General features: G+C 42.9%; 1 protein-coding gene across 1 annotated transcript; it reads left to right on the plus strand.

The window, feature by feature from the left end:
* The first annotated feature begins 10,632 nt into the window (after positions 1-10,632).
* Positions 10,633-56,709, plus strand: LOC123994211 (beta-synuclein-like). The gene is made up of 6 exons (XM_046296747.1): positions 10,633-10,789; positions 12,250-12,391; positions 36,383-36,412; positions 37,069-37,154; positions 47,775-47,858; positions 55,849-56,709. The coding sequence occupies exons 2-6, from the start codon at positions 12,271-12,273 to the stop codon at positions 55,867-55,869; spliced, it is 342 nt and encodes a 113-aa protein (XP_046152703.1). The 5' UTR covers positions 10,633-10,789; positions 12,250-12,270; the 3' UTR covers positions 55,870-56,709.
* The last annotated feature ends 15,380 nt before the right edge of the window (positions 56,710-72,089 follow it).

The following is a 72,089-nucleotide window of genomic DNA, read 5'->3' on the forward strand; positions in this document are numbered from 1 at the left end:
GAATAATGGTGTTGTTCACCAGGGTTGCTGGAGGAGAGTTATACAGTCAGAATAATGGTGTTGTTCACCAGGGTTGCTGGAGGGGAGTTATGCAGTCAGAATAATGGTATTGTTCACCAGGGTTGCTGGAGGATTTACACAGTCAGAATAATGGTGTTGTTCACCAGGGTTGCTGGAGGATTTATACAGTCAGAATAATGGTGTTGTTCACCAGGGTTTCTGGAGTATTTATACAGTCAGAATAATGGTGTTGTTCACCAGGGTTGCTGGAGTATTTATACAGTCAGAATAATGGTGTTGTTCACCAGGGTTGCTGGAGTATTTATACAGTCAGAATAATGGTGTTGTTCACCAGGGTTTCTGGAGTATTTATACAGTCAGAATAATGGTGTTGTTCACCAGGGTTGCTGGAGGGGAGTAATACAGTCAGAATAGTGGTATTGTTCACCAGGGTTGCTGGAGGATTTACCCAGTCAGAATAATGGTGTTGTTCACCAGGGTTGCTGGAAGATTTACACAGTCAGAATAATGGTGTTGTTCACCAGGGTTGCTGGAGGATTTATACAGTCAGAATAATGGTGTTGTTCACCAGGGTTGCTGGAGGGAGTTGTACAGTCAGAATAATGGTGTTGAACACCAGGGTTGCTGGAGGGAGTTATACAGTCAGAATAATGGTGTTGAACACCAGGGTTGCTGGAGGGAGTTATACAGTCAGAATAATGGTGTTGAACACCAGGGTTGCTGGAGGATTTATACAGTCAGAATAATGGTGTTGTTCACCAGGGTTGCTGGAGGATTTACACAGTCAGAATAATGGTGTTGTTCACCAGGGTTGCTGGAGGAGAGTTATACAGTCAGAATAATGGTGTTGTTCACCAGGGTTGCTGGAGGGGAGTTATACAGTCAGAATAATGGTGTGGTTCCCCAGGGTTGCTGGAGGATTTATACAGTCAGAATAATGGTGTTGTTCACCAGGGTTGCTGGAGGATTTATACAGTCAGAATAATGGTGTTGTTCACCAGGGTTGCTGGAGGGGAGTTATACAGTCAGAATAATGGTGTTGTTCACCAGGGTTGCTGGAGGATTTATACAGTCAGAATAATGGTGTTGTTCACCAGGGTTGCTGGAGGATTTATACAGTCAGAATAATGGTGTTGTTCACCAGGGTTGCTGGAGGAGTTATACAGTCAGAATAATGGTGTTGTTCACCAGGGTTGCTGGAGGGGAGTTATACAGTCAGAATAATGGTGTTGTTCACCAGGGTTGCTGGAGGAGTTATACAGTCAGAATAATGGTGTTGTTCCCCAGGGTTGCTGGAGGATTTATACAGTCAGAATAATGGTGTTGTTCACCAGGGTTGCTGGAGGATTTATACAGTCAGAATAATGGTGTTGTTCACCAGGGTTGCTGGAGGGAGTTATACAGTCAGAATAATGGTGTTGTTCACCAGGGTTGCTGGAGAGATTTATACAGTCAGAATAATGGTGTTGTTCACCAGGGTTGCTGGAGGATTTATACAGTCAGAATAATGGTGTTGTTCACCAGGGTTGCTGGAGGGGAGTTATACAGTCAGAATAATGGTGTTGTTCACCGGGGTTGCTGGAGGGGAGTTATACAGTCAGAATAATCGTGTTGTTCACCAGTTATGCTTTTTGGATGTTTTGTTGAACACCAGGGTTGGGATCGATTCTATTTCATTTCCAGTCAATTCAGAAAATAATAAAGAAAATATGGATAAATTGTGACATGTTTCTCATGAAGAACATGTGTAATACACAGAAACATAACATTGTAATTTTTATTCCCGAGGTTTGTTTGCTTTGAATGGTGTAGCAACTTTCCGTGTAATGTTTCAGTTTCACCACCAGAGGGCAGCTGTGACTAAGGAAGTCATTTCCACTTCATCTCTACATTCACTAACAACCAATGTTCCCTCTAATTATTTTTGGGTCCCTGAGCAAATTTCAGATCTGCTGACCACAAACTTGAACGTTGTGAAAATTCAGTGCAACTTTCAGCGAGAGTTTACTGTGAACACTGAGGCTGTAACATTTAATTTTTACAGTTTTTTACTTTGAATGTGTAGCAATGTTCACTGTAATGTTTCAGTTACACCACCAGAGGGCAGCTGTGAACCCACTTTAAGTTACAGTTTTACTGTGAACACTGAGGCTTACCCACTTTAGTTACAGTTTTACTGTGAACACTGCTGACCACAAAGTTACAGTTTTACTGTGAACACTGAGGCTGTACCCACTTTAAGTTACAGTTTTACTGTGAACACTGAGGCTGTACCCACTTTAAGTTACAGTTTTACTGTGAACACTGAGTTACAGCTGTGAACCTGAGGCTTTAAGTTACAGTTTTACTGTGAACACTAGAGGCTGCACCCGCTTTAAGTTACAGTTTTACTGTGAACACTGAGGCTGTACCCACTTTAAGTTACAGTTTTACTGTGAACACTGAGGCTGTACCCACTTTAAGTTAGTTTTACTGTGAACACTGAGGCTCTACCCACTTTTTACAGTTTTACTGTGAACACTGAGGCTGTACCCACTTTAAGTTACAGTTTTACTGTGAACACTGAGGCTCTACCTGCTTTAAGTTACAGTTTTACTGTGAACACTGAGGCTCTACCCACTTTAAGTTACAGTTTTACTGTGAACACTGAGGCTGTACCTGCTTTAAGTTACAGTTTTACTGTGAACACTGAGGCTGTACCTGCTTTAAGTTACAGTTTTACTGTGAACACTGAGGCTGAACCCACTTTAAGTTACAGTTTTACTGTGAACACTGAGGCTGTGAACACTGAGGCTGCTTTAAGTTACAGTTTTACTGTGAACACTGAGGCTGTGAACACTGAGGCTGTACCTGCTTTAAGTTACAGTTTTACTGTGAACACTGAGGCTGTACCCACTTTAAGTTACAGTTTTACTGTGAACACTGAGGCTGTACCCACTTTAAGTTACAGTTTTACTGTGAACACTGAGGCTGTACCCACTTTAAGTTACATGTTTTAACAGTGGTCAAGTAGACTACTGTGGCTATGTGATCATAATGTAGGCCTGCTAGAGTGGCCTACCATCAAAAACAGTGGAGAAAATGCATCCCATAACACTTTAACATGGAAATAGCTGTTCTATCAGTCAGTCTACAGGAGCAGACAATGTGTGGTGTTCAATGTAGACCTACATTCCATGAGATGTTTTGAAACAAAAACATGAAGGGCTTCACATTAACCTGATTATCCACTTGTCTTTCAGACAAGGAGGTGAATGAAAATGTTGTGTTGTTTGATGCAAGAAACCACTTCACAAAATAAAATGCATTATTAGTCCCATACCATTAGTAGAGAGAATCAGACAAATGATGCTACCCCTCTGCCTATTGGCTACTTAGCTTATTCAAGCTTGCTCTAAAAATATAACACTGCCCCTTTTAGACAGAAAAAAAGCTCTTTACCTGACTTGCTTTTCAAAGATGTCTAGAAATGTACACATGTTGTGCTCTTGTAGGAAGCAACCAACTCCTCCAATGCTGACTACAAATGATCTATAAGTGGGCTAATAAGTCACTAATTAGCAAAGGATATGAACTAAATGTGCCCACGTGTCTACATGCAGCTCTTGCTTTAACCTTGAAACAAGCTCATCTACCCACGACCGCTCATGCTGTATACCCAGTCCAGTTCAAAGTAAATGGCGCAGATCCATATTTGGCAATGGTCTATTTGCATATAGGCTTACTGCAGCACTGGGTCGTGAGCAATAAATATAATCTTACTCTGACGCGTTCTGCCTACGACAACATTTCTTGCATAGTTAGTTTTGTTGCGTTGGAATCGGCTAAAATTGCATTGATTCGATCACAACTGCCTCAGTAAAGGGAAACTGTCGATAGTGTTAAACGGGGAAAACTATAGAACGTTGGATGAAGTTCAATCTCATGCTTCTCTCTGTGTGCTGTGCATGGACAGTCCCAGAGCTGGAGTCCCGGAGCTGAAGTCCCAGAGCTGAAGTCCCGGAGCTTAAGTCCCAGAGCTGGAGTCCCGGAGCTGAAGTCCCAGAGCTGGAGTCCCAGAGCTGAAGTCCCAGAGCTGAAGTCCCGGAGCTGAAGTCCCGGAGCTGGAGTCCCGGAGCTGAAGTCCCGGAGCTGGAGTCCCGGAGCTGAAGTCCCGGAGCTACAGCGAACAGTTTAGAGGGGAACATTGCTAACTGCTGCACATAAAACCCTTGTAAGGAGGGTAGTTTAATTGGCTTCTGTTACACACTGACTCCCATAGCAGCCTCAGTAATCCTTATAAGGAGGGTAGTTTACACACTGACTCCCATAGCAGCCATAGTAATCCTTATAAGGAGGGTAGTTTACACACTGACTCCCATAGCAGCCATAGTAATCCTTATAAGGAGGGTAGTTTACACACTGACTCCCATAGCAGCCTTAGTAATCCTTATAAGGAAGGTAGTTTACACACTGACTCCCATAGCAGCCTTAGTAATCCTTATAAGGAGGGTAGTTTACACACTGACTCCCATAGCAGCCTTAGTAATCCTTATAAGGAGGGTAGTTTACACACTGACTCCCATAGCAGCCATAGTAATCCTTATAAGGAGGGTAGTTTACACACTGACTCCCATAGCAGCCATAGTAATCCTTATAAGGAGAGGGTAGTTTACACACTGACTCCCATAGCAGCCATAGTAATCCTTATAAGGAGAGGGTAGTTTACACACTGACTCCCATAGCAGCCATAGTAATCCTTATAAGGAGAGGGTAGGTTACACACTGACTCCCATAGCAGCCATAGTAATCCTATAAGGAGGGTAGTTTACACACTGACTCCCATAGCAGCCATAGTAATCCTTATACAGGTAACTGCCTAAATAATGGAAACTCTGGAGGAAATGAGGAATACAAAAAAACAACAACAAAATAACAGGTGTTTCCACACATTTCCTAATTAAGCAATTAACATCCCATCATACCAGACACTTGTAGAATCTATGCCGAGGTGCACTGAAGCTGTTCTGGCTCGTGGTGACCCAACACCCTATTAAGGCACTTTATGTTTGTTGATCCTTTATTTGAGCAGTTACCTGTTTCTACGGTAACTATTTAAAAAATCAGCACCATGGACAGCGCCTGTTGTCATTGTCCGTTCAGTACCACCTGGGAGTCTTTTATATAACGTTCAGGACACTTGACAGCCCCACCTGGATTTGTTTTCCGTACAACACCACCTGAAACCATAGGGCCTACAGTCTACTGTACAACACCACCTGAAACCATAGGGCCTACAGTCTACTGTACAACACCACCTGAAACCATAGGGCCTACAGTCTACTGTTCAACACCACCTGAAACCATAAGGCCTACAGTCTACTGTTCAACACCACCTGAAATCATAGGGCCTACAGTCTACTGTTCAACACCACCTGAAACCATAAGGCCTACAGTCTACTGTACAACACCACCTGAAACCATAAGGCCTACAGTCTACTGTACAACACCACCTGAAACCATAGGGCCTACAGTCTACTGTACAACACCACCTGAAACCATAGGGCCTACAGTCTACTGTACAACACCACCTGAAACCATAGGGCCTACAGTCTACTGTACAACACCACCTGAAACCATAGGGCCTACAGTCTACTGTACAACACCACCTGAGACCATAGGGCCTACAGTCTACTGTACAACACCACCTGAAACCATAGGGCCTACAGTCTACTGTACAACACCACCTGAAACCATAGGGCCTACAGTCTACTGTTCAACACCACCTGAAACCATAGGGCCTACAGTCTACTGTTCAACACCACCTGAAACCATAGGGCCTACAGTCTACTGTTCAACACCACCTGAAACCATAGGGCCTACAGTCTACTGTACAACACCACCTGAAACCATAGGGCCTACAGTCTACTGTTCAACACCACCTGAAACCATAAGGCCTACAGTCTACTGTACATTTCAGCACCGTGAAAGACCCGCCTGGGATCCCGTACTAACTTTCAGAAACATGGGCAGCGTGAACGACCCGCCTGGGATCCCGTACTAACTTTCAGAAACATGGGCAGCGTGAACGACCCGCCTGGGATCCCGTACTAACTTTCAGAAACATGGGCAGCGTGAAAGACCCGCCTGGGATCCCGTACTAACTTTCAGAAACATGGGCAGCGTGAAAGACCCGCCTGGGATCCCGTACTAACTTTCAGAAACATGGGCAGCGTGAACGACCCGCCTGGGATCCCGTACTAACTTTCAGAAACATGGGCAGCGTGAAGGACCCGCCTGGGATCCCGTACTAACTTTCAGAAACATGGGCAGCGTGAACGACCCGCCTGGGATCCCGTACTAACTTTCAGAAACATGGGCAGCGTGAACGACCTGCCTGGGATCCGTACTAACTTTCAGAAACATGGGCAGCGTGAAAAGAATAGTCGGTTCTGCACCTCCTACTAATTTTTCTACCTTTATTTAACCAGGCAAGTCAGTTAAGAACAAATTATTATTTTCAATGAGGGCCTAGGAACAGTGGGTTAACTGCCTGTTCAGGGGCAGAACGACAGATTTGTACCTTGTCAGCTCGGGGATTTGAACTTGCAACCTTCCGGTTACTAGCCGAACCCTCTAACCACTAGGCTACCCTGCCGCCCCATCAATAATACACATTTTAAGAACCAACCTGAGAGCCTAGAGTAAGTAGCATATATCGCGCGGAACCATGGACAGCGCAGTTCTGGCGGCGGTAGTTAAACTAGCAGGCAGAAACAGTGGATGGAAGACCACATTACAGTATTCACGGGTCCAATAGTTTGAAAGTCACACCTGGGGAACTGCCTGAAAGCTTTTGTATTTCTCCTAATGTCACAGTAATCAATAAGGCACTTCTGCGGGATGGCCTGATGTCATCAAGTCACCACTCTTCTTGACCAAGGGGGAATTGATGTGGGCAAAAGAGGAGGGTGATTCCACCCTTTCTCACCCTCCTTCTCTCTATGGACTCTCTCCGTTTCACGGCGTCACAGAACATAATTGCCCATCTTCACTCCGTACACATGCAAAACAAATTAAACAAACAACATAACACTATAATCTGTTAGTTCCCCATTTTTCAGTTAGAGAACATTTTTCAGTTAGAGAACATTTTTCAGTTAGAGAACATTTTTCAGTTAGAGAACATTTTTCAGTTTGAGAACATTTTTCAGTGAGAGAACATTTTTCAGTGAGAGAACATTTTTCAGTGAGAGAACATTTTTCAGTTAGAGAACATGTTTCAGTGAGAGAACATTTTTCAGTTAGAGAACATTTTTCAGTGAGAGAACATTTTTCAGTTAGAGAAAATTTTTCAGTTAGAGAACATTTTTCAGTGAGAGAACATTTTTCAGTTAGAGAACATTTTTCAATGAGAGAACATTTTTCAGTTAGAGAACATTTTTCAGTTAGAGAACATTTTTCAGTGAGAGAACATTTTTCAGTTAGAGAACATTTTCAGAACATTGATAATCATCTTACAATTAGCAGGCCTGCTGATACTACCACTGCTGATACTACCACTGCTGATACTACCACTGGAGATACTACCACTGCTGATACTACCACTGCTGATACTACCACTGCTGATACTACCACTGCTGATACTACCACTGCTGATACTACCACTGCTAATACTACCACTGCTGATACTACCACTGCTGATACTACCACTGCTAATACTACCACTGCTAATACTACCACTGACTGCTAATACTACTGATACTACCACTGCTGATACTACCACTGCTGATACTACCACTGATGTTGCTGATACGACCACTGCTGATACTACCACTGCTGATACTACCACTGCTGATACTACCACTGCTGATACTACCACTGCTGATACTACCACTGCTGATACTACCACTGCTGATACTACCACTACCACTGCTGATACTACCACTGCTGATACTACCACTGCTGATACTACCACTGCTGATACTACCACTGCTGATACTACCACTGCTAATACTACCACTGCTGATACTACCACTGCTGATACTACCACTGCTGATACTACCACTGCTGATACTACCACTGCTGATACTACCACTGCTGATACTACCACTGCTACTACCACTGCTGTTGCTAATACTACCACTGCTGATACTACCACTGCTGATACTACCACTGCTGATACTACCACTGCTGATACTACCACTGCTGATACTACCACTGCTGATACTACCACTGCTGATACTACCACTGCTGATACTACCACTGCTGATACTACCACTGCTGATACTACCACTGCTGATACTACCACTGCTGATACTACCACTGCTGTTGATACTACCACTGCTGATACTACCACTGCTGATACTACCACTGCTGATACTACCACTGCTGATACTACCACTGCTGTTGCTAATACTACCACTGCTGATACTACCACTGCTGATACTACCACTGCTGATACCACTGCTGTTGATACTACCACTGCTGTTGCTGATACTACCACTGCTGATACTACCACTGCTGATACTACCACTGCTGATACTACCACTGCTGATACTACCACTGCTGTTACTACCACTGCTGATACTATACTACCACTGCTGATACTACCACTGCTGATACTACCACCACTACCACTGCTGATACTACCACTGCTGATACTACCACTGCTGTTACTACCACTGCACTACCTGCTGATACTACCACTGCTGATACTACCACTGCTGCTAATACTACCACTGCTAATACTACCACTGCTGATACTACCACTGCTGATACTACCACTGCTGCTAATACTACCACTGCTGATACTACCTACCACTGCTGATACTACCACTGCTGCTAATACTACCACTGCTGATACTACCACTGCTGATACTACCACTGCTGATACTACCACTGCTGTTGCTAATACTACCACTGCTGATACTACCACTGCTGTTGCTAATACTACCACTGCTGATACTACCACTGCTGATACTACCACTGCTGATACTACCACTACTGATACCACCACTGCTGTTGCTAATACTACCACTGCTGATACTACCACTGCTGTTGCTAATACTACCACTGCTGATACTACCACTGCTGATACTACCACTGCTGATACTACCACTGCTGATACTACCACTGCTGTTGCTGATACTACCACTGCTGATACCACTGCTAATACTGATACCACACTGCTGATACACTGCTGTTGCTAATACTACCACTGCTGTTGCTAATACTACCACTGCTGATACTACCACTGCTGATACTACCACTGCTGATACTACCACTGCTGATACTACCACTGCTGATACTACCACTGCTGATACTACCACTGCTGATACTACCACTGCTGTTGCTAATACTACCACTGCTGTTGCTAATACTACCACTGCTGATACTACCACTGCTGTTGCTAATACTACCACTGCTGTTGCTAATACTACCACTGCTGATACTACCACTGCTGATACTACCACTGCTGTTGCTAATACTACCACTGCTGTTGCTAATACTACCACTGCTGTTGCTAATACTACCACTGCTGATACTACCACTGCTGATACTACCACTGCTGATACTACCACTGCTGATACTACCACTGCTGTTGCTAATACTACCACTGCTGATACTACCACTGCTGATACTACCACTGCTGATACTACCACTGCTGATACTACCACTGCTAATACTACCACTGCTGTTGCTAATACTACCACTGCTGATACTACCACTGCTGATACTACCACTGCTAATACTACCACTGCTGTTGCTAATACTACCACTGCTGATACTACCACTGCTGATACCACCACTGCTGATACTACCACTGCTGTTGCTAATACTACCACTGCTGATACTACCACTGCTGATACTACCACTGCTGATACCACTGCTGCTAATACTACCACTGCTAATACCACTACCACTGCTGATACTACCACTGCTAATACTACCACTGATACTACCACTGCTGATACTACCACTGCTGATACTACCACTGCTGTTGCTAATACTACCACTGCTGATACTACCACTGCTGATACTACCACTGCTAATACTACCACTGCTGTTGCTAATACTACCACTGCTGATACTACCACTGCTGATACTACCACTGCTGATACTACCACTGCTGCTAATACTACCATGCTAATACTACCTACCACTGCTACCTGCTGTTGCTAACACTACCACTGCTGTTGCTAATACTACCACTGCTACCACTGCTGTTGCTAATACTACCACTGCTGTTGCTAATACTACCACTGCTGCTGATACTACCATACTACCACTGATACTACCACTGCTAATACTACCACTGCTGTTGCTAATACTACCACTGCTGTTGCTAATACTACCACTGCTGATACTACCACTGCTGATACTACCACTGCTGTTGCTAATACTACCACTGCTGATACTACCACTGCTGATACTACCACTGTTGTTACTAATACTACTTTGACTAATTGTCTTGTCAGACACATACTCATAATAACAAATTATGTTATGTGTTTTCTATTTTAAAGGGGTAAAGACTATATTGGTGATGGTCACGATGATGATGATGATGATGATAGTGATGTTGATGTCGTGCTATTGGAATGATCAATGAAAAAGGGGGCTACGTGTTCAGTCGTTTCCTATTGGTCGACAGACAGACAATCCCGAGGAAGGCCCACCTACCTAGAGATCAGTTACTGACTGTCAGCAGCTCCCGTTCTAGGCTATATTTGAATCAGCTGGGCAATAGAACCTTGAGGAAACAAGTCATCTTTGTAAAGAAAAGGTAAGAGGATTTCATGATGTTTGTTTGTGATGTTTGTGTTTGGCGTCGAGAGAAAGGAAAAACATTTAGGAGGTTGTATAGAAATAGTATCGACATTATAACGGTACGTTTTATAGGAGAGGGGGGGGGTCATTGAAGGCTACAAATATTTTTGTTTATTATGTAACTTATCCGTGTCAATTATAGATAACCAACACGTTGAATTAAATCAGTGTCAAACGGAAACCTGATGAAAGGACGAAATAGCAATTGTTGCATTTGAAGAGAAAATTGACGAGACATAATTTCGTGAATGGGCGTTCTCTATAAGGTACAGTAGCCTAATAATTATTATCATATTAACGCATCGAAATTATTGATTAAATCGTGTATTTGATTTTTTTAAATGAATAGAAATATTTGTTTTATTTCATATTCTACCCTGTAGATATATACGTATTTATCGACAAAATACATATTGTTCTTGGTGCCCGTGATGAGCATCACGTAGTTTTCTCCATCCCCTTCCCCCACATAGAATAGTAGGGCTAGGCAATATCACATGTAATGCGCTTGGTTAAATAGGTAGATCTCATAGGCGCTATTTCAAATTCAACTTCCTGACTTGTCCTCGGCTCGCGCGGACATTAAGAGTAATATTACAAGTAATAATTAATGACCACGAGCACATTTAACCATTTCATATAAACATTTTCCCCCATTCTCTCGCTCTCTCTGGATATTTTATGACATTTGGAGAAAGAGAAGGGAGGAGGTGCGAAAAAGAATAAAAAACGTCCTTTACTATAATGGTCTGTGGCAGAGAGGTTCGGCTATCGAGGCCAACTGTGACCGGAGACCGGAGGCTTCCTCCAATCCCCATTCTTCCGTTATCGCAACCAATGAAAACCTAGACACAAAGTGACATCTATGGTATTAGAAGGAAGAAAACACGAAAGAGAAAAGGGGAACAGTGAAAGCTAGTTACATGCCTTAAGCTACTAACATCCTCCTCATCTGCCAATAAATCAACTACAGTCCATAACCGAGAAATACCGAATAAAACTCATTCAGAATACGTCATTAAAAGGCGCTCTTTCAGCACCATGGACAGTTATCATTGTATTGGTATGGCTATCCATCTCTCCAGCGCAGTCAATCCGTCAAAAACAGTCATTCATTACCGTGTAACTAGTGCCACATAACTGTATATAATAACGCATGGTAAACTACTGACAATCAGTGTTGTAATAGGATCCCATTCCCTCCTCTCCAGATCTCCAGGACCCTACCGAATACAAAATAATTCATCATACATATATACAACGCTCTGCTTCAGGACTTTAGTCTCTTCTTTAGATATAGCTTCCCGTTAGCATATAACTAGTACTAGGCCTACCACGTTACTACGGTATAGGACTATAGGCCGATACAATAGAGACTACATGGGACGTGATTCATGCTTCTTTGCATCTATCCAGAGCTCCAGGACCAGGGTCGAGATGGATGTGTTCATGAAAGGGTTGTCCAAAGCTAAAGACGGCATGGCGATGGCCGCGGAGAAGACTAAGGAGGGAGCTGCGCTGGCGGCGGAAAAGACCAAGGAAGGCGCCATGTTTATCGGTAAGACCCGAGCTTTAGAACGTTTGACCGAAATCACTCTGAGTTGGATAATCCGGTACCTGTGACGTCCACGGCTTCAATTTAATGCATGCACATCACGAGCGCCTGCCGAGCGAGCAAGTTAATATGTACAGCAGAAATCGACCAATAAGAGTTGAGAGCGCTGAAATTTAGAACGCTTCGTAAAGCGACGCTATAGGTCCAGAGACAATGTACTTTTCCTTGATAGGTTGGAATAGGGGTGGGTCTTTTTGTCATCCTTTTTAATAGGATGTTATGGCTTCTCTTTGAAGCGTGTAGTAGTGAAAGCATAATTGATCCCTCACTGCCTACATTGCATTTTGTCTGTGCTATGGATTCATTCTATAGGTTACTATGGGTTTATTATGAAGGTTACTATGGGTTTATTATCAAGGTTACTATGGGTTTATTATGAAGGTTACTATGGATTCATTCTATAGGTTACTATGGGTTTATTATGAAGGTTACTATGGGTTTATTATGAAGGTTACTATGGGTTTATTATGAAGGTTACTATGGGTTTATTATGAAGGTTACTATGGGTTTATTATGAAGGTTACTATGGGTTTATTATGAAGGTTACTATGGGTTTATTATGAAGGTTACTATGGGTTTATTATGAAGGTTACTATGGGTTCATTCTATAGGTTACTATGGGTTTATTATGAAGGTTACTATGGGTTTATTATGAAGGTTACTATGGGTTCATTCTATAGGTTACTATGGGTTTATTATGAAGGTTACTATGGGTTTATTATGAAGGTTACTATGGGTTCATTCTATAGGTTACTATGGGTTTATTATGAAGGTTATTATGGGTTTATTATGAAGGTTACTATGGGTTTATTATGAAGGTTACTATGGGTTTATTATGAAGGTTACTATGGATTCATTCTATAGGTTACTATGGGTTTATTATGAAGGTTACTATGGGTTTATTATGAAGGTTACTATGGGTTTATTATGAAGGTTACTATGGGTTCATTCTATAGGTTACTATGGGTTTATTATGAAGGTTACTATGGGTTTATTATGAAGGTTACTATGGGTTCATTCTATAGGTTACTATGGGTTTATTATGAAGGTTACTATGGGTTTATTATGAAGGTTACTATGGGTTGAAGGTTACTATGGGTTTATTATGAAGGTTACTATGGGTTTATTATGAAGGTTACTATGGGTTTATTATGAAGGTTACTATGGGTTTATTATGAAGGTTACTATGGGTTTATTATGAAGGTTACTATGGGTTTATTATGAAGGTTACTATGGGTTTATTATGAAGGTTACTATGGGTTTATTATGAAGGTTACTATGGGTTTATTATGAAGGTTACTATGGATTCATTCTATAGGTTACTATGGGTTTATTCTATAGGTTACTATGGGTTTATTATGAAGGTTACTATGGGTTTATTCTATAGGTTACTATGGGTTTATTATGAAGGTTACTATGGGTTTATTATGAAGGTTACTATGGGTTTATTATGAAGGTTACTATGGGTTTATTATGAAGGTTACTATGGGTTTATTATGAAGGTTACTATGGGTTTATTATGAAGGTTACTATGGGTTTATTATGAAGGTTACTATGGGTTTATTATGAAGGTTACTATGGGTTTATTAGAAGGTTACTATGGGTTTATTATGAAGGTTACTATGGGTTTATTATGAAGGTTACTATGGGTTTATTATGAAGGTTAAGGTTACTATGGGTTTATTATGAAGGTTACTATGGGTTTATTATGAAGGTTACTATGGGTTTATTATGAAGGTTACTATGGGTTTATTATGAAGGTTACTATGGGTTTATTATGAAGGTTACTATGGATTCATTCTATAGGTTACTATGGGTTTATTATGAAGGTTACTATGGGTTTATTATGAAGGTTACTATGGGTTTATTCTATAGGTTACTATGGGTTTATTATGAAGGTTACTATGGATTCATTCTATAGGTTACTATGGGTTTATTATGAAGGTTACTATGGGTTTATTATGAAGGTTACTATGGGTTTATTATAAGGTTACTATGGGTTTATTATGAAGGTTACTATGGGTTTATTATGGAAGGTTACTATGGGTTTATTATATAGGTTAAGGTTACTATGGGTTCATTCTATAGGTTACTATGGGTTTATTATGAAGGTTACTATGGAAGGTTACTATGGGTTTATTCTATAGGTTACTATGGGTTTATTATGAAGGTTACTATGGGTTTATTATGAAGGTTACTATGGGTTTATTATAGGTTACTATGGGTTATGGGTTTATTCTATAGGTTACTATGGGTTTATTATGAAGGTTACTATGGATTCATTCTAAGGTTACTATGGGTTTATTATGAAGGTTACTATGGGTTTATGAAGGTTACTATGGGTTTATTATGAAGGTTACTATGGGTTTATTATGAAGGTTACTATGGGTTTATTATGAAGGTTACTATGGGTTTATTATGAAGGTTACTATGGGTTTATTATGAAGGTTACTATGGGTTTTTATTATGAAGGTTACTATGGGTTTATTATGAAGGTTACTATGGGTTTATTATGAAGGTTACTATGGGTTTATTATGAAGGTTACTATGGGTTTATTATGTTACTAGGTTACTATGGGTTTATTATGAAGGTTACTATGGGTTTATTATGAAGGTTACTATGGGTTCATTCTATAGGTTACTATGGGTTTATTATGAAGGTTACTATGGGTTTATTATGAAGGTTACTATGGGTTTATTATGGGTTCATTATGATAGGTTACTATGGGTTTATTATGAAGGTTACTATGGGTTTATTATGAAGGTTACTATGGGTTTATTATGAAGGTTACTATGGGTTACTATGGGTTTATTATGAAGGTTACTATGGGTTTATTATGAAGGTTACTATGGGTTTATTATGAAGGTTACTATGGGTTTATTATGAAGGTTACTATGGGTTTATTATGAAGGTTACTATGGGTTTATTATGAAGGTTACTATGGGTTTATTATGAAGGTTACTATGGGTTTATTATGTAGGTTACTATGGGTTTATTATGAAGGTTACTATGGATTCATTATGAAGGTTACTATGGATTCATTATGTAGGTTACTATGGATTCATTATGTAGGTTACTATGGATTCATTATGTAGGTTACTATGGGTTTATTATGTAGGTTACTATGGATTCATTCTATAGGTTACTATGGGTTTATTATGAAGGTTACTATGGATTCATTATGAAGGTTACTATGGGTTTATTGTGAAGGTTACTATGGGTTTATTATGTAGGTTACTATGGATTCATTATGTAGGCTAATTGGGGTTCATTCTGTAGGCTACTGTGGATTGTGCACTACAAATGTATGGAAGGAGGATGTTGGCTGTGGCTGTCTACGTTACATGCAGGGCATTATGATATTATTAACATCATGTACATTGACCAATGACATATCAGTGTGGATGACGGATCACCACCTCAAGCTGAACCTCGGCAAGACGGAGCTGCTCTTCCTCCCGGGGAAGGACTGCCCGTTCCATGATCTCGCCATCATGGTCGACAACTCCATTGTGTCCTCCTCCCAGAGCGCCAAGAACCTTGGCGTGATCCTGGACAACACCCTGTCGTTCTCAACTAACATCAAGGCGGTGGCCCGTTCCTGTAGGTTCATGCTCTACAACATCCGCAGAGTACGACCCTGCCTCACACAGGAAGCGGCGCAGGTCCTAATCCAGGCACTTGTCATCTCCCGTCTGGATTACTGCAACTCGCTGTTGGCTGGGCTCCCTGCCTGTGCCATTAAACCCCTTCAACTCATCCAGAACGCCGCAGCCCGTCTGGTGTTCAACCTTCCCAAGTTCTCTCACGTCACCCCGCTCCTCCGTTCTCTCCACTGGCTTCCAGTTGAAGCTCGCATCCGCTACAAGACCATGGTGCTTGCCTACGGAGCTGTGAGGGGAACGGCACCTCAGTACCTCCAGGCTCTGATCAGGCCCTACACCCAAACAAGGGCACTGCGTTCATCCACCTCTGGCCTGCTCGCCTCCCTACCACTGAGGAAGTACAGCTCCCGCTCAGCCCAGTCAAAACTGTTCGCTGCCCTGGCCCCCCAATGGTGGAACAAACTCCCTCACGACGCCAGGACAGCGGAGTCAATCACCACCTTCCGGAGACACCTGAAACCCCACCTCTTTAAGGAATACCTAGGATAGGTTAAGTAATCCCTCTCACCCCACCCCCCCTAAGTTTTAGATGCACTATTGTTAAGTGACTGTCCCACTGGATGTCATAAGGTGAATGCACCAATTTGTAAGTCGCTCTGGATAAGAGCGTCTGCTAAATGACTTAAATGTAAATGTAATGTAAACAAGATGTGCTCACTGGTATATTCAATAATGAAGGCACTGACATTATATTTCACCAGGGGATTCCGATGTTGTAAATGACAAGGTTTCCTGAGGTGTGTGTCTGACTGGACATGAATAATATTGCCCCAGCTGAGGAAGTCAATTGTGACTGTGGCCAATTTACACTCTTAGAATAAAAGGTGCTAAGTAGAACCATACAGGGTTCTTCGGGTTTGTCCCCATGGGCCAACCCTTTTTGGTGCTGGGTAGAACACTTTGCACAGGGTTCTTTGAAGAACCCTTCAGAACCCTGTGGGTTCTGCCTAGGTCCCACTATGAAGAGTTCTATTAAGAACCATTTTATCTTTGGAGGGTTCTTCCTAGAACCATTTTATCTTTGGAGGGTTCTTCCTAGAACCATTTTATCTTTGGAGGGTTCTTCCAAGAACCATTTCATCTTTGGAGGGTTCTTCCTAGAACCATTTTATCTTTGGAGGGTTCTTCCGAGAACCATTTTATCTTTGGAGGGTTCTTCCTAGAACCATTTTATCTTTGGAGGGTTCTTCCTAGAACCATTTTATCTTTGGAAGGTTCTTCCTAGAACCATTTTATCTTTGGAGGGTTCTTCGAAGAACAATTTTATCTTTGGAGGGTTCTTCCTAGAACCATTTTATCTTTGGAGGGTTCTTCCTAGAACCATTTTATCTTTGGAGGGTTCTACCTAGAACCATTTTATCTTTGGAGGGTTCTACCTAGAACCATTTTATATTTGGAGGGTTCTTCCTAGAACCATTTTATCTTTGGAGGGTTCTTCCTAGAACTATTTTATCTTTGCAGGGTTCTTCCTAGAACCATTTTATCTTTGGAGGGTTCTACCTAGAACCATTTTATATTTGGAGGGTTCTTCCTAGAACCATTTTATCTTTGGAGGGTTCTTCCTAGAACTATTTTATCTTTGCAGGGTTCTTCCTAGAACTTTCTATGAACGGTTCCACCAGGCTTATTATCATTGAACATTTCATTATTTCTGACAATACATTACATATATCATCAGGCCTTTTTTTGACGGACTAGTTATACACTAGCACGATGGTGTTAGGAAACTCCTGGTTTACAGGCCACATCAGACCTGCAAGTCACATTACTTTTTTTTTACTGAAATATTACATTTACATAAGTATTCATACCCTATACTCAGTAATTTGTTGAAGCAACTTTGGAAGTGATTACAGCATTGAGTCATCTTGGGTATGACGCTACAAGCTTGGCACACCTGTATTTGGGGAGTTTCTCCCATTCTTCTCTGCAGATCCTCTCAACCTCTGTCTGGTTGGGTGGGAAGCGTCGCTGCACAGCTATTTTCAGGTCTCTCCAGAGATGTTAGATTGGGTTCAAGTCTATTTTCAGGTATCTCTACTCTAGAGATGTTAGATTGGGTTCAAGTCTATTTTCAGGTCTCTCTACTCTAGAGATGTTAGATTGGGTCCAAGTCTATTTTCAGGTCTCTCTACTCTAGAGATGATAGATTGGGTTCAAGTCTATTTTCAGGTATCTCTACTCTAGAGATGATACATTGGGTCCAAGTCTATTTTCAGGTCTCTCTACTCTAGAGATGATAGATTGGGTTCAAGTCTATTTTCAGGTATCTCTACTCTAGAGATGATACATTGGGTTCAAGTCTATTTTCAGGTCTCTCTACTCTATAATAATAATAATAAATAATATGCCATTTAGCAGACGCTTTTATCCAAAGCGACTTACAGTCATGTGTGCATACATTCTACGTATGGGTGGTCCCGGGAATCGAACCCACTACCCTGGCGTTACAAGCGCCATGCTCTACCAACTGAGCTACAGAAGGACCCCCCATAGATCAGGTTCAAGTTCGGGCTCTGGCTCTGGCTGGGCCACTCAAGAACATTCAGAGACTTGTTCCAAAGCCACTCCTGCATTGTCTTGGCTATGTGCTACAACAGGTGTAGTAGACCTTACAGTGAAATGCTGAATACAACAGGTGTAGTAGACCTCACAGTGAAATGCTGAATACAACAGGTGTAGTAGACCTTACAGTGAAATGCTGAATACAACAGGTGTAGTAGACCTCACAGTGAGATGCTGAATACAACAGGTGTAGTAGACATTACAGGTGTAGTAGACCTTACAGTGAAATGCTAAATACAACAGGTGTAGTAGACCTTACAGTGAAATGCTGAATACAACAGGTGTAGTAGACATTACAGGTGTAGTAGACCTTACAGTGAAATGCTAAATACAACAGGTGTAGTAGACCTTACAGTGAAATGCTGAATACAACAGGTGTAGTAGACCTCACAGTGAAATGCTGAATACAACAGGTGTAGTAGACCTTACAGTGAAATGCTGAATACAACAGGTGTAGTTGACCTGACAGTGAAATGCTGAATACAACAGGTGTAGTAGACCTCACAGTGAAATGCTGAATACAACAGGTGTAGTAGACCTTACAGTGAAATGCTGAATACAACAGGTGTAGTTGACCTGACAGTGAAATGCTGAATACAACAGGTGTAGTAGACCTTACAGTGAAATGCTGAATACAACAGGTGTAGTAGACCTTACAGTGAAATGCTGAATACAACAGGTGTAGTTGACCTGACAGTGAAATGCTGAATACAACAGGTGTAGTAGACCTTACAGTGAAATGCTGAATACAACAGGTGTAGTAGACCTTACAGTGAAATGCTGAATACAACAGGTGTAGTAGACCTTACAGGTGTAGTAGACCTCACAGTGAAATGCTGAATACAACAGGTGTAGTAGACCTTACAGTGAAATGCTGAATACAACAGGTGTAGTAGACCTTACAGTGAAATGCTGAATACAACAGGTGTAGTAGACCTTACAGTGAAATGATGAATACAACAGGTGTAGTAGACCTTACAGTGAAATGCTGAATACAACAGGTGTAGTAGACCTTACAGTGAAATGCTGAATACAACAGGTGTAGTAGACCTTACAGTGAAATGCTGAATACAACAGGTGTAGTAGACCTTACAGTGAAATGATGAATACAACAGGTGTAGTAGACCTCACAGTGAAATGCTGAATACAACAGGTGTAGTAGACCCCACAGTGAAATGCTGAATACAACAGGTGTAGTAGACCTCACAGTGAAATGCTGAATATAACAGGTGTAGTAGACCTCACAGTGAAATGCTGAATACAACAGGTGTAGTAGACCTTACAGTGAAATGCTGAATACAACAGGTGTAGTAGACCTTACAGTGAAATGCTGAATACAACAGGTGTAGTAGACCTTACAGTGAAATGCTGAATACAACAGGTGTAGTAGACCTCACAGTGAAATGCTGAATATAACAGGTGTAGTAGACCTCACAGTGAAATGCTGAATATAACAGGTGTAGTAGACCTGACAGTGAAATGCTGAATACAACAGGTGTAGTTGACCTTACAGTGAAATGCTGAATACAACAGGTGTAGTAGACCTTACAGTGAAATGCTGAATACAACAGGTGTAGGTAGACCTCACAGTGAAATGATGAATACAACAGGTGTAGTAGACCTCACAGTGAAATGCTGAGTATAACAGGTGTAGTAGACCTGACAGTGAAATGCTGAATACAACAGGTGTAGTTGACCTTACAGTGAAATGCTGAATACAACAGGTGTAGTAGACCTTACAGTGAAATGCTGAATACAACAGGTGTAGTAGACCTTACAGTGAGATGCTGAATACAACAAGTGTAGACCTTACATTGAGATGCTGAATAAAACAAGTGAGATGCTTACTTACAAGCCCTTAACCAACCGTGCGACAGTACAGATGTTGTATATATGAGGGACAGAGGAAATGATCATTTAAAAAATAATGTGGACTCCTAATATTTCACACAAAGTGAGTCCATTTAACTTATTATGTGATTTGTTAAAGCCACATTTTACTTCTGAACTAATTTTAGGACATATATCAGGAATGTAATTTGTAAAAACAAATGTGTATAATTTTCTTCTCACTTTGATACTTTGACAGTACTTTGATTTATTAATTTATTAATTACTATTATTAATTTAATTTGTAAAAACAGACTATTTTGTCTTTGTCAATGACCAAGAATTACAATTAAGTCTATTTCAATAATGCAACATCATGTGTAAGAAGTTCAAGGGGGTGCAGTCATTATATACATATACATTATATACATTATATACATATACATTATATACATTATATACATATACATTATATACATTATATACATATACATTATATACATTATATACATATACATTATATACATTATATACATATACATTATATACATTATATACATATACATTATATACATATACATTATATATATACATAAATATTATATACATATACATTATATACATATACATTATATACATTATATACATATACATTATATACATATACATTATATACATTATATACATATACATTATATACATTATATACATATACATTATATACATATACATTATATACATTATATACATATACATTATATACATATACATTATATACATTATATACATATACATTATATACATATACATTATATACATATACATTATATACATATACATTATATACATTATATACATTATATACATATACATTATATACATATACATTATATACATATACATTATATACATTATATACATATACATTATATACATATACATTATATACATTATATACATTATATACATTATATACATATACATTATATACATATACATTATATACATATACATTATATACATATAAATTATATACATTATATACATTATATACATATACATTATATACATATACATTATATACATATACATTATATACATTATATACATTATATACATATACATTATATACATATACATTATATACATATACATTATATACATTATATACATATACATTATATACATTATATACATTATATACATATACATTATATACATATACATTATATACATTATATACATATACATTATATACATATACATTATATACATTATATACATTATATACATGATATACATTATATACATATACATTATATACATTATATACATATACATTATATACATTATATACATATACATTATATACATTATATACATATACATTATAGACATATACATTATATACATTATATACATATACATTATATACATATACATTATATACATATACATTATATACATATACATTATATACATATACATTATATACATTATATACATATACATTATATACATATACATATACATTATATACATATACATTATATACATTATATACATTATATACATATACATTATATACATTATATACATTATATACATATACATTATATACATATACATTATATACATTATATACATATACATTATATACATTATATACATATACATTATATACATATACATTATATACATATACATTATATACATATACATTATATACATTATATACATATACATTATATACATATACATTATATACATTATATACATTATATACATATACATTATATACATATACATTATATACATATACATTATATACATTATATACATATACATTATATACATATACATTATATACATATACATTATATACATTATATACATATACATTATATACATATACATTATATACATATACATTATATACATTATATGCATATACATTATATACATATACATTATATACATTATATACATTATATACATATACATTATATACATATACATTATATACATATACATTATATACATTATATACATTATATACATATACATTATATATATACATTATATACATTATATACATATACATTATATACATATACATTATATACATTATATACATATACATTATATACATTATATACATATACATTATATACATATACATTATATACATTATATACATTATATACATTATATACATATACATTATATACATTATATACATATACATTATATACATTATATACATATACATTATATACATGATATACATATACATTATATACATATACATTATATACATATACATTATATACATATACATTATATACATATACATTATATACATTATATACATGATATACATTATATGCATATACATTATATACATTATATACATATACATTATATACATTATATACATTATATACATATACATTATATACATATACATTATATACATTATATACATATACATTATATACATATACATTATATACATGATATACATATACATTATATACATATACATTATATACATGATATACATTATATACATATACATTATATACATATATACATATACATTATATACATTAGATACATTATATACATTATATACATGTGCATTATATACATGTACATTATATACATGTACATTATATACATATACATTATATACATTATATACATTATATACATATACATTATATACATTATATACATATACATTATATACATTATATACATATACATTATATACATATACATTATATACATTATATAGATTATATACATATACATTATATACATTATATACATATACATTATATACATTAGGCCCTGTACATATACATTATATACATATACATTATGTATATATACATTAGACCCTGTACATATACATTATATACATATACATTAGACCCTGTACATATACATTATATACATATACATTATGTATATATACATTAGACCCTGTACATATACATTATATACATATACATTATATATATATACATTAGACCCTGTACATATACATTAGACCCTGTACATATACATTAGACCCTGTACATATACATTATATACATATACATTATATACATATACATTATATACATATACATTATATACATTAGGCCCTATACATATACATTATATACATTATGCCCTGTACATATACATTATATACATTAGGCCCTGTACATATACATTATATACATTATGCCCTGTACATATACATTATATACATATACATTAGACCCTGTACATATACATTATATACATATACATTAGGCCCTGTACATATACATTATATACATATACATTATGCCCTGTACATATACATTTGACCCTGTACATACACATTATGCCCTGTACATATACATTAGGCCCTGTACATATACATTAGGCCCTGTACATATACATTAGACCCTGTACATATACATTAGACCCTGTACATATACATTAGACCCTGTACATATACATTAGACCCTGTACATATACATTATGCCCTGTACATATACATTAGACCCTGTACATATACATTATGCCCTGTACATATACATTATATACATATACATTATGCCCTGTACATATACATTATATACATTATGCCCTGTACATATACATTATATACATTATGCCCTGTACATATACATTATATACATATACATTATGCCCTGTACATATACATTAGACCCTGTACATACACATTATGCCCTGTACATACACATTATGCCCTGTACATATACATTATGCCCTGTACATATACATTATGCCCTGTACATACACATTATGCATATACATATACATTATGCCCTATACATATACATTATGCCCTGTACATACACATTATGCCCTGTACATATACATTATGCCCTGTACATATACATTATGCCCTGTACATATACATTATGCCCTGTACATATACATTAGACCCTGTACATATACATTAGACCCTGTACATATACATTATATACATACACATTATGCCCTGTACATATACATTATGCCCTGTACATATACATTATGCCCTGTACATATACATTATATACATATACATTATACCCTGTACATATACATTAGACCCTCTACATATACATTAGACCCTGTACATATACATTAGACCCTGTACATATACATTATGCCCTGTACATATACATTAGACCCTGTACATATACATTAGACCCTGTACATATACATTATATACATACACATTATGCCCTGTACATATACATTATATACATACACATTATGCCCTGTACATATACATTAGACCCTGTACATATACATTAGACCCTGTACATATACATTATATACATATACATTATGCCCTGTACATATACATTAGACCCTGTACATATACATTAGACCCTGTACATATACATTATATACATACACATTATGCCCTGTACATATACATTATGCCCTGTACATATACATTATGCCCTGTACATACACATTATGCCCTGTACATATACATTATGCCCTGTACATATACATTATGCCCTGTACATACACATTATGCCCTGTACATATACATTATGCCCTGTACATATACATTATGCCCTGTACATATACATTATGCCCTGTACATATACATTAGACCCTATATACATATACATTAGACCATATACATATACATTATATACATATACATTATGCCCTGTACATATACATTATGCCCTATACATATACATTATGCATTATATACATATACATTATATACATATACATTATACCCTGTACATATACATTAGACCCTCTACATATACATTAGACCCTGTACATATACATTAGACCCTGTACATATACATTATGCCCTGTACATATACATTAGACCCTGTACATATACATTAGACCCTGTACATATACATTATATACATACACATTATGCCCTGTACATATACATTATATACATACACATTATGCCCTGTACATATACATTAGACCCTGTACATATACATTAGACCCTGTACATATACATTATATACATATACATTATGCCCTGTACATATACATTAGACCCTGTACATATACATTAGACCCTGTACATATACATTATATACATACACATTATGCCCTGTACATATACATTATGCCCTGTACATATACATTAGACCCTGTACATATACATTAGACCCTGTACATATACATTATATACATACACATTAGACCCTGTACATATACATTAGACCCTGTACATACACATTATGCCCTGTACATATACATTATGCCCTGTACATATACATTAGAGCCTGTACATATACATTATATACATATACATTATATACATATACATTAGACCCTGTACATATACATTAGACCCTGTACATATACATTATATACATATACATTAGACCCTGTACATATACATTAGATACATATACATTATACATATACATTATATACATATACATTAGACCCTGTACATATACATTAGACCCTGTACATATACATTATATACATATATATTAGACCCTGTACATATACATTAGACCCTGTACATATACATTAGACCCTGTACATATACATTAGACCCTGTACATATACATTATATACATATACATTAGACCCTGTACATATACATTAGACCCTGTACATATACATTAGACCCTGTACATATACATTAGACCCTGTACATATACATTATATACATATACATTAGACCCTGTACATATACATTAGACCCTGTACATATACATTAGACCCTGTACATATACATTAGACCCTGTACATATACATTATATACATATACATTAGACCCTGTACATATACATTAGACCCTGTACATATACATTAGGCCCTGTACATATACATTAGACCCTGTACATATACATTAGGCCCTGTACATATACATTAGACCCTGTACATATACATTAGACCCTGTACATATACATTAGACCCTGTACATATACATTAGACCCTGTACATATACATTAGACCCTGTACATATACATTAGACCCTGTACATACACATTATATACATATACATTATATACATATACATTAGACCCTGTACATATACATTATATACATATACATTAGACCCTGTACATATACATTAGACCCTGTACATATACATTATATACATATACATTATATACATATACATTAGACCCTGTACATATACATTAGACCCTGTACATATACATTAGGCCCTGTACATATACATTAGACCCTGTACATATACATTATGCCCTGTACATATACATTAGACCCTGTACATATACATTATGCCCTGTACATATACATTATATACATATACATTATGCCCTGTACATATACATTAGACCCTGTACATATACATTATGCCCTGTACATATACATTATATACATATACATTATGCCCTGTACATATACATTATACCCTGTACATATACATTATGCCCTGTATCTCTCTGGCTCTCTTTAGGTCCCAACATTGTAACAAAATGTCAAGTAATAATCTGTGTTTGTTTTCTAAAATGTTTTCCACCTACTGAACAGGACCCTGGGCTGTAGTGGTACAGAGGTCATCTAACCTGACTTGCACGGGTAGAGAGGGGACAGGGGGGAGGGGTAGAGGAGAGGGTTAGGGGTAGAGGGGACAGGGGAGGGGTAGAGGAGAGGGTTAGGGGTAGAGGGGACAGGGGGGGGGTAGAGGAGAGGGTTAGGGGTAGAGGGGACAGGGGAGGGGTAGAGGAGAGGGGAGAGGGGAGGGGTGAGAGGATCGAGGAGAGAGGTAGAGGGAAGGTATTGGAGATAGGGGTTAGGGAGGAGGGGTGAGAGGATAGAGGAGAGAGGTAGAGGTAGAGGGGAGGTATTGGAGATAGGGGTTAGGGAGGAGGGGTGAGAGGATAGAGGAGAGAGGTAGAGGTAGAGGGGAGGTATTGGAGATAGGGGTTAGGGAGGAGAGGTGAGAGGATAGAGGAGAGGGGTAGAGGGGAGGTATTGGAGATAGGGGTTAGGGAGGAGAGGTGAGAGGATAGAGGAGAGGGGTAGAGGGGAGGTATTGGAGATAGGGGTTAGGGAGGAGGGATGAGAGGATAGAGGAGAGGGGTAGAGGGGAGGTATTGGAGATAGGGGTTAGGAGGAGGGATGAGAGGATAGAGGAGAGGGGTAGAGGGAAGGTATTGGAGATAGGGGTTAGGAGGAGGGGTGAGAGGATAGAGGAGAGGGTAGAGGTAGGGGAGGTATTGGAGATAGGGGTTAGGGAGGAGGGATGAGAGGATAGAGGAGAGGGGTAGAGGTAGAGGGGAGGTATTGGAGATAGGGGTTAGGGAGGAGGGATGAGAGGATAGAGGAGAGGGGTAGAGGGGAGGTATTGGAGATAGGGGTTAGGGAGGAGGGATGAGAGGATAGAGGAGAGGGGTAGAGGGAAGGTATTGGAGATAGGGGTTAGGGGGGGTGAGAGGATAGAGGAGAGGGGTAGAGGGAAGGTATTGGAGATAGGGGTTAGGGAGGAGGGATGAGAGGATAGAGGAGAGGGGTAGAGGGGAGGTATTGGAGATAGGGGTTAGGGAGGAGGGGTGAGAGGATAGAGGAGAGGGGGTAGTGGGGAGGTATTGGAGATAGGAGATAGGGGTTAGGGAGGAGGGATGAGAGGATAGAGGATAGAGGGGAGTGGTGGTAGAGGTAGTGGGAAGGTATTGGAGATAGGGGTTAGGGAGGAGGGATGAGAGGATAGAGGAGAGGGGTAGAGGTAGAGGGGAGGTATTGGAGATAGGGGTTTGGGGGGAGGGATGAGGGATGAGAGGATAGAGGAGAGGGGTAGAGGGGAGGTATTGGAGATAGGGGTTAGGGAGGAGGGATGAGAGGATAGAGGAGAGGGGTAGAGGTAGAGGGGAGGTATTGGAGATAGGGGTTAGAGAGGAGGGGTGAGAGGATAGAGGAGAGGGGTAGAGGGGAGGTATTGGAGATAGGGGTTAGGGAGGAGGGGAGAGGGGATGGAGGAGGGGGGTACTGCACCAAGGGTGAGAGGAGGAGGGGTGAGAGGATAGAGGAGAGGGGTAGAGGTAGAGCGGAGGTATTGGAGATAGGGGTTAGGGAGGAGGGGAGAGAGGATGGAGGAGGGGGGTACTGCACCAAGGGTGAGAGGGGAGGGGTGAGAGGATAGAGGAGAGGGGTAGGGGTAGGGGACAGGGGAGAGGGGGGATGAGAGGATAGGGAGAGGGGTAGGGGATAGAGGGGACAGGGGGAGGGGGAGATGAGAGGATAGAGGAGGGGTAGGGGTAGAGGGGAGAGGGGAGGGGTGAGAGGAGAGGAAGGTATTGGAGATAGGGGTTAGGGAGGAGGGGAGAGGGGATGGAGGAGGGGGGGTACTGCACCAAGGGTGAAAGGAGGAGGAGGAGGAGAGGAGAGGGGGAGGGGATGGAGATTAGGGGAGGAGCGGAGGTATTGGAGATAGGGGTTAGGGAGGAGGGGAGGGATAGAGGAGAGGGGTAGAGGGGAGGTATTGGAGATAGGGGTTTAGAGGAGGGGTAGAGGTAGAGCGGAGGTATTGGAGATTAGGGGTTAGGGAGGAGGGGGAAAGAGGTTGGAGGAGGAGGGGGGGGGTACTGAACCAAGGGTGAACCAAGGGTGAGAGGAGGAGGGGTGAGGAATTGGACCAAGAGGTGAGGAGATGGGGGAGCTAGATGGCAGGGGGGGGAGCTAGATGGCAGGGGGGGGGGCTATGGGTGAAGACAGCAGGCCATCATGCCTCATGTCAATGTATTAGGTGTATGGTGACAGCTTGTGAGTCAGGGACACAGTGAGAAGCTGTCTCCAGGGGACCAGAGGGACAATTACAGGGCTTTATGTTGCCTTCTATGACGCTGACTAACAGAGATGTGCATATATGTGCATAGATGTGCATAGATGTGCATATATGTGCATAGATGTGCATAGATGTGCATAGAATAGGTGTTATTTGCAGTATGTATGTATAGAGTATGCAGGTATACATGTATAGAGAATGTTACAGATGTATAGAGTACCTGTGTCTGACATTAATTATGACATGTACAGTACAGTATGTATATAATGGACACCAGAATCCGGAGCCCAGATACAGATGGATCTCTAGCAGTGATGTCGAACATCCGGTATCCAAAACAATATACTTAGAAATGACTAAAAACCTAATTGAAACTTTGTATAAATTCTAATGTACATATATACATTCATACAGTTTCTTGACTGTTGTCCAGCTCGCTAATAATCGCCCAAATGAAGGATGGGTGGGCAAGAATGTGATTGGTGGAGGACGGGTGAGAGAGAAGTCGATAGGTCGACAGACCACTTTTGACAGCTGCTGCTGTAGACGGACTAGCCAGCTTAGCAGACTGCCTAGAGAGCAGAGGAGAGGGAGGGGGAAGAGAGTGGAGGGGAGGGGAGGAGAGGGGGGGAAGGGAGGAGAGGAGAGGAGAGGGAGGGGGAGGGAGGAGGGAGAGGAGAGGAGAGGAGAGGAGAGGAGAGGAGAGGAGAGGAGAGGAGAGGAGAGGAGAGGAGAGGAGAGGAGAGGAGAGGAGAGGAGAGGAGAGGAGAGGAGAGGAGAGGAGAGGAGAGGAGAGGAGAGGAGAGGAGAGGAGAGGAGAAAGAGAGTGGAGGGGGAGGGAAGGAAGGAAGAGATCCTAATAGAGCTACCCACCTCTAAAAGCACAGACATTTGAACATGCTGTTCCTGGTTGTAGAAATGGAGAAAATGACGTTATTCAATGCCACTTACTATTATTCAAACGTTCCTCAGTTTCCATTAACGTTTTTTTCTTTCCCAGCAGAAAGACAAGAGCTTACAGCAAAGTGGAATGAGAAAACCATAGTACACCTCATTATATCGTCTTCCAGTACTTCTCTTTGGAGTACAGTACACTTCATCTTTGTGACAGTCCACACAACATAGGGCTTCAATGAAAGCATCTCTCACTCTCCCCTCCCTCTCTGTTCAACTTAGGTGCTCTTCTTATGAAAGAGGATATCCCAACTCTGTTAGTGGCCCCCATGGGACAGTAGAGGATGTTCTCACGGGGCAACAGATAGACAGGGGGCAGTAAGGGATGTTCTCACGGGGCAACAGATAGACAGGGGGCAGTAAGGGATGTTCTCACGGGGCAACAGATAGACAGGGGGCAGTAGAGGATGTTCTCACGGGGCAACAGATAGACAGGGGGCAGTAAGGGATGTTCTCACGGGGCAACAACAGATAGACAGGGGGCAGTAAGGGATGTTCTCACGGGGCAACAGATAGACAGGGGGCAGTAAGGGATGTTCTCACGGGGCAACAGATAGACAGGGGGCAGTAAGGGATGTTCTCACTGGGCAACAGATAGACAGGGGACAGTAAGGGATGTTATAACAGATCAGCAGATAGACAGGGGGGACAGTAAGGGATGTTATGACAGATCAGCAGATAGACAGGGGGCAGTAAGGGATGTTCTCACGGGGCAGCAGATAGACAGGGGGCAGTAAGGGATGTTCTCACGGGGCAGCAGATAGACAGGGGGCAGTAAGGGATGTTCTCACTGGGCAACAGATAGACAGGGGGCAGTAGAGGATGTTCTCACGGGGCAGCAGATAGACAGGGGGCAGTAAGGGAGGTTATGACAGATCAGCAGATAGACGGGACAGTAAGGGATGTTATGACAGATCAGCAGATAGACGGGACAGTAAGGGATGTTATGACAGGGCAGTAGACAGGGGACAGTAAGGGATGTTATGACAGATCAGCAGATAGACAGGGGGCAGTAAGGGATGTTATGACAGATCAGTAGACAGGCTGATGGAAGAGACTGATCAGAGCTAGAGGTCTTTACAACCCTTCAGTTAGCTGGTGGGGTTGTGGTGTTCCTGTAGTGAATGAGGCCTGTCAAAACCCTAGATAAACTGCATCCCAAATGGCACCCTATTCCGTATTTATTTTTCCTTTATTTAACTAGGCAAGTGAGTTAAGAACAAATTCTTATTTTCAATGACGGCCTAGGAACAGTGGGTTAACTGCCTGTTCAGGGGCAGAACGACAGATTTGTACCTTGTCAGCTCGGGGGTTTGAACTTGCAACCTTCCAGTTACTAGTCCAACGCTCTAACCACTAGGCTTCGCTGCACTACGTTTGACCAGGGTTGGCTCCCTATTCCCTATTTAGTGCACTACTTTTGACCAGGGCCCAGAGGACCCATAGGATTTTTTAGGGAATAATGTGGCATTTGGCATGAGCCAACGAGTTTATTTGGTCATTGTGGTTTTCAACCAATCAAAGAGCATTCTAAATGACATCACATGCAGTAGTTCCATGGCAGCCATGTTAGTAAACACCCTCCAGAGAAATATGGACCGTTCGTGAACAGTTCCACGTACATTAGTGAATTATTCATCTAAATAATGTATTGTGGAAGGAATGGATAAAACAGACTGCTCAGAGGCTTCAATATTCTACCTCTAGAAGGAGAATGAATGCACTGTACCTTTCTCCAGATGGCTCCTAGCTCTGATGGCTCCTAGCTCTGATGGCTCCAAGCTCTGATGGCTCCTAGCTCTGATGGCTCCAAGCTCTGATGGCTCCTTGCTCTGATGGCTCCTAGCTCTGATGGCTCTTTGCTCTGATGGCTCCTAGCTCTGATGGCTCCAAGCTCTGATAGCTTCTAGCTCTGATGGCTCCAAGCTCTGATGGCTCCTTGCTCTGATGGCTCCTAGCTCTGATGGCTCTTTGCTCTGATGGCTCCTAGCTCTGATGGCTCCTAGCTCTGATGGCTCCTAGCTCTGATGGCTCCTAGCTCTGATGGCTCTTTGCTCTGATGGCTCCTAGCTCTGATGGCTCTTTGCTCTGATGGCTCCTAGCTCTGATGGCTCCAAGCTCTGATAGCTTCTAGCTCTGATGGCTCCTAGCTCTGATGGCTCTTTGCACTGAGGGCTCCTAGCTCATATGGCTCCAAGCTCTGATGGCTCCTAGCTCTGATGGCTTAAAGCTCTGATGGCTCCTAGCTCTGATGGCTCTTTGCACTGATGGCACCTAGCTCTGATGGCTCCAAGCTCTGATGGCTCTTTGCTCTGATGGCTCTTTGCTCTGATGGCTCCTTGCTCTGATGGCTCCTAGCTCTGATGGCTCCAATCTCTGATGGCTCTTTGCTCTGATGGCTCTTTGCTCTGATGGCTCCTAGCTCTGATGTCTCTTTGCTCTGACGGCTCCTAGCTCTGATGGCTCCTAGCTCTGATGGCTTAAAGCTCTGATGGCTCCTAGCTCTGATGGCTCTTTGCACTGATGGCACCTAGCTCTGATGGCTCCTAACTCTAATGGCTCTTTGCTCTGATGGCTCTTTGCTCTGATGGCTCCTAGCTCTGATGGCTCCAATCTCTGATGGCTCTTTGCTCTGATGGCTCTTTGCTCTGATGGCTCCTAGCTCTGATGTCTCTTTGCTCTGATGGCTCCTAGCTCTGATGGATCCAAGCTCTGATGGCTCTTTGCTCTGATGGCTCTTTGCTCTGATGGCTCCAATCTCTGATGGCTCTTTGCTCTGATGGCTCCAAATCAAATCAAATCAAATCAAATTTATTTATATAGCCCTTCGTACATCAGCTGATATCTCAAAGTGCTGTACAGAAACCCAGCCTAAAACCCCAAACAGCAAACAATGCAGGTGTAAAAGCACGGTGGCTAGGAAAAACTCCCTAGAAAGGCCAAAACCTAGGAAGAAACCTAGAGAGGAACCGGGCTATGTGGGGTGGCCAGTCCTCTTCTGGCTGTGCCGGGTAGAGATTATAACAGAACATGACCAAGATGTTCAAATGTTCATAAATGACCAGCATGGTCAAATAATAATAAGGCAGAACAGTTGAAACTGGAGCAGCAGCACAGTCAGGTGGACTGGGGACAGCAAGGAGCCATCATGTCAGGTAGTCCTGGGGCACGGTCCTAGGGCTCAGGTCCTCCGAGAGAGAGAAAGAAAGAGAGAATTAGAGAGAGCATATGTGGGGTGGCCAGTCCTCTTCTGGCTGTGCCGGGTGGAGATTATAACAGAACGTGGCCAAGATGTTCAAATGTTCATAAATGACCAGCATGGTTGAATAATAGTAAGGCAGAACAGTTGAAACTGGAGCAGGAGCATGGCCAGGTGGACTGGGGACAGCAAGGAGTCCTCATGTCAGGTAGTCCTGGGACATGGTCCTAGGGCCCAGGCCAGTTGAAACTGGAGCAGCAGCATGGCCAGGTGGACTGGGGACAGCAAGGAGTCATCATGTCAGGTAGTCCTGGGGCATGGTCCTAGGGCTCAGGTCCTCCGAGAGAGAGAAAGAAAGAGAGAAGGAGAGAATTAGAGAACGCACACTTAGATTCACACAGGACACCTGAATAGGACAGGAGAAGTACTCCAGATAAACAAACTGACCCTAGCCCCCCGACACATAAACTACTGCAGCATAAATACTGGAGGCTGAGACAGGAGGGGTCAGGAGACACTGTGTCCCCATCCGAGGACACCCCCGGACAGGGCCAAACAGGAAGGATATAACCCCACCCACTTTGCCAAAGCACAGCCCCCACACCACTAGAGGGAGATCTTCAACCACCAACTTACCATCCTGAGACAAGGCCGAGTATAGCCCACAAAGATCTCCAATCTCTGATGGCTCTTTGCTCTGATGGCTCCTAGCTCTGATGGCTCCAATCTCTGATGGCTCTTTGCTCTGATGGCTCTTTGCTCTGATGGCTCCAATCTCTGATGGCTCTTTGCTCTGATGGCTCCTAGCTCTGATGGCTCCAATCTCTGATGGCTCCAAGCTCTGATAGCTTCTAGCTCTGATGGCTCCAAGCTCTGATGGCTCCTTGCTCTGATGGCTCCTAGCTCTGATGGCTCTTTGCTCTGATGGCTCCTAGCTCTGATGGCTCCTAGCTCTGATGGATCCAAGCTCTGATGGCTCTTTGCTCTGATGGCTCTTTGCTCTGATGGCTCCTAGCTCTGATGGCTCCAATCTCTGATGGCTCTTTGCTTTGATGGCTCTTTGCTCTGATGGCTCCTAGCTCTGATGTCTCTTTGCTCTGACGGCTCCAAGCTCTGATGACTCTTTGCTCTGATGGCTCCTAGCTCTGATGACTCTTTGCTCTGATGGCTCTTTGCTCTGATGGCTCCTAGCTCTGATGTCTCTTTGCTCTGACGGCTCCAAGCTCTGATGGCTCTTTGCTCTGATGGCTCTTTGCTCTGATGGCTCCAAGCTCTGATGGCTCCTTGCTCTGATGGCTCCTAGCTCTGATGACTCCAAGCTCTGATGGCTCCTAGCTCTGATGGCTCCTAGCTCTGATGACTCTTTGCTCTGATGGCTCCTAGCTCTGATGACTCTTTGCTCTGATGGCTCCAAGCTCTGATGGCTCCTAGCTCTGATGGCTCCAAGCTCTGATGGCTCCAAGCTCTGATGGCTCTTTGCTCTGATGGCTCCTAGCTCTGATGGCTCCTAGCTCTGATGGCTCCTAGCTCTGATGGCTCCTAGCTCTGAAGTTAACCCAAACTCTCTCTCTACATCACTACTCTGGGTGCACTTCGCTCAGCTCATCCTCGTCACTAGAGCACCGTCACTCACCTGTCTGTCTGGTCTCTGACTGACTGGTCTGTCTGACTGACCGGTCTGTCTGTCTGTCTAGCACGGCTTTACAGGCTTGTTTATACAGTAATGCCTTATTAACTGTCTGTCTAGTAAGGCATTAGAGGTTTGTTTATACGGTAATGCTTCATTTACTGTCTGTCTAGTAAGGCATTAGAGGGTGTTTATACGGTAATGCTTCATTTACTGTCTGTCTAGTAAGGCATTAGAGGGTGTTTATACGGTAATGCCTTATTAACTGTCTGTCTAGTAAGGCCTTAGAGGGTGTTTATACGGTAATGCCTTATTTACTGTCTGTCTAGCACGGCATCAGAGGTCTGTTTATACGGTAACGCCTCATTTACTGTCTGTGTAGTAAAGAGGAATATGCTGGTAACTCTATTGAGCGTGATAATCATCATTATGTATGGTAATGTAGGATTGGAAGGTAGTAACACTTGATGTTTGATAATGGTGGGGTAATGTAGCAGTGTTGTGTAGTAAAGACACACTGTATGATAACGGTGGGGTAATGTAGCATTGTTATGTAGTAAAGACACACTGTATGAGCATGGAGGGGTAATGTAGCATTGTTATGTAGTAAAGACACACTGTATGAGCATGGAGGGGTAATGTAGCATTGTTGTGTAGTAAAGACACTCTGTATGATAATGGAGGGGTAATGTAGCATTGTTGTGTAGTAAAGACACACTGTATGAGCATGGAGGGGTAATGTAGCATTGTTGTGTAGTAAAGACACTCTGTATGATAATGGAGGGGTAATGTAGCATTGTTGTGTAGTAAAGACACACTGTATGAGCATGGAGGGGTAATGTAGCATTGTTATGTAGTAAAGACACACTGTATGAGCATGGAGGGGTAATGTAGCATTGTTGTGTAGTAAAGACACACTGTACGATAATGGTTGGGTTATTTATCATCATTGTGTAGTAAAGACACACTGTATGATAATGGAGGGGTAATGTAGCATTGTTGTGTAGTAAAGACATACTGTATGATAATGGTGGGGTAATGTAGCATTGGTGTGTAGTAAAGACACACTGTATGATAATGGAGGGGTAATGTAGCATTGTTGTGTAGTAAAGACATACTGTATGATAATGGTGGGGTAATGTAGCATTGTTGTGTAGTAAAGACACACTGTATGATAATGGAGGGGTAATGTAGCATTGTTGTGTAGTAAAGACACACTGTATGATAGTGGTGGGGTAATGTAGCATTGTTGTGTAGTAAAGACACACTGTATGATAATGGAGGGATATTTTAATGTAGTAACATAAGTAATTTTCTATTTTTCTCTCTTTTCAGGCACCAAGGCCAAAGATGGTGTTGGTTCAGGTGAGTGTACTGTTAAGTCTCCAGTTCAGACATTGAGATCAGTGGTAGAGTATCACAAAAGCAAGATACTTAGTCTCTTCCAAGTTTCAATCAAGTTAGCCTGGATGAGAAAACACGTTTGACCTGCTTCTGGTGCACAAACCAAACAGGATTAGACTGGTAAAGATATAACACCTTAAGAGTCAAACTAGGACAACAAACCAAACAGGATTAGACTGGTAAAGATATAACACCTTAAGAGTCAAACTAGGACAACAAACCAAACAGGATTAGACTGGTAAAGATATAACGCCTTAAGAGTCAAACTAGGACAACAAACCAAACAGGATTAGACTGGTAAAGATATAACGCCTTAAGAGTCAAACTAGGACAACAAACCAAACAGGATTAGACTGGGAAAGATACCGTTTAAAACGCCTTCGAGGCAAACTAGGACAATAAGCCAAACAGGATTAGACTGGGAAAGATATAACACCTTAGAGTCAAACTAGGACAACAAACCAAACAGGATTAGACTGGTAAAGATAGAGACTAGTGTACTAGTGTACAACAACATCAGTGTATGTGCATGTGCATTAATGTGTGTGTGTGTGAGTTTGATGTGTGTGTTAATAATGTGTGTGTGTGTGTGTTAACGTGTGTGTGTGATGATGTAGCGAAGGACCTTGCTGGTGGAGCCATGGGGAATATCGCTGCAGCCACTGGCCTGGGGAAGAAGGACGAGTTCCCATCTGACATGAACGTAAGACTAGCACGCACACACACACACACACACACACACACACACACACACACACACACACACACACACACACACACACACACACACACACACACACACACACACACACACACACACACACACACACACACACACACACACACACACACACACACACACACACAATGCAAACACACACATACCACGAACACACACACACACAAACACACACACATGACACACATCACCAGCCCCTATATCACTATAGACTATCACCAGCCCCTATATCACTATAGACTATCACCAGCCCCTATATCACTATAGACTATCACCAGCCCCTATATCACTATAGACTATCACCAGCCCCTGTGGTATAACAGTACAAATAGCTGGTGAATAACATGCTGTTGTCATAAGGTGAGATTCTAGATTGATGTTCCTTTATATTTACAATGCCCTTATCCAACCAGCTTCCTCATTCACCCAGCTCTAATCAATAGCTCTAATCAATATCTCTAATCAATATCTCTAGTCAATAGCACTAATCAATAGCTTTAATCAATAGCTTTAATCAATTGCTCCAATCAATAGATCTAATCCATAGCTGTAATCAATAGCTCTAATCAATATATTTAATCAATAGCTCTAATCAATAGCTCTAATCAATAGTTCTAAATAACAGTGTATGGAGAAGGATGTTATTTCTATCAGGAAAATAAAGTAGATGTTGTTCCACTTGGAATCGGCAGGGTCGTCAGCCCTTATTCATGGTTTCGGCAGGGTGGTCAGCCCTTATTCATGGTTTCAGCAGGGTTGTCGGCCCTTATTCATGGTTTCAGCAGGGTCGTCAGACCTTACTCATGGTTTCAGCAGGGTCGTTAGACCTTATTCATGGTTTCAACAGGGTCGTCGGCCCTTATTCATGGTCTCAGCAGGGTCGTCAGACCTTATTCATGGTTTCAGCAGGGTCGTCAGACCTTATTCATGGTTTCAGCAGGGTCGTCAGCCCTTATTCATGGTCTCAGCAGGGTCGTCAGCCCTTATTCATGGTTTCAGCAGGGTCGTCAGTCCTTATTCATGGTCTCAGCAGGGTCGTCAGCCCTTATTCATGGTTTCAGCAGGGTCGTCAGACCTTATTCATGGTTTCAGCAGGGTCGTCAGCCCTTATTCATGGTTTCGGCAGGGCCGTCTGCCCTTATTCATGGTTTCATGAGGGTCGTCAGACCTTATTCATGGTTTCGGCAGGGTCGTCGGCCCTTATTCATGGTTTCAGCAGGGTCGTCAGTCCTTATTCATGGTTTCAGCAGGTTTGTCAGCCCTTATTCATGGTTTCAGCAGGGTTGTCAGACCTTATTCATGATTTCAGCAGGGTCGTTAGACCTTATTCATGGTTTCGGCAGGGTCGTCGGCCCTTATTCATGGTTTCAGCGGAGTCGTCAGACCTTATTCATGGTTTCAGCAGGGTCGTCAGCCCTTATTCATGGTCTCAGCAGGGTCGTCAGCCCTTATTCATGGTTTCAGCAGGGTCGTCAGTCCTTATTCATGGTCTCAGCAGGGTCGTCAGCCCTTATTCATGGTTTCAGCAGGGTCGTCAGACCTTATTCATGGTTTCAGCAGGGTCGTCAGCCCTTATTCATGGTTTCGGCAGGGCCGTCGGCCCTTATTCATGGTTTCATGAGGGTCGTCAGACCTTATTCATGGTTTCGGCAGGGTCGTCAGTCCTTATTCATGGTTTCAGCAGGTTTGTCAGCCCTTATTCATGGTTTCAGCAGGGTTGTCAGACCTTATTCAAGGTTTCAGCAGGGTCGTTAGACCTTATTCATGGTTTCAGCAGGGTCGTCAGTCCTTATTTATGGTTTCAGCAGGGTCGTCAGCCCTTATTCATGGTTTCGGCAGGGTCGTCGGCCCTTATTCATGGTTTCAGCAGGGTCGTCAGTCCTTATTCATGGTTTCAGCAGGTTTGTCAGCCCTTATTCATGGTTTCAGCAGGGTTGTCAGACCTTATTCAAGGTTTCAGCAGGGTCGTTAGACCTTATTCATGGTTTCAGCAGGGTCGTCAGTCCTTATTTATGGTTTCAGCAGGGTCGTCAGCCCTTATTCATGGTTTCAACAGGGTCGTCGGCCCTTATTCATGGTCTCAGCAGGGTCGTCAGACCTTATTCATGGTTTCAGCAGGGTCGTCAGACCTTATTCATGGTTTCAGCAGGGTCGTCAGCCCTTATTCATGGTCTCAGCAGGGTCGTCAGCCCTTATTCATGGTTTCAGCAGGGTCGTCAGTCCTTATTCATGGTCTCAGCAGGGTCGTCAGCCCTTATTCATGGTTTCAGCAGGGTCGTCAGACCTTATTCATGGTTTCAGCAGGGTCGTCAGCCCTTATTCATGGTTTCAGCAGGGTCGTCAGACCTTATTTATGGTTTCAGCAGGGTCGTCAGCCCTTATTCATGGTTTCGGCAGGGTCGTCAGCCCTTATTTATGGTTTCAGCAGGGTCGTCAGCCCTTATTCATGGTTTCGGAAGGGTCGTCGGCCCTTATTCATGGTTTCATGAGGGTCGTCAGACCTTATTCATGGTTTCGGCAGGGTCGTCGGCCCTTATTCATGGTTTCAGCAGGGTCGTCAGTCCTTATTCATGGTTTCAGCAGGTTTGTCAGCCCTTATTCATGGTTTCAGCAGGGTTGTCAGACCTTATTCAAGGTTTCAGCAGGGTCGTTAGACCTTATTCATGGTTTCAGCAGGGTCGTCAGTCCTTATTTATGGTTTCAGCAGGGTCGTCAGCCCTTATTCATGGTTTCGGCAGGGTCGTCGGCCCTTATTCATGGTTTCAGCAGGGTCGTCAGCCCTTATTCATGGTTTCGGCAGGGTCGTCAGACCTTATTCATGGTTTCAGCAGGGTCGTCAGCCCTTATTCATGGTTTCAGCAGGGTCGTCAGCCCTTATTCATGGTTTCGGCACGGTCGGCGGCCCTTATTCATGGTTTCAGCAGGGTCGTTAGACCTTATTCATGGTTTCAGCAGGTTTGTCAGCCCTTATTCATGGTTTCAGCAGGGTCGTCAGACCTTATTCATGGTTTCAGCAGGGTTGTCAGACCTTATTCATGGTTTCAGCAGGGTCGTCGGCCCTTATTCATGGTTTCATTAAGACCCCATAGAGTCTAGGGTTCATTAAGACCCCATAGAGTCTAGGGTTCATTAACACCCCCATAGAGTCTAGGGTCCATTAACACCCCCATAGAGTCTAGGGTTCATTAAGACCCCATATAGTCTAGGGTTCATTAAGACCCCCATAGAGTCTAGGGTTCATTAAGACTCCATAGAGTCTAGGGTCCATTAAGACCCCATAGAGTCTAGGATCCGTTAAGACCCCATAGAATCTAGGTTTCATTAAGACCCCATAGAGTCTAGGGTCCATTAAGACCCCCATAGAGTCTAGGGTCCATTAAGACCCCCATAGAGTCTAGGGTCCATTAAGACCCCATAGAGTATAGGGTCCATTAAGACCCCCATAGAGTCTAGGGTTCATTAAGACCCCATAGAGTCTAGGGTTCATTAACACCCCCATAGAGTCTAGGGTCCATTAACACCCCCATAGAGTCTAGGGTTCATTAAGACCCCATATAGTCTAGGGTTCATTAAGACCCCCATAGAGTCTAGGGTTCATTAAGACTCCATAGAGTCTAGGGTCCATTAAGACCCCATAGAGTCTAGGATCCGTTAAGACCCCATAGAATCTAGGTTTCATTAAGACCCCATAGAGTCTAGGGTCCATTAAGACCCCCATAGAGTCTAGGGTCCATTAAGACCCCCATAGAGTCTAGGGTCCATTAAGACCCCATAGAGTATAGGGTCCATTAAGACCCCCATAGAGTCTAGGGTTCATTAAGACCCCATAGAGTCTAGGGTTCATTAACACCCCCATAGAGTCTAGGGTCCATTAACACCCCCATAGAGTCTAGGGTTCATTAAGACCCCATATAGTCTAGGGTTCATTAAGACCCCCATAGAGTCTAGGGTTCATTAAGACTCCATAGAGTCTAGGGTCCATTAAGACCCCATAGAGTCTAGGATCCGTTAAGACCCCATAAAATCTAGGGTTCATTAAGACCCCATAGAGTCTAGGGTCCATTAAGACCCCCATAGAGTCTAGGGTCCATTAAGACCCCCATAGAGTCTAGGGTCCATTAAGACCCCATAGAGTATAGGGTCCATTAAGACCCCCATAGAGTCTAGGGTTCATTAAGACCCCATAGAGTCTAGGGTTCATTAACACCCCCATAGGGTCTAGGGTCCATTAACACCCCCATAGAGTCTAGGGTTCATTAAGACCCCATATAGTCTAGGGTTCATTAAGACCCCCATAGAGTCTAGGGTTCATTAAGACTCCATAGAGTCTAGGGTCCATTAAGACCCCATAGAGTCTAGGGTCCGTTAAGACCCCATAGAATCTAGGGTTCATTAAGACTCCATAGAGTCTAGGGTCCATTAAGACCCCCATAGAGTCTAGGGTCCATTAAGACCCCCATAGAGTCTAGGGTCCATTAAGACCCCATAGAGTATAGGGTCCATTAAGAGCCCCATAGAATCTAGGGGCCATTAAGACCCCATAGAGTCTAGGGTCCATTAACCACACCGCGTGGCCGCGGCCACCCTACTCTGGTGGTCCCAGCGCGCACGACCCACGTGGAGTTCCAGGTCTCCGGTAGCCTCTGAAACTGCCAATCTGCGGTCAACAAGGCAGAGTTCATCTCAGCCTATGCCTCCCTCCAGTCCCTCGACTTCTTGGCACTGACGGAAACATGGATCACCACAGACAACACTGCTACTCCTACTGCTCTCTCTTCGTCCGCCCACGTGTTCTCGCACACCCCGAGAGCTTCTGGTCAGCGGGGTGGTGGCACCGGGATCCTCATCTCTCCCAAGTGGTCATTCTCTCTTTCTCCCCTTACCCATCTGTCTATCGCCTCCTTTGAATTCCATGCTGTCACAGTTACCAGCCCTTTCAAGCTTAACATCCTTATCATTTATCGCCCTCCAGGTTCCCTCGGAGAGTTCATCAATGAGCTTGATGCCTTGATAAGCTCCTTTCCTGAGGACGGCTCACCTCTCACAGTTCTGGGCGACTTTAACCTCCCCACGTCTACCTTTGACTCTTTCCTCTCTGCCTCTTTCTTTCCACTCCTCTCCTCTTTTGACCTCACCCTCTCACCTTCCCCCCCTACTCACAAGGCAGGCAATACGCTCGACCTCATCTTTACTAGATGCTGTTCTTCCACTAACCTCATTGCAACTCCCCTCCAAGTCTCCGACCACTACCTTGTATCCTTTTCCCTCTCGCTCTCATCCAACACCTCCCACACTGCCCCTACTCGGATGGTATCGCGCCGTCCCAACCTTCGCTCTCTCTCCCCCGCTACTCTCTCCTCTTCCATCCTATCATCTCTTCCCTCCGCTCAAACCTTCTCCAACCTATCTCCTGATTCTGCCTCCTCAACCCTCCTCTCCTCCCTCTCTGCATCCTTTGACTCTCTATGTCCCCTATCCTCCATGCCGGCTCGGTCCTCCCCTCCCGCTCCGTGGCTCGATGACTCATTGCGAGCTCACAGAACAGGGCTCCGGGCAGCCGAGCGGAAATGGAGGAAAACTCGCCTCCCTGCGGACCTGGCATCCTTTCACTCCCTCCTCTCTACATTTTCCTCCTCTGTCTCTGCTGCTAAAGCCACTTTCTACCACGCTAAATTCCAAGCATCTGCCTCTAACCCTAGGAAGCTCTTTGCCACCTTCTCCTCCCTCCCGAATCCTCCTCCCCCTCCCCCCCTCCTCCCTCTCTGCAGATGACTTCGTCAACCATTTTGAAAAGAAGGTCGACGACATCCGATCCTCGTTTGCTAAGTCAAACGACACCGCTGGTTCTGCTCACACTGCCCTACCCTGTGCTCTGACCTCTTTCTCCCTCTCTCTCCAGATGAAATCTCGCGTCTTGTGACGGCCGGCCGCCCAACAACCTGCCCGCTTGACCCTATCCCCTCCTCTCTTCTCCAGACCATTTCCGGAGACCTTCTCCCTTACCTCACCTCGCTCATCAACTCATCCCTGACCGTTGGCTACGTCCCTTCCGTCTTCAAGAGAGTGAGAGTTGCACCCCTTCTGAAAAAACCTACACTCGATCCCTCCGATGTCAACAATTACAGACCAGTATCCCTTCTTTCTTTTCTCTCCAAAACTCTTGAACGTGCCGTCCTTGGCCAGCTCTCCCGCTATCTCTCTCTGAATGACCTTCTTGATCCAAATCAGTCAGGTTTCAAGACTAGTCATTCAACTGAGACTGCTCTCCTCTGTATCACGGAGGCGCTCCGCACTGCTAAAGCTAACTCTCTCTCCTCTGCTCTCATCCTTCTAGATCTATCGGCTGCCTTCGATACTGTGAACCATCAGATCCTCCTCTCCACCCTCTCCGAGTTGGGCATCTCTGGCGCGGCCCACGCTTGGATTGCGTCCTACCTGACAGGTCGCTCCTACCAGGTGGCGTGGCGAGAATCTGTCTCCTCACCACGCGCTCTCACCACTGGTGTCCCCAGGGCTCTGTTCTTGGCCCTCTCCTATTCTCGCTATACACCAAGTCACTTGGCTCTGTCATAACCTCACATGGTCTCTCCTATCATTGCTATGCAGACGACACACAATTAATCTTCTCCTTTCCCCCTTCTGATGACCAGGTGGCGAATCGCATCTCTGCATGTCTGGCAGACATATCAGTGTGGATGACGGATCACCACCTCAAGCTGAACTTCGGCAAGACGGAGCTGCTCTTCCTCCCGGGGAAGGACTGCCCGTTCCATGATCTCGCCATCACGGTTGACAACTCCATTGTGTCCTCCTCCCAGAGCGCCAAGAACCTTGGCGTGATCCTGGACAACACCCTGTCGTTCTCAACCAACATCAAGGCGGTGGCCCGTTCCTGTAGGTTCATGCTCTACAACATCCGCAGAGTACGACCCTGCCTCACACAGGAAGCGGCGCAGGTCCTAATCCAGGCACTTGTCATCTCCCGTCTGGATTACTGCAACTCGCTGTTGGCTGGGCTCCCTGCCTGTGCCATTAAACCCCTTCAACTCATCCAGAACGCCGCAGCCCGTCTGGTGTTCAACCTTCCCAAGTTCTCTCACGTCACCCCGCTCCTCCGTTCTCTCCACTGGCTTCCAGTTGAAGCTCGCATCCGCTACAAGACCATGGTGCTTGCCTACGGAGCTGTGAGGGGAACGGCACCTCAGTACCTCCAGGCTCTGATCAGGCCCTACACCCAAACAAGGGCACTGCGTTCATCCACCTCTGGCCTGCTCGCCTCCCTACCACTGAGGAAGTACAGCTCCCGCTCAGCCAAGTCAAAACTGTTCGCTGCTCTAGCCCCCCAATGGTGGAACAAACTCCCTCACGACGCCAGGACAGCGGAGTCAATCACCACCTTCCGGAGACACCTGAAACCCCACCTCTTTAAGGAATACCTAGGATAGGATAAGTAATCCCTCTCACCCCCCTTAAGATTTAGATGCACTATTGTAAAGTGACTGTTCCACTGGATGTCATAAGGTGAATGCACCAATTTGTAAGTCGCTCTGGATAAGAGCGTCTGCTAAATGACTTAAATGTAATGTAATGTAACACCCCCATAGAGTCTAGGGTTCATTAACACCCCCATAGAGTCTAGGGTTCATTAAGACCCCATGGAGTCTAGGGTCCATTAAGACCCCCATAGAGTCTAGAGTTCATTAAGAATCCATAGAGTCTAGGGGACATTAAGACCCCCAAAGAGTGTAGGGTCCATTAAGACCCCATAGAGTCTAGGGTTCATTAAGACCCCCATAGAGTCTAGGGTCCATTAACACCCCCATAGAGTCTAGGGTTCATTAATACCCCCATAGAGTCTAGGGTCCATTAACACCCCCATAGAGTCTAGGGCTCATTAAGACCCCCATAGAGTCTAGGGTCCATTAAGTCAAATGGAGTGAATTAAAAATAATCTCAATTATTTTTTTCATTAATTTGGCCATTTTCTCTTGAACGATATGATCTATTAGCAATGGTGCGGTGCTGTAAGTCTGCTGTTTTACAAGCTCTGACTCAACTCTGTGGTACTGTATGTCTGCTGTCTTACAAGCTATGACCCAACTCTGTGGTACTGTATGTCTGCTGTCTTACAAGCTCTGACCCAAATCTGTGGTACTGTATGTCTGCTGTCTTACAAGCTCTGACCCAACTCTGTATCTGCTTTGAGTCGTCTTGGGTATGTCTGGATCAGCTCTGAGTCGTCTTGGGTATGACTGTATCAGCTCTGAGTCGTCTTGGGTATGACTGTATCAGCTTTGAGTCGTCTTGGGTATGTCTGTATCAGCTTTGAGTCGTCCTGGGTATGTCTGTATCAGCTTTGAGTCCTTCTGTAGCTCAGTTGGTAGAGCATGGCGCTTGTAACGCCAGGGTAGTGGGTTCGATTCCCGGGACCACCCATACGTAGAATGTATGCACACATGACTGTAAGTCGCTTTGGATAAAAGCGTCTGCTAAATGGCATATATCTTGGGTATGTTTGTATCAGCTTTGAGTCATCTTGGGTATGTCTGTATCAGCTTTGAGTCATTTTGGGTATGTCTGTATCAGCTTTGAGTCATCTTGGGTTTCTCTGTATCAGCTTTGAGTCATTTTGGGTTTCTCTGTATCAGCTTTGAGTCATTTTGGGTATGTCTGTATCAGCTTTGAGTCATTTTGGGTATGTCTGTATCAGCTTTGAGTCATCTTGGGTATGTCTGTATCAGCTTTGAGTCATTTTGGGTATGTCTGTATCAGCTCTGAGTCATCTTGGGTTTCTCTGTATCAGCTTTGAGTCATCTTGGGTATGTCTGTATCAGCTTTGAGTCATCTTGGGTATGTCTGTATCAGCTTTGAGTCATTTTGGGTATGTCTGTATCAGCTTTGAGTCATTTTGGGTATGTCTGTATCAGCTTTGAGTCATTTTGGGTATGTCTGTATCAGCTTTGAGTCATTTTGGGTATGTCTGTATCAGCTTTGAGTCATTTTGGGTATGTCTGTATCAGCTTTGAGTCATTTTGGGTATGTCTGTATCAGCTTTGAGTCATCTTGGGTTTCTCTGTATCAGCTTTGAGTCGTCTTGGGTATGTCTGTATCAGCTTTGCACATCTGGATTTGGGGATTTTCTCCCATTCTTCATTGCAGATTTTCTCATTCTCTGTTAAATTAGATGGGGAGTGGCAATGAACAGCAATCTTCAAGTCTTTCCACAGATTTTCAATGGGATTGAAGTCTAGGATTTGGCAGGGCCACTCACCCTTGTTCTGAAGCCATTCCAGCATTGCTTTAGCTGTATGGTTGGGGTCATTGTCCTGTTGGAAAGTAAAATCTTCACCCCAGTCTGTCGTTGACACTCTGAAGCAGGTTCTCATTAAGGCTTTGCCTGTATTTGGCTCTATTCATTGTTCCCTCCATCCTTACCAGTCTCCCAGTCCCTACTGCTGAAAAGCATCCCCATATCATGATGCTGCCATCACCATGCTTCATGGTAGGGATGGTGTTAGACAGGTGATGAGCTGTGCCAGTTGTTTTCTCTCTCCAGATATAGCGCTTTTCATTCAGGCCAAAGAGTTCAATTTGTGTCTTATAATATTTTGCCTTATGCTCTCAGAGTCTTTCAGGTGCCTTTTTGCAAACTCCAGACATGTTGTCGTGTATCTTTGTCTCAGGAGTAGTGTCCATCTGGCCACTCTCCCATAAAGCCCAGATTGGTGAAGTGCTGTAGAGACTGTTCTCCTTCTGGCAGGTTCTCCCATATCACCCGAGGAACTCTGTTGGTGTGGTCATTGGGTTCTTGGTCATCTCCCTGACCAAGGTCTTTGTTGCCAGGCTGCTCGGTTTGGTTGGACAGCCAGGTCTTGGTAGAGTATGTGTAGTTCCATATTTCTTTCCATTTCCTAGTGATGAAGACCACTGTGCTCTTGGAAACTTTCAATACTCTAGAAATGGTTTAACACCCTTCCCCAGATATATGGCTCTTCACAATTATATCTCAGAGATTTACGGCCACTTCCTTGGACTTCATGGTATATTTCCTGCTCTGTCAACTGTGGGACCTTTATATATACAGGTCTTCCTAAATCATGTCCAAAAAAAATGTAATTAGCCACAGGTGGACTCCAATCAAGTTGTAGTGACATTTCAAGGATGATCAAAGGAAATTGGTTGCACCTTTGCTCAATGTCGAGTATCAAACCAAAGGGGTTGATATTCTTATGTAAAATGTACATTTATGACATTATTACTATAGTGATCTATTATTTATTACTTATTACTTATTTCCCTCATTAAAATGCAAATCAATTTATAACATTTTTGACATGCGTTTTTCAGATTTTTTTGTTGTTATTCTGTCTCTCACTGTTCAAATTGTTCAAAGTGTTGTGGTGAAATAGGATGTGTGTTTTCGTTTTGTTTTACAATTGTGTGTGTGTGTGTGTGTGTGTGTGTGTGTGTGTGTGTGTGTGTGTGTGTGTGTGTGTGTGTGTGTGTGTGTGTGTGTGTGTGTGTGTGTGTGTGTGTGTGTGTGTGTGTGTGTGTGTGTGTGTGTGTGTGTGTGTGTGTCCACAGCCTGAGGAGTATGGGCAGGAGGCCATGGAAGGAGAGCCACAGGGAGATCAGCAGGAGGGAGAGACATATGACGAGAACCAGCAGGTAAGTGGGACACACACACACACACACACACGCACACTAGAGCCGTGAATATTAAGCCCGAGCCCTACCCAGGCGTGATTGCTTTTGCCAATTTTAAGGCCCGGCCCTGCCCAAAACCCGAAATATTTGAGTAAATCCACTCGCTCCCTGCGCTCAGCTCGCTCTGTGTGCTCTCTGCTCTTGGCGCTCTCAGTCTGTGAGTATCCATAGCAACGGCTCCTCAATGAAGAGGCAGGAGAGAGCAGTGAGCCTGAAGCTACATTTCATCACTCTAAAAATCAAGGAACACGATGCTTTTCTGTGAAATAATCTTATTTCTGTGAAGCACTTCTGACACCATGCTATGATCTGATCTTAGTCAGATACGATTTGACTGTGCTGAGCAGCAGAGCACGAGCACATGAGCTTCAAAATGTTAGTGTTGAATTTAGTGATACCCGAGCTCTAACCCAATGTATAATATCTGGGTCGGGTAAGCAGAGCCCTAACCCAATGTATAATATCTGGGTCGGGTAAGCAGAGCCCTAACCCAATGTATAATATCTGGGTCGGGTAAGCAGAGCCCTAACCCAATGTATAATATCTGGGTCCTGTCGGGCTTGGGTCAGGTAAGCAGAGCCCTAACCCAATGTATAATATCTGGGTCGGGTAAGCAGAGCCCTAACCCAATGTATAATATCTGGGTCCTGTCGGGCTTGGGTCAGGTAAGCAGAGCCCTAACCCAATGTATAATATCTGGGTCGGGTAAGCAGAGCCCTAACCCAATGTATAATATCTGGGTCGGGTAAGCAGAGCCCTAACCCAATGTATAATATCTGGGTCCTGTCGGGCTTGGGTCAGGTAAGCAGAGCCCTAACCCAATGTATAATATCTGGGTCGGGTAAGCAGAGCCCTAACCCAATGTATAATATCTGGGTCCTGTCGGGCTTGGGTCAGGTAAGCAGAGCCCTAACCCAATGTATAATATCTGGGTCCTGTCGGGCTTGGGTCAGGTAAGCAGAGCCCTAACCCAATGTATAATATCTGGGTCGGGTAAGCAGAGCCCTAACCCAATGTATAATATCTGGGTCGGGTAAGCAGAGCCCTAACCCAATGTATAATATCTGGGTCGGGTAAGCAGAGCCCTAACCCAATGTATAATATCTGGGTCAGGTAAGCAGAGCCCTAACCCAATGTATAATATCTGGGTCCTGTCGGGCTTGGGTCAGGTAAGCAGAGCCCTAACCCAATGTATAATATCTGGGTCGGGTAAGCAGAGCCCTAACCCAATGTATAATATCTGGGTCCTGTCGGGCTTGGGTCAGGTAAGCAGAGCCCTAACCCAATGTATAATATCTGGGTCCTGTCGGGCTTGGGTCAGGTAAGCAGAGCCCTAACCCAATGTATAATATCTGGGTCAGGTAAGCAGAGCCCTAACCCAATGTATAATATCTGGGTCCTGTCGGGCTTGGGTCAGGTAAGCAGAGCCCTAACCCAATGTATAATATCTGGGTCGGGTAAGCAGAGCCCTAACCCAATGTATAATATCTGGGTCGGGTAAGCAGAGCCCTAACCCAATGTATAATATCTGGGTCGGGTAAGCAGAGCCCTAACCCAATGTATAATATCTGGGTCGGGTAAGCAGAGCCCTAACCCAATGTATAATATCTGGGTCGGGTAAGCAGAGCCCTAACCCAATGTATAATATCTGGGTCGGGTAAGCAGAGCCCTAACACACACACAGTGTCAGGGGTAAAGTGTTACAACAGAAAATCGTTACTTAATAATATTACTTTTATGCGTAATGGAGTATTATAACGCGTTACTGCCTTTAAATATTACCATATTATTACCGCTACATTTTCTAGTAACGTACCCGCTACTTTAAGAAACCATTTCCTTTCCAGGCTCGGTGTTTCCCTGATTCAATCTCCACTTGTTTCCTCATTTAGTTATCAAGCGAGAGCGGAGAGAAATAAAACGTTTGGAGAATGTGATGACAGTATGTCCATAAAAAATGGAAAAACGGCGCAACTCTTATCTTTGCCATTGGTTGCTTCTGTTATAGCGAAGACTTATTCGTCCAGATGATCCCTTTTCACAACATATTGTATAGAGACAGAAAGGGAATTGTTGTATTTCGATGGTTGACATTACAGAAAGGTAGGCCGATATTTTCTCGTAATGAAAAAACACGGTGGATGAAAAAGCAGCGCTTGTTGTCTGCATTTCATGAGCGCATATGAAGTTGTCTTGTGTCGTGGAGTGGCTCCGTGCGGATTCTCGTATAGGCTTTCTTTCCCGCAAATGTAGCCTACTCCAAACTTCTAAATTAAATACAGCACATCAGACTACACCATTTAGGTAATAAACGTTGTGACCAAGATATCTCTGATTTGGTTGAAGATTATTTTCCAATGAATTTAGTGACATATGGTGCCTTGATTTGGTAGAGAGCAGAACGGCACGCCATCACTCCCTCCGACAGTCAAACAAAAACCGTTTCGAGTTTTTAAAAACAACTTTAGTTCCATGTAATGCGTAACATGGAGTAAACTACTTTATCAAGCAACGAATCCAAAGCACACACACACACACACACACACACACACACACACACACACACACACACACACACACACACACACACACACACACACACACACACACACACACACACACACACACACACACACACTAGGACTAGGTCAAATTCGTGTAAAATACTTGCCCTTGGTTTTGTCTTAGGGTTTTGCACTTTTGGGACTATTCCATTTGTTGCTATTGTACCGGGGAAACTAAACAGTAGAACTCTGTGAGTTGGCGCTTGGTCTCTCAATAAGTTTAGACATTTTTATATATTTTGTATACAGATACCAGTCAAAGTTTGGACCTAAAGGTATAGTATTCATTCCAGGGTTTATCTTTATTTTTTACGATTTTCTACATTGTAGAATAGTAGTGAAAACAAACTATGAAAATAACACATATGGAATCATCTAGTAAACAAAAAAAGTGTTAAACAAATCTAAATATATTTTAGATTTTTAGATTCTTCAAAGTAGCCACCCTTTGCCTTGATGACAGCTTTGCACACTCTGTCAAATGCCAGATAGACAGGCGGGCACAGTCCCTCCAATATGGTGTGTGTGTGTGTGTGTGTGTGTGTGTGTGTGTGTGTGTGTGTGTGTGTGTGTGTGTGTGTGTGTGTGTGTGTGTGTGTGTGTGTGTGTGTGTGTGTGTGTGTGTGTGTGTGTGTGTGTGTGTGTGTGTGTGTGTGTGTGTGTGTGTGTGTGTGTGTGTGTGCGTGCGTGCGTGCGTGTGTGCGTGTGTGTGTGTCTCAGTGGTTGAGACAGATGGTTATTTTGGGAAGGCAGCTCTCAAGGGCAAAACAAACTGTCCTGAATGGATTCATTTCTCAAGGGCAAAAAACACAGAGTACCGAATCAATTCATCTGGAACCTGAGAATCAGCAGGGAACCAATGACAAATCAAATCATCTCAATGGAGTCATCTTAAACGAACGGTTCAGAACCAATTCAGTGGTTTATTAACTGGGATGTTCTCCTGCCTCCTATTTGATTCCATTAAACTCCTTTCTGTTTAACGCAAATGACTCCTGTAATATTACACTGTAAAATATCATGAAGGAGGGAGGTATGAATTCCGTATTCTTCCCTATCCTTCCTCATCCTTCCTCATCTCTCTCTTTTCCTCCCTTTTCCAGCTCATTCTTTATCTCCATCCTTGTCTCTCTCTCCTCTTTCTTTCTTTCTCTCTCAACCTCCACCATCCCCCTATTGCTCTCGCCTCCTCCCCCGTCTCTCTCTCTCTCTCTCTCTCTCTCTCTCTCTCTCTCTCTCTCTCTCTCTCTCTCCTCTCTCTCTCTCTCTCTCTCTCTCTCTCCTTAGCTGAACGGGGTGTGGTGGTGATGACATCAGAGTTGCAATGCATTATGGGTAGTGTCAGAGGATTCCCTGCGTTGCTGTAAACAACATGGAGCCTTTCCGTACAGCTGATCTGCCTGAGGGGGTGGGCGACTCCAGGTCCCCAGCTAACACACCTGACTCCAATAATCACCTAATCGCGATCTTCAGTTTAGAATATGACTTGATTAATCAGCTGTGTTTGCTAGAGACGGAGAAAAATGGTAACACCAATCAGGCAGTCGAGGACTGGAGTCGCCCACCACTGATCTAAACACAGCAGACACAGTGAGGATGTGGATGTAACATGTGTCGTCCCAATAACCACACATTCTTTTCCATAGATAAATGACTTCAAGGCATCATTATATGAGTAGCGGTGTCTGTTAATAACATGAAGATGTTAGAGCTAGTATACTAATGAGAGGATGTTACTAATATGTCTGTTTCCTTGGAGCAGCTCTTATAGTTTACGTTAGCTAGTGCTGCCCCCTGGTGGATAAATTCAAAGTAATTGACACTGGACTGAAGCTGATAATATTGTCAGCGGTCGGTCGGGAGTCGCGATCGGTCGGGAGTCGCGGTCGGTCGCTGTACTCGTTATACTGTAGTGTAATGATCCTTTTCCCCCTGTCAGGTTAAAAAGAGGACATTGTGTCCTTATTGCCAGGTTGTCTTCATCTGATTTGTCTCGTTAGGTCACTCTGGGCGAGAGCTTTTCTGATGAGATCCAACAACCACTTATGTCTGTTTCTTCCATAATTCTGCTTATGTGAATCTGTATCTGTCCCAAATAGATCCCTGTAAAGGGAATAGGGACACAGAAACTCTGTCTCTCTATTCTCTATTTAAATACTGTCTCTCTCCTCTCTATTTAAAGTCTCTCTCTCTCTGAGCTCTGTCTCTCTCTCGCTCTATTTAAATACTGTCTCCCTCTCTCTGAGCTCTGTCTCTCTCTGCTCTGAGCTCTGTCTCTCTCCTCTCTATTTAAAGTCTCCCTCTCTGAGCTCTGTCTCTCTCTCTCTGAGCCCTGTCTCTCTCTCTCTGAGCTCTGTCTCTCTCTCTCTGAGCTCTGTCTCTCTCCTCTTTATTTAAAGTCTCCCTCTCTGAGCTCTGTCTCTCTCTCTGAGCTCTTTCTCTCTCAACCTCCACTGTCTCTCTCTCGCTCTATTTAAATACTGTATCCCTCTCTCTGAGCTCTGTCTCTCTCTGCTCTGAGCTCTGTCTCTCTCCTCTCTATTTAAAGTCTCCCTCTCTGAGCTCTGTCTCTCTCTCTGAGCTCTGTCTCTCTCTCTCTGAGCTCTGTCTCTCTCCTCTTTATTTAAAGTCTCCCTCTCTGAGCTCTGTCTCTCTCTCTCTGAGCTCTGTCTCTCTCTCTCTGAGCTCTGTCTCTCTCTCTCTCTCTATTTAAATAGGGTCTCCCTCTCTCTGAGCTCTGTCTCTCTCTGCTCTCTATTTAAATACTGTCTCCCTCTCTCTGAGCTCTGTCTCTCTCCTCTCTATTAAATACTGTCTCCCTCTCTGAGCTCTGTCTCTCTCTCCTCTCTATTTAAATACTGTCTCCCTCTCTGAGCTCTGTTCTGTCTCTCTCTCCTCTCTATTTAAATACTGTCTCCCTCTCTCTTAGCTCTGTCTCTCTCCTCTCTATTAAATACTGTCTCCCTCTCTGAGCTCTGTCTCTCTCTCCTCTCTATTTAAAGTCTCCCTCTCTGAGCTCTGTCTCTCTCTCTCTATTTAAATACTGTCTCCCTCTCTCTGAGCTCTGTCTCTTCCTCTCTGAGCTCTGTCTCTCTCTCCTCTCTATTTAAATACTGTCTCCCTCTCTCTTAGCTCTGTCTCTCTCCTCTCTATTAAATACTGTCTCCCTCTCTGAGCTCTGTCTCTCTCTCCTCTCTATTTAAAGTCTCCCTCTCTGAGCTCTGTCTCTCTCTCTCTGAGCTCTGTCTCTCTCTCTCTCTATTTAAATACTGTCTCCCTCTCTCTGAGCTCTGTCTCTTCCTCTCTGAGCTCTGTCTCTCTCTCTCTCTCTCTATTTAAATACTGTCTCCCTCTCTGAGCTCTGTCTCTCTCTCTCTCTGAGCTCTGTCTCTCTCTCTCTCTATTTAAATACTGTCTCCCTCTCTCTGAGCTCTGTCTCTTCCTCTCTGAGCTCTGTCTCTCTCTCCTCTCTATTTAAATACTGTCTCCCTCTCTCTTAGCTCTGTCTCTCTCCTCTCTATTAAATACTGTCTCCCTCTCTGAGCTCTGTCTCTCTCTCCTCTCTATTTAAAGTCTCCCTCTCTGAGCTCTGTCTCTCTCTCTCTGAGCTCTGTCTCTCTCTCTCTCTATTTAAATACTGTCTCCCTCTCTCTGAGCTCTGTCTCTTCCTCTCTGAGCTCTGTCTCTCTCTCTCTCTATTTAAATACTGTCTCCCTCTCTGAGCTCTGTCTCTCTCTCTCTCTGAGCTCTGTCTCTCTCTCTCTCTCTCTATTTAAATACGGTCTCCCTCTCTCTGAGCTCTGTCTCTCTCTCCCTATTTAAATAATGCTCTGCTCTCTCTCTCCTCTCTATTTAAATACTGTCTCCCTCTCTCTGAGCTCTGTCTCTCTCCTCTCTATTTAAATAATGTCTCTCTCTCTGAGCTCTGTCTCTCTCTCCCTATTTAAATAATGCTCTGTCTGAGCTCTGTCTCTCTCTCTCTCTATTTAAATACTGTCTCTCTATTTAAATACTGTCTCCCTCTCTCTGAGCTCTGTCTCTCTCTTCTCTCTCTGAGCTCTGTCTCTCTCTCTCTCTATTTAAATACTGTCTCCCTCTCTCTGAGCTCTGTCTCTTCCTCTCTGAGCTCTGTCTCGCTCTCTCTCTATTTAAATACTGTCTCCCTCTCTGAGCTCTGTCTCTCTCTCTCTGAGCTCTGTCTCTCTCTCTCTCTCTATTTAAATACGGTCTCCCTCTCTCTGAGCTCTGTCTCTCTCCTCTCTATTTAAATACTGTCTCCCTCTCTCTGAGCTCTGTCTCTCTCTCCCTATTTAAATAATGTCTCTCTCTCTCTGAGCTCTGTCTCTCTCTCCTCTCTATTTAAATACTGTCTCCCTCTCTCTTAGCTCTGTCTCTCTCCTCTCTATTAAATACTGTCTCCCTCTCTGAGATCTGTCTCTCTCTCCTCTCTATTTAAAGTCTCCCTCTCTGAGCTCTGTCTCTCTCTCTCTGAGCTCTGTCTCTCTCTCTCTCTCTCTATTTAAATACTGTCTCCCTCTCTCTGAGCTCTGTCTCTTCCTCTCTGAGCTCTGTCTCTCTCTCTCTCTCTCTATTTAAATACTGTCTCCCTCTCTGAGCTCTGTCTCTCTCTCTCTGAGCTCTGTCTCTCTCTCTCTCTATTTAAATACGGTCTCCCTCTCTCTGAGCTCTGTCTCTCTCCTCTCTATTTAAATACTGTCTCCCTCTCTCTGAGCTCTGTCTCTCTCTCCCTATTTAAATAACGTCTCTCTCTCTCTGAGCTCTGTCTCTCTCTCTATATTTAAATACTGTCCCTCTCTGAGCTCTGTGTCTCTCTCTGAGCTCTGTCTCTCTCTCTCTATTTAAATACTGTCTCTCTCTCCCTATTTAAATAATGTCTCTCTCTCTCTGAGCTCTGTCTCTCTCTCTCTATTTAAATACTGTCCCTCTCTGAGCTCTGTGTCTCTCTCTGAGCTCTGTCTCTCTCTCTCTATTTAAATACTGTCTTTCTCTCCCTATTTAAATAATGTCTCTCTCTGAGCTCTGTCTCTCTCTCTCTCTCTCTCTATTTAAATATTGTCCCTCTCTCTGAGCTCTGTGTCTCTCTCTGAGCTCTGTGTCTCTCTCTCTCTATTTAAATACTGTCCCTCTCTCTGAGCTCTGTGTCTCTCTCTGAGCTCTGTGTCTCTCTCTCTCTATTTAAATACTGTCCCTCTCTCTGAGCTCTGTGTCTCTCTCTGAGCTCTGTGTCTCTCTCTCTCTATTTAAATACTGTCCCTCTCTCTGAGCTCTGTGTCTCTCTCTGAGCTCTGTGTCTCTCTCTATTTAAATACTGTGCCTCTCTCTGAGCTCTGTCTCTCTCTGAGCTCTGTGTCTCTCTCTCTCTTCAGGACTACGAACAAGAAGCATAAAACCCATCACTGCAAATCTCCATCCAACCAGCAGCACAATTTATTACAACAAAAAGGACAAATGCCGAAAGTACCACAATAATACAAATCTAATCCTGCAAAAAACAAAACAAAAACACAAACACAAACAAGAATTCCACCTGAGAAAAAATGTTCTTCCTTCGTCTTGAAGACGAATCTTTTATGATAATCGATGCTATATTGTAAATGTCATGTTACTGCTGTAATGTGTTGGGTCGTGTAGTTGTTTCTGGAGATGTAGAAGAGCCCGCTGTCTCGAGTCTCGTTTCCTTGATTCCCTCCCAATGGAACGAGACCCCCTGACCGGGCCTATGGCTTGTGACCATAGAAATACAATCCATAGAACAGGCCTCCCCATTCAAGACTGGACTCTATTTCTATGCGTGTGACTATTTCTATGCGTGTGACTCTTTGTGTGTTTCTGTATTTATAAATGTGAGATAATAACAGGTGTGTTTTTCTCATCTTACAACAACGACGTTGGGAGCGAAAGGAAATAATTAATCCGATTGCAGATGTAGATATGACTACTACCAATAATATTATAGAAGTGTGTTCAATGTCTGTTTTGGATTTACTTTTGGAGCAAGTTTTTATTAATTTAACGTATTTTTAAGTGAGAGTTTTATACATTGTATCTTTATAGTTGCTTGTGAAATCATTCTGGTGGAACTATCTGTTAAAAATGGATAAACTACGTGTGTGTGTGTGTGTGTGTGTGTGTGTGTGTGTGTGTGTGTGTGTGTGTGTGTGTGTGTGTGTGTGTGTGTGTGTGTGTGTGTGTGTGTGTGTGTGTGTGTGTGTGTGTGTGTGTGTGTGTGTGTGTGTGTGTGTGTGTGTGTGTGTGTGTGTGTGTGTGTGTGTGTGTGTGTGTGTTTGTATGCGTGTGTTTGTGTTTGTGTGTGTGTGTGTTTGTGTGTGTTTGTTTGTTTGTTTGTTTGTGTGTGTTTGTGTGTGTGTGTGTTTGTGCGTGCATATTTGTATGTGTGTGTGTGTTTGTGTGTTTGTGTGTGTGTATTTGTATGTGTGTGTGTTTCTGTGTGTGTGTGTGTATTTGTATGTGTGTGTGTGTGTGTTTGTGTGTATGTGTGTTTGTGTGTGTTGGTGTGTACTGAAGATTTTAACAAGTTAAAGTCAATATATTATGTCTTGAAATCACAATGGTTGTCAGAACAATATGTGCTTTAAAGTGCAGGACATATCAATATAAAGGTTTATGTGTCAACGCAGACAAACTAACACACCTTCTGTAAATAAAAACGTGAGGAAAATTAAACCAAGTGTGGGTTGTTTATTAGAATGTTCAAACCAGGAAGTACAGACCTCTTTACACACACACCATCCATCCGTCCGTCCGTCCGTCCGTCCGTCCGTCTGTCTGCCTGCTCTCTGTACTGCCCCTCTCCAACCCGCTCTACTGTACCACTGCTGCTGTCCGGACCAGAACCAGAGGACCAGCGCCTCCAAGGAGACAGAGGACCAGAGAGACAGAGAGACAGAGATATAGAAACCACAGAGACATGAGGACAGAGGACCAGAGGACCAGAGAGACAGAGATATAGAAACCAGAGGACAGAGACATGAGGACAGAGGACCAGAGGACCAGAGAGACAGAGATATAGAAACCACAGAGACATGAGGACAGAGAGGACCATGAGGACAGAGAGAGACAGAGATATAGAAACCACAGAGACATGAGGACAGATAGAAACCAGAGATAGAAACCACAGTGACAGAGACATGAGGACAGAGGACAGTGACATGAGGACAGAGGACCAGAGAGAGACAGAGAGATAGAAACCACAGTGACATAGACAAACCAGAGAGACAGAGACATGAGGACAGAGGACCAGAGAGACAGAGATATAGAAACCACAGAGACATGAGGACAGAGGACCAGAGAGACAGAGATATAGAAACCACAGAGACATGAGGACAGAGGACCAGAGAGACAGAGATATAGAAACCACAGAGACATGAGGACAGAGGACCAGAGAGACAGAGATAGAAACCACAGTGACATGAGGACAGAGGACCAGAGAGACAGAGATAGAAACCACAGTGACATGAGGACAGAGATAGAAACCACAGTGACATGAGGACAGAGGACCGGAGAGACAGAGATATAAACCACAGTGACATGAGGACAGAGATAGAAACCACAGTGACATGAGGACAGAGGACCAGAGAGACAGAGATATAAACCACAGTGACATGAGGACAGAGGACCGGAGAGACAGAGATATAAACCACAGTGACATGAGGACAGAGGACCAGAGAGAAAGAGATATAGAAACCACAGTGACATGAGGACAGAGGACCAGAGAGACAGAGATAGAAACCACAGTGACATGAGGACAGAGGACCAGAGAGACAGAGATAGAAACCACAGTGACATGAGGACAGAGGACCGGAGAGACAGAGATATAAACCACAGTGACATGAGGACAGAGATAGAAACCACAGTGACATGAGGACAGAGGACCGGAGAGACAGAGATATAAACCACAGTGACATGAGGACAGAGGACCAGAGAGACAGAGATATAAACCACAGTGACGTGAGGACAGAGGACCAGAGATAGAAACCATTGTGGCCTCTTTTTAGAAGTCTTTTGAAGGGCTGAAGGGCTCCACTCAATCAGCAGCCATGGGAGTCACACAGCATGCAGGTAATGGTGTGGCGCTAGAGCTGGTAGCTACATTAGACCTACAGTACAGTGTCAGAGAACTCAATGTAGTAGGGATGTCAACCAATTCTGCTGTGCATGCAATGAGATAATTACCAATTAGATCATTAATAATTAGATAATTACCAATGAGATAATTACCAATTAGATAATTACCAATTAGATCATTAATAATTAGATCATTAAAACTTTAGTCATATAGATTTTTTAAATGTTTTACATTTATTTATTTCACCTTTATTTAACCAGGTAGGCTAGTTGAGAACACCTTTATTTAACCAGGTAGGTTAGTTGAGAACACCTTTATTTAACCAGGTAGGCTAGTTGAGAACACCTTTATTTAACCAGGTAGGCTAGTTGAGAACACCTTTATTTAACCAGGTAGGCTAGTTGAGAACACCTTTATTTAACCAGGTAGGCTATTTGAGAACACCTTTATTTAACCAGGTAGGCTAGTTGAGAACACCTTTATTTAACCAGGTAGGCTAGTTGAGAACACCTTTATTTAACCAGGTAGGCTAGTTGAGAACACCTTTGTTTATCCAGGTAGGCTAGTTGAGAACACCTTTGTTTAACCAGGTAGGCTAGTTGAGAACACCTTTATTTAACCAGGTAGGCTAGTTGAGAACACCTTTATTTAACCAGGTAGGCTAGTTGAGAACACCTTTATTTAACCTGGTAGGCTAGTTGAGAACACCTTTAGTTAACCAGGTAGGCTAGTTGAGAACACCTTTATTTAACCAGGTAGGACAGTTGAGAACAAGTTCTCATTTACAACTGCGACCTGGCCAAGATAAAGCATAGCAGTGTGAACAGACAACACAGAGTTACACATGGAGTAAACAATTAACAAGTCAATAACACAGTAGAGAAAAAGAGAGTCTATATACATTGTGTGAAAAAGGCATGAGGAGGTAGGCGAATAATTACAATTTTGCAGATTAACACTGGAGTGATAAATGATCAGATGGTCATGTACAGGTAGAGATATTGGTGTGCAAAAGTGCAGAAAAGTAAATAAATAAAAACAGTATGGGGATGAGGTAGGTAAAATTGGGTGGGCTATTTACCGATGGACTATGTACAGCTGCAGCGATCGGTTAGCTGCTCAGATAGCAGATGTTTGAAATTGGTGAGGGAGATAAAAGTCTCCAAGTTCAGCAATTTTTGCAATTCGTTCCAGTCACAGGCAGCAGAGTACTGGAAGGAAAGGCGACCAAATGAGGTGTTGGCTTTAGGGATGATCAATGAGATACACCTGCTGGAGCGCGTGGTACTTGTGGGTGTTGCCATCGTGACCAGTGAACTGAGATAAGGCAGAGCTTTGCCTAGCATGGCCTTGTAGATGACCTGGAGCCAGTGTGTCTGGCGACGAATATGTAGCGAGGACCAGCCGACTAGAGCATACAGGTCGCAGTGGTGGGTGGTATAAGGTGCTTTAGTAACAAAACGGATGGCACTGTGATAAACTGCATCCAGTTTGCTGAGTAGAGTATTGGAAGCTATTTTGTAGATGACATCGCCGAAGTCGAGGATCCGTAGGATAGTCAGTTTTACTAGGGTAAGTTTGGCAGCGTGAGTGAAGGAGGCTTTGTTGCGGAATAGAAAGCCGACTCTAGATTTGATTTTAGTATGGAGATGTTTGATATGAGTCTGGAAGGATAGTTTACAGTCTAGCCAGACACCTAGGTACTTATAGATGTCCACATATTCTAGGTCAGAACCATCCAGGGTGGTGATGCTAGTCGGGCGAGCGGGTGCAGGCAACGAACGGTTGAAAAGCATGCATTTGGTTTTACTAGCGTTTAAGAGCAGTTGGAGGCCACGGAAGAAGTGTTGTATGGCATTGAAGCTCGTTTGGAGGTTAGATAGCACAGTGTCCAAGGACGGGCCGGAAGTATACAGAATGGTGTCGTCTGCGTAGAGGTGAATCAGGGAATCGCCCGCAGCAAGAGCAACATCTTTGATATATACAGAGAAAAGAGTCGGCCCAAGAATTGAACCCTGTGGCACCCCCATAGAGACTGCCAGAGGACCGGACAGCACGGATGTCAACTAATTCTGCTGTGCATGCAATGAGATAATTACCAATGAGATAATTAATAATTCGATATTTACCAATGAGATAATTAATAATTAGATCATTACCAATGAGATAATTAATAATTAGACCAGTATCCCTTGTTTCTTTTCTCTCCAAAACTCTTGAACGTGCCGTCCTTGGTCAGCTCTCCCGCTATCTCTCTCAGAATGACCTTCTTGATCCAAATCAGTCAGGTTTCAAGACTAGTCATTCAACTGAGACTGCTCTTCTCTGTATCACGGAGGCGCTCCGCACCGCTAAAGCTAACACTCTCTCCTCTGCTCTCATCCTTCTAGACCTATCGGCTGCCTTCGATACTGTGAACCATCAGATCCTCCTCTCCACCCTCTCCGAGTTGGGCATCTCCGGCGCGGCCCACGCTTGGATTGCGTCCTACCTGACAGGTCGCTCCTACCAGGTGGCGTGGCGAGAATCTGTCTCCTCACCACGCGCTCTCACCACTGGTGTCCCCCAGGGCTCTGTTCTAGGCCCTCTCCTATTCTCGCTATACACCAAGTCACTTGGCTCTGTCATAACCTCACATGGTCTCTCCTATCATTGCTATGCAGACGACACACAATTAATCTTCTCCTTTCCCCCTTCTGATGACCAGGTGGCGAATCGCATCTCTGCATGTCTGGCAGACATATCAGTGTGGATGACGGATCACCACCTCAAGCTGAACTTCGGCAAGACGGAGCTGCTCTTCCTCCCGGGGAAGGACTGCCCGTTCCATGATCTCGCCATCACGGTTGACAACTCCATTGTGTCCTCCTCCCAGAGCGCTAAGAACCTTGGCGTGATCCTGGACAACACCCTGTCGTTCTCAACTAACATCAAAGCGGTGGCCCGTTCCTGTAGGTTCATGCTCTACAACATCCGCAGAGTACGACCCTGCCTCACACAGGAAGCGGCGCAGGTCCTAATCCAGGCACTTGTCATCTCCCGTCTGGATTACTGCAACTCGCTGTTGGCTGGGCTCCCTGCCTGTGCCATTAAACCCCTACAACTCATCCAGAACGCCGCAGCCCGTCTAGTGTTCAACCTTCCCAAGTTCTCTCACGTCACCCCGCTCCTCCGCTCTCTCCACTGGCTTCCAGTTGAAGCTCGCATCCGCTACAAGACCATGGTGCTTGCCTACGGAGCTGTGAGGGGAACGGCACCTCAGTACCTCCAGGCTCTGATCAGGCCCTACACCCAAATAAGGGCACTGCGTTCATCCACCTCTGGCCTGCTCGCTTCCCTACCACTGAGGAAGTACAGTTCCCGCTCAGCCCAGTCAAAACTGTTCGCTGCTCTGGCTCCCCAATGGTGGAACGAACTCCCTCACGACGCCAGGACAGCGGAGTCAATCACCACCTTCCGGAGACACCTGAAACCCCACCTCTTTAAGGAATACCTAGGATAGGATAAAGTAATCCTTCTCACCCCCCTTAAAATATTTAGATGCACTATTGTAAAGTGGCTGTTCCACTGGATGTCATAAGGTGAATGCACCAATTTGTAAGTCGCTCTGGATAAGAGCGTCTGCTAAATGACTTAAATGTAAATGTAAATGTATTAAATAATTACATTGAGATAATTACCAATGAGATAATTACCAATTAGATCATTAATAATGAGTTAATTACCAATGAGATAATTAATAATTAGATCATTAAATAATTACAATGAGATAATTACCAATGAGATAATTACCAATTAGATCATTAATAATTACATCATTACATAATTACAATGAGATAATTACCAATTAGATCATTACAAATTAGATCATTACTAATTAGATAATTACCATTGCACACCCACCTCATTATTTGCTTGATGTTTTTAGTTGATGTTTCAAACTGGAGGATCATTCAAAACAAAAGCACATGGTCTGGAAATAGTACTCACTCCATGACCCTACCTGTACAGTTCAACAGAAACACATGGTCTGGAAATAGTACTCACTCCATGACCCTACCTGTAAAGTTCAACAGAAACACATGGTCTGGAAATAGTACTCACTCCATGACCCTACCTGTAAAGTTCAACAGAAACACATGGTCTGGAAATAGTACTCATTCCATGACCCTACCTGTAGTACTCACTCCATGACCCTACCTGTACAGTTCAACAGAAACACATGGTCTGGAAATAGTACTCACTCCATGACCCTACCTGTAAAGTTCAACAGAAACACATGGTCTGGAAATAGTACTCACTCCATGACCCTACCTGTAAAGTTCAACAGAAACACATGGTCTGGAAATAGTACTCATCCCATGACCCTACCTGTAGTACTCACTCCATGACCCTACCTGTACAGTTCAACAGAAACACATGGTCTGGAAATAGTACTCACTCCATGACCCTACCTGTAAAGTTCAACAGAAACACATGGTCTGGAAATAGTACTCACTCCATGACCCTACCTGTAAAGTTCAACAGAAACACATGGTCTGGAAATAGTACTCACTCCATGACCCTACTTGTAAAGTTCAACAGCTTAGATAATATCCATTACCCTACCTGTAAAGTTCAACAGCTTAGATAATATCCATTAGCCTACCTGTAAAGTTCAACAGCTTAGATAATATCCATAACCTACCTGTAAAGTTATATCCTACCTCTAAAGTTCATTATCTGTGTCTCAAATCAGTCAATACAAATGTTACGTGCTTTATAAAGTGTTGAAATAACCATTCTTTAAATCTGTGAAGTTGGCCTGGATTGCTTTTGAATATCATTCCTCCTGTGGCAGAAAATCCTAATTCATACAGCAGCCTTTGAAAATCAATTTTGAGTGGAAAGAATAACAATTATTTCACTAAACCCTTAGCTAATCTTCAGTCTTGTTGAAGGAGAATGTTGGGTAACACTATGTGAAGCATAAACCATGATATGACAGCTGACATAATGTGTCATAACCTGTCATAACATTGTCATAACAGATGTATGTGTCTACTACATAGTTAATGTGTTGCTGTCCAGGCTTATCCTCCAAGGAAACAATCAACATGTCCAGGCCTCTCAGGAGTCCTCCAAGGAAACAACCAACATAGGTACAGCACACACACACACACACACACACACACACACACACACACACACACACACACACACACACACACACACACACACACACACACACACACACACACACACACACACACACACACACACACACACACACAAACACACACACACACACACACACATCACGACATCAGAACATTTTATCGTGTGTCACACCCTGACCATAGAGAGCTGTTTATTCTCTATGTTGGTTAGGTCAGGGTGTGACTAGGGTGGGACATCAAGGTGAAGATATTTCTATGTTGGCCTGGTATGGTGCCCAATCAGAGGCAGCTGTATATCGTTGTCTCTGATTGGGGATCATATTTAGGCAACCATTTCCCCTTTGTGTTTTGTGGGATCTTGACTATGGATAGTCGCCTATTAGCACTATTGTTAGCTTTTTGTTTTGAGATGTATTGTTTTTGTTTGGCTGTGAGTTTCACCTGGAAATAAAAAGATGTGGGACCCAGATCACGCTTGTCGTCGTCATTTCCTGTATTACTAAGTGAAAGGAGAGTTTACAAACCACACACAAGTCAGAGTTTTACTTTAAACTTCATCTTTTAATAATATGAGCTTCACCATAGCCCTGTGACTCTCAGATCAATTCAGTGTCTATAAATGAATTCTGAGAGTGTCAACATAATGGCAACTGAGATCTTTTATAGCAAAGATCCACCCCCCTAGTCGACATGACAAACCACAGGTCTTAGGAAAACTGCATAAAGGAAGACTAACTTGAGAGAGGAGTATCCCATAGCCAGACAGCATTAGCTATAAATTATCGTTCAGTTAGGAACTTCGTTTAGGAGACAAATCTCGTTCTTGGTACAACATAGTACCAAAACATTACCTCATCCAATGGTATATATCAATTGTCAATTCTAGATACCTCCATCTCAAGTACACCCCCCCCCCCCCTCCATCTCAAGTACACCCTGGCACTCCAGATTGAATTCACGAATCGTAAAATGTCTAGCTAGTAATATGTTATGCTAACAAGCTACCAAGAGGTTGCATAGCAACAGCATCAAGTTCCGGTAAAGAGGTGAAGCGCTAGTACACTCAACTGAAAGTGAAAGGTTAGTTTACAGTTTATTCAAATGAACTAATAGTATATAGTGTGTAGTATATATTCATTTAGTATGTAGTATACAGTATGTTAGTATGGGTATTCAACACAGCTCAGGTTTGCAAAGCTCTTAGACACTTACCCAGAAAGACTCAGAGCTGTAATCACTGCCAAAGCGGATTCTAACATATATTGTCTCAGGGGTGTGGATACTTACGTAAATGAGATATTTCTGTATTTCATTTTTAATACATTTGAGAGAAAAAAAACAAAATAAATATAATTTAACTTTAACTTTTTTTAAATTCATTTTGAATTCTCGCTGTAACACAACAAAATGTGGATTGATTGAAGGGGTATAACTACTTTCTGAGGGCACTGTATCACACTATATTAGGCACTTTATCCATTTATCATGCAAATAAACGGTTGCTAAGGGGTTGTTTAACAGATGCACTATCATCACTATCGTCATCGCTATGATAACAGTGTTTTGGGGAATCAGCCTCCCGATGAGCATTTTATCTGTTGTTTATTTCAGCTCTCCTCACTCACACTTCTCCCTCCCTCCCTCCCATCACGGCAACGGTTGCTAGGCAACCGAATTCAGAGTTCTGTGAGGTGGCCAGGGATTGGCTGAGACCTTGGAAAGTGATATAGTGAGCGTACTGCCTGTGGAACATTGGAACACTGTGTTCTGGCTAAGCTTGTGGCCCCGAAAAAACGGTGCTGCTCCTGCCTACACAATGTATTGATGCCCATGGAAATTATAAAGCTTGGATTCGTTTTTATTGGTAAAGCTTAGCTAGTTTATCATGTGCATGTTTCCACATAACACAATTATTTGTTTATTTTTTTGAAGGGAGTGTTGAATCAAATAACATTTTATTTGTCATTTTAGATTTTTTTTAAATATACAAAAATTCAAAAATAGTAACACAAGGAATAAATACACAGAGACTAACTTATAACAATAACGAGCAAAAATAACATGGCTATATACAGGAAGTAGAAAATAACATGGCTATATACAGGGAGTAGAAAATAACATGGCTATATACAGGAAGTATAAAATAACATGGCTATATACAGGAAGTATAAAATAACATGGCTATATACAGGAAGTAGAAAATAACATGGCTATGTACAGGAAGTAGAAAATAACATGGCTATATACAGGAAGTAGAAAATAACATGGCTATGTACAGGAAGTAGAAAATAACATGGCTATATACAGGAAGTAGACATAGGGATAGATAGACAGTAGCAGCAGCGTATGTGGTGAGCGGGAAAGTGTGTGTGTGTGTGTGTGTGTGTGTGTGTGTGTGTGTGTGTGTGTGTGTGTGTGTGTGTGTGTGTGTGTGTGTGTGTGTGTGTGTGTGTGTGTGTGTGTGTGTGTGTGTGTGTGTGTGTGTGTGTGTGTGTGTGTGTGTGTGTGTGTGTGTGTGTGTGTGTGTGTTGGGGTGACAGTGTAAGTACACCATATATACAGCAGTATGTGGACACCCCTTCAAATGAGTGAATTCTATTTCAGCCACACCCACTACTGACAGGTGTATAAAATCCAGCACACACCCATGCAATCTCCATAAACAAACATTCACAGTAGAATGGCCTTATTGAAGAGCTCAGTGACTTTCAGTTTAAACTGGTAGGGCACATAAGTCCACAGAACGTGATGGCCAAGTGCTGTAGTGCGTAAACATTGTCTGTCCTCGGTTGCAACACTCACTACCGAGTTCCAGACTGCCTCTGGAAGCAACGCCAACAAAATAACTGTTAGTCGGGACCTTAATGAAATGGGTTTTCATGGCAGAGCAGCTGCATACAAGTCTAAGATCACCATGTGCATTGCCGTGCGTCGGCTGGAATGGTGTAAAGCTCGTCACGCTTGGACTCCGGAGCAGTAGAAATACATTGTCTGGAGTGTTGAATCACGCTTCACCATCTGGCAGGCCGAAGGATGAATCTGGGTTTGGTGGATGCCAGGAGAACGCTACCGGACCCAATGCAGAGTGCCAACTGTAACGTTTGGTGGAGGAGGAATAATGGTCTGGGGCTGTTTTTCATGGTTCAGGCCCCTTAGTTCCAGTGAAGGGAAATCTTAATGCTACAGCATACAATGACATTCTAGAAGGCCCCTTTCCTGTTTCATCATGACAATGCACAAAGTGAGGTTGAAATGTTTTGTTGAGATCGTTGTGGAAGAACTTGACTGTCCTGCACAGAGCCCTGACCTCAACTCCATCAAACACCTTTGGGATGAATTGGAACGCCGACTGCGAGCCAGGCCTAATCGCCCCCAACATCAGTGCCGACCTCACTAATGCTCTTATGGCTGAATGGAAGCAAGTCCCTGCAGCAATGTTCCAACATCTAGTGGAAAGCCTTCTCAGAAGAGTGGAGGCTGTTATAGCAGCAATGTTCCAACATCTAGTGGAAAGCCTTCCCAGAAGAGTGGAGGCTGTTATAGCAGCAATGTTCCAACATCTAGTGGAAAGCCTTCCCAGAAGATTAGAGGCTGTTATAGCAGCAATGTTCCATCATCTAGTGGAAAGCCTTCCCAGAAGAGTAGAGGCTGTTATAGCAGCAATGTTCCAACATCTAGTGGAAAGCCTTCTCAGAAGAGTGGAGGCTGTTATAGCAAAGGACCAAGTCAATATTAATGTCCATGATTTTGGAATGAGGCGTCGACATACGTTTGGTCATGTAGTGTATCTGTGAGTGTGTGGGTAGAGTCGAGTGTGTGTACATAGAGTCATAGAGAGTTAGTGCAATAAAGGGTCAATGCAGATAGTCCATTTGATTAGCTATTTAGCAGTCTTGTTTAGCAGTCACATGGCTCGGGGATAGAGGTGCCGTATCAGGCGGTGATGCAGCCAGTCAAGATGCTCTCAGTGGTGCAGCTGTAAAACATTATGAGGATCTGAGGGCCAATGCTGTCTTTTCAACTTCCTGAGGGGGGAAAAGGCATTGCCGTGCCCTTGGTCCGGTGGACCGTGTTAATTCCTTAATGATGTGGACACAGAGAAACGTGAAGCTCTCGACCCACTCCACTACAACCTCATCGATGTGGGGGGGTGCTCGCCCCTTCGTTTCCCGTAGTCTACGATCAGCTCCTTTTTTCTTGCTAACGTTGAGGGAGAGGTTTTTTCCTATGACCACACTGCCAGGTTGTTTGACCTCCTAAATTTTAATTAAAAATTTAGAATTTAGATTTTGTGTCATTGGCCTACACAAAATAACCCATAATGTCAAAGTGTTATATATATATATATATATATTTGAATGTTTACAAATTAATTAAAAAAATAATAGCTGAAATGACTTGAGTCAATAAGCATTCAACCCCTTTGTCATGGAGGGTATAAATGAGTTCAGGAGTAAAACTGGCTACTGGCTATAGAAGCACGTGGGTGGAGTTGGCATTGTGACACTCATGTGAATTTCATTCAGACCAATGCTTACCATTTGCCTTTTGAAAAGGTAATTTGCACTTTAAATTATGTTTTAAAAAATGTAAGTGTTTTGTCTCACATCATTTCTCGTCCAGGGCCTGGTTTCCTAAAATGATCTTGAGGCTAATAAGTTCATAGTTAAAACCATAGGCTCATTGTTCATTTCACAGCTGTTTCCCAAAACCATAATTACTAAAGTTGCTCTTGAAAACACGTGTTATTTACAAACTGCCTCCGACCACTCGTAGAACAGCTAACTGGGTGTTTTGATGCTTATTTGCCCTTCCACACCACATTATACACAGGAGACCTACGCTAAACATAGAATCAAGATATTCATCTGTCTCTGATCTACGCTAAACATAGAATCAAGATATTCATCTGTCTCTCTGATCTACGCTAAACATAGAATCAAGATATTCATCTGTCTCTCTGATCTACGCTAAACATAGAATCAAGATATTCATCTGTCTCTCTGATCTACGCTAAACATAGAATCAAGATATTCATCTGTCTCTCTGATCTACGCTAAACATAGAATCAAGATATTCATCTGTCTCTCTGATCTACGCTAAACATAGAATCAAGATATTCATCTGTCTCTCTGATCTACGCTAAACATAGAATCAAGATATTCATCTGTCTCTCTGATCTACGCTAAACATAGAATCAAGATATTCATCTGTCTCTCTGATCTACGCTAAACATAGAATCAAGATATTCATCTGTCTCTCTGATCTACGCTAAACATAGAATCAAGATATTCATCTGTCTCTCTGATCTACGCTAAACATAGAATCAAGATATTCATCTGTCTCTCTGATCTACGCTAAACATAGAATCAAGATATTCATCTGTCTCTCTGATCTACGCTAAACATAGAATCAAGATATTCATCTGTCTCTCTGTGACCACCGATAACTTTAATCCATCGCTATGGGGAAACCGGGCCCTGCCTATAAATCCATCACTATGGGGAAACCGGGCCCTGCCTATTAATCCATCGCTATGGGGAAACCGGGCCCTGCCTATTAATCCATCACTATGGGGAAACCGGGCCCTGCCTATTAATCCATCACTATGGGGAAACCGGGCCCTGCCTATTAATCCATCACTATGGGGAAACCGGGCCCTGCCTATTAATCCATCGCTATGGGGAAACCGGGCCCTGCCTATTAATCCATCGCTATGGGGAAACCGGGCCCTGCCTATTAATCCATCGCTATGGGGAAACCGGGCCCTGCCTATTAATCCATCACTATGGGGAAACCGGGCCCTGCCTATTAATCCATCACTATGGGGAAACCGGGCCCTGCCTATTAATCAATCACTATGGGGAAACCGGGCCCTGCCTATTAATCCATCACTATGGGGAAACCGGGCCCTGCCTATTAATCCATCACTATGGGGAAACCGGGCCCTGCCTATTAATCCATCACTATGGGGAAACCGGGCCCTGCCTATTAATCCATCACTATGGGGAAACCGGGCCCTGCCTATTAATCCATCGCTATGGGGAAACCGGGCCCTGCCTATTAATCCATCGCTATGGGGAAACCGGGCCCTGCCTATTAATCCATCGCTATGGGGAAACCGGGCCCTGCCTATTAATCCATCGCTATGGGGAAACCGGGCCCTGCCTATTAATCCATCGCTATGGGGAAACCGGGCCCTGCCTATTAATCCATCGCTATGGGGAAACCGGGCCCTGCCTATTAATCCATCGCTATGGGGAAACCGGGCCCTGCCTATTAATCCATCGCTATGGGGAAACCGGGCCCTGCCTATTAATCCATCGCTATGGGGAAACCGGGCCCTGCCTATTAATCCATCGCTATGGGGAAACCGGGCCCTGCCTATTAATCCATCGCTATGGGGAAACCGGGCCCTGCCTATTAATCCATCACTATGGGGAAACCGGGCCCTGCTTATTAATCCATCACTATGGGGAAACCGGGCCCTGCCTATTAATCCAACACTATGGGGAAACCGGGCCCTGCCTATTAATCCATCACTATGGGGAAACCGGGCCCTGCCTATTAATCCATCACTATGGGGAAACCGGGCCCTGCCTATTAATCCATCACTATGGGGAAACCGGGCCCTGCCTATTAATCCATCACTATGGGGAAACCGGGCCCTGCCTATTAATCCATCACTATGGGGAAACCGGGCCCTGCCTATTAATCCATCACTATGGGGAAACCGGACCCTGCCTATTAATCCATCACTATGGGGAAACCGGGCCCTGCCTATTAATCCATCACTATGGGGAAACCGGGCCCTGCCTATTAATCCATCACTATGGGGAAACCGGGCCCTGCCTATTAATCCACAGACATGGCTATTTGCAGTTATACAAAGCATATGGATTCTCCCTTTAATAAAGAGGGGAAGTGAATATCAATAGCTTATATTTTTAACTAGGCAAGTCAGTTAAGAACAAATTCTTATTTACAATGACGGGCCTACCCCTGGGTCAAACCCTAACCTGGACGACACTGGAGCATTTGTGCGCCACCCTATGGGACTCCCAATCATATGTGATACAACCTGGAATCGAACCAGGGTCTGTAGTGACACCTCTGGCACTGAGATGCAGTGCCTTAGGCTGCTGCGCCATTCGGGAGCCTTCACATTAAACATTTATCTGTTACTGGAATTAATTCTCAAAGTACTGAATAAGTTGAAAATAAATCCACCAAAAATAAATCAGTCGCAGGCCCCCCATACATGCCTCCCCTCAAGTTGTGTACTTGTTGATGGCTTCTTCCCGCTAAGGGGACATACGCTTGCACTACTTCCGGCGCCGACAGAGATGGCCGCCTCGCTTCGCGTTCCTAGGAAACTATGCAGTTTTTTTTTTTTTTACGTGTTATTTCTTACATTAGTACCCCAGGTCATCTTAGGTTTCATTACATACAGCCGAGAAGAACTACTGAATATAAGATCAGCGTCAACTCACCATCAGTACGACCAAGAATATGTTTTCCGCGACGCGGATCCTGTGTTCTGCCTTACAAACAGGACAAAGGAATGGATCGCATGCAGCGACCCAAAAAAACGACTCCGAAAAAGAGGGAAACGTAGCGGTCTTCTGGTCAGACTCCAGACAAGGGCACATTGCGCCCCACTCCCCAGCATTCTTCTTGCCAATGTCCAGTCTCTTGACAACAAGGTTGATGAAATCCGAGGGTAGCATTCCAGAGGGACATCAGAGACTGCAACGTTCTCTGCTTCACGGAAACATGGCTTACTGGGAAGACGCTATCCGATGCGGTGCAGCCAACGGGTTTCTCCACGCATCGCGCCGACAGAAACAAACATCTTTCTGGTAAGAAGAGTGGAGGGGGCGTATGCCTCATGACTAATGAGACATGGTGTACAGGAACTCAAATCCTTCTGTTAACCTGATTTAGAATTCCTCACAATCAAATGTAGACCGCATTATCTTCCAAGAGAATTCTCTTCGATTATAATCACAGCCGTATATATCCCCCCCCCAAGCAGACACATCGATGGCTCTGAACAAACTTTATTTAACTCTTTGCAAACTGGAAACCATTTATCCGGAGGCTGCATTCATTGTAGCTGGGGATTTTAACAAAGCTAATCTGAAAACAAGACTCCCTAAATTTTATCAGCATATCGATTGCGCAACCAGGGGTGGTAAAACCTTGGATCATTGTTACTCTAACTTCCGTGACGCATATAAGGCCCTGCCCCGCCCCCCTTTCGGAAAAGCTGACCACAACTCCATTTTGTTGATCCCTGCCTACAGGCAGAAACTTAAACAAGAGGCTCCCACGCTGAGGTCTGTCCAACGCTGGTCCG

This window comes from Oncorhynchus gorbuscha, linkage group LG13, assembly GCF_021184085.1.
Source record: "Oncorhynchus gorbuscha isolate QuinsamMale2020 ecotype Even-year linkage group LG13, OgorEven_v1.0, whole genome shotgun sequence".
In the NCBI taxonomy this organism is placed as follows: Eukaryota; Metazoa; Chordata; class Actinopteri; order Salmoniformes; family Salmonidae; genus Oncorhynchus; species Oncorhynchus gorbuscha.

Coding starts and splice junctions, on each gene's coding strand:
- LOC123994211 (XM_046296747.1), top strand. CDS start 12,271: ATGGATGTGTTCATGAAAGGGTTGTCCAAAGCTAAAGACGGCATGGCG. Junction 12,392..36,382: donor GGAAGGCGCCATGTTTATCG/GTAAGACCCGAG, acceptor CTCTCTTTTCAG/GCACCAAGGCCAAAGATGGT. Junction 37,155..47,774: donor AGTTCCCATCTGACATGAAC/GTAAGACTAGCA, acceptor GTGTGTCCACAG/CCTGAGGAGTATGGGCAGGA.